We start from the raw sequence: 72,089 nt of genomic DNA on the forward strand, positions 1-72,089 counted from the left end.
TGTATCTGAAGCAACAATCTTTTCTCTAAAGTATTCTTAACATTTTTTTTTTAAATTTTACGTCTTAACATTATTTCTGTTTTAAAAAGAAAACTCAAATCAAAGATATCGTCAAAATTTTAAAAGTTCTTTAACACTTTTGATAAAAAGTTAACTAACTCATGCTATGTTTACATAATGGAACGTTCACAATAAATGCCTATTTAATTTAAGGCCAATTTATCAATTTCTGTGAGACAGGGAACATCAATCAGGAATTGGCGGCAACCGCAGAAAACACCCGAAGATCGAGCAACCATTAACTCTTCCATGTCTGAACATTTTTATTCTCTTTTCAAATGTAGAATATATACGAATGTAGAATATATGCGAAAATGAAGAATTTCAAATGCAAATTATATATGCGAAAATGTAGAATTTCAAATGTAGAATATATTCGAAAATGTAGAATTTCAAATGTAGAATATATGCGAACATGTAGAATTTCAAATGTAGAATATATGCGAAAATGTAGAATTTCAAATGTAGAATATATGCGAAATGTAGAATAAATGCGAATTATATTCAAAAAAATTAACTGACTATGTGAATTTTATTGAAATGTAATGCTGTAATATCTTTAAAACGTTTTCCTTATATAAAGATAAAAGCCCGAGATATTTAATTTTATTTAAATATTCTATACCAGATTTATTTGAAAATAAATCGTATGTTACAGCTATCATTCCTTTTAAAATTTATCCATCTCAAATACAAGCGTATTGAAATTTTTGAAATTTAAATTATAAATTAAAATGATTTCAAACAATATTTATTTCTTGTAAGTGCATTTATTCTCTCTCGCAGATGACTTATTAGTAGTAAAAAAATTAAAACATTTACTTACAATATATATTATTGTAATCACAATTGTGATTAAAAATAAGTTTAATCATTGAATCTTCTATAAATAAAGGTGATAATGAAGTGTGTGTATTGATGCTCTACAGGTAAGTCGTTTGATCTATAGCTATCAAATTTGGCACATGCATACCTTGGAAAGAGAAAACTTGTACGTCGGAGCAATTTTTTTTTTAACTTTTTGTTAAAATTTTGCTTAATTAAAGATAGATTTTTAGGCTTTCTCTGGATAAAAATATTACTGCTCAAAAATAAATCTTACTTCAAAATTTAAAAAAATGTTCTTTTTAATGATACTGATTTAATATTTGACCAATTTGTACTTAATTTCTAATGATAAATTATATCGTGGTTTTAAGATACAAACAGTGATCATTGCTTCATCAAATATTTAATCACTTGGTTTACTTCCATTATTGAAAACCATTGAGGAAGAATTGTTTATTATCTCTGTAGTTTAAAAAAGGAAGTTACAGTGGCGTGAAGGCTAAAAGAAAGATGAAACGGACCACTACGTTTTTTAAAGGGCAGTGTAATCATTGTATTGGTCCACATTAGATAGGCTCATACATGCAATGAATAGAGTATGAGTAAGGATATTGAAATAATGTGCTTTAATGTTTGAAAATTTAACGCTTAAAATTAGTTTGGTGCCAGAATCATGGGCATGATATTGTGTAAGTGATTTAACCTAAATTAATTACATAAACATAAGGGAATACAGCCGGCGAATCAACTGGTCACCAAAGTCTGCAAGTAGATAATATATTTTATGTTGAGAAACATCTGAATTGATTATATTGATAATCATTGATAATATTTTCTAAAAACATCACCGAAAAGCATTAAATTTATATAATACAAAAGCATTTGTATAATTTCATGTAATCCATATTCTTGAATGTAATATTAATAGGAATATATTTCATATTAGAAATCATAATTTTATAAAAGCTATGAATCTGTAATTATTAATTTAATTTCTTTTTTTTTCCATCACATAGTTTCTTTTTTAATTGAATGGTTTCCTTGGAATTGAGACTATAAATTGAGATAAATCTATAATAACACAAGTAGTAAAGATGTTTATAATAAATCAAACGATATTTTTGTATTGCTAGATGCTAGAAAATCAATAATTTGAATTATATTTGAGTTTATGGCATGCAATATAATCAAATATTGTGCAGGGCTTTTCGTTTTCTTGCATGAATTAAAAATAAGAGCAACTTACGTTTTTTGTTCATTGACATTTTCAATAAACAACTGGTTTTATTTATTTTCCCTACTTTAAAGGTTCCCTACTTTATTTTATTTTATATATATTTACCCTACTTTAAAGACGATATTGATGTAATATATAGCATTATATCAAAATGACAAAAGAATCTTTAAATTCAAAGGTGATTTCTAATATCGAAAGAAACTTTTTTTTGCATAATATAAACTGTATTAATCATAAAATTTGTTTACATTCATTACATGCGCATAGATGTTATTGAAGATTTATTCAGAGGAAAAGATAAATATATATAAATGATAAAAAACAAAAATATATCAATTTATTTCATTCTATTCAACTTAATTCAATAGATTTCAGTAAAACACACGGATGTAAGCTTATTTGGTAATGTTAACCAATCAATTCTGTCCTAGGTTGTCATGGGAACTTTTGTACTGTTTATGATTGCTTTTCGTGATTTTAGAAATACCCTAAAGGAAACTACTCATTATTAAAATTACATGTGTAGAAAGGGCATTTTTCCTTCTTTCTTTATATCGTATTCTATATGATAACAAATACCTCTACCATAAATCAACTGGAAACTTGCATGTTATTGGAATTCATAATTTAATTCAATTGTGTTAGCGTATCTACTACACAAACAGCTTTTATTGTTAAGAAATGCAATTTCATATTATTCTGCAGTTCTTTTTGTGTATGTGCGAGAGAATAACGATTCATTTCAAATGATTATTGATATAATTTTTTAATTGAATTCATTTTCTTTAATTATTTTCATTATTTTTGTTCTCTGATTTTTACTGTATTTAGCTCCAATTGTCTTCGATACAGCAAGGAAATAATAATTTAGGAATTTAAGAAATAAATGTAATGCAAATATCACACTAATATATGTGTTAGCTTTTAATAATCAGTAATTATTGCTAATAATGAATGTATTTTTGGATAGCTTTACGTTATTTGTTTAAGAATCAAATGCTTGGATAAAATTAACTAATCTAATGTTAAACAACTTTGAGTTATTAATTTCAAACACGATTACTTGAATCTAAATAAATAACATCAGATAATTTTGTGTTATTTCTTTACAATCAATTATTTGAATGCCATATTAGATCTACTTTATGTTATTTGTTTGTTAGTAATATTTACTTGAATGTTATTAATATATATAATATTGAATAGTTTTCCGTTGATTGTTAAGAATTAATTAATTTTATGTAACTAATGAATGTATTATCAAACAATTATTCTCTCTTTCTTTAACAATATGTTTCTTGTATGCAATTAATGAATGTAATATGAGACCACAGATATTATTTATTTACCTTTGAATGTAATTAATGAAATTAATGTTATACAATTTTGTGTTATTTGATTAACAATCAATAACTTGAATGTATTTTTCAACAATCAATATATGGAGGAGATCATGTCAACTACAATTCATTCAGTATATATTTTCGAATGCTTAATTCAGTAACAATTCAAATTCACTAAACTTACAAATGGCTTCACAGTGAATTTTTTTCTAAGCTTCGTAGATTCATATAAAAAGTATAATATAAATTCTTTTTTCAAAGCCTCATACAGCCATAGAAAAAAACGTCTACGTCAAAAGTGTCCTTACAATCTAGAAAAGAAAGTTAAGAAGAAATCAACGAACCGAGCTAAATTAATCCTTCTTTTTTGCCTTCTAGAGCTATTGTTGTAATTTAATCTTAAGTTTACTCTTTCTCCACCTGGATGTTGAATTGAAGAAATATGAGCTTCTATTAATCTATTATGATTTTGAATGTTATTGAATAATATTAAATAACATGTGGAATAATTTTCTGAAAATATTTGAAAGCTTTTTTTGCATGCATTGCAAGAGATTCATAAATAGCAGGTACTATAGCCACCGTTATAGTGATTGTAGTATCTTTCAGCTGTTATTGCTCTAAATTCTCAAATTAAATCAAAATTTAAACAAAAAAGAAATTTTTTGTTTAAAACAGAATACTATAACATTGAATAAAGTCATGCTATAGAAGAATTCCCGCTAAAGCTCATGAAATAAGAGCTGAAGTAATTTTCTTTTTAATCTAAATAAATATGCCAGTACCATATTTCACCTTCATACATATTTGAGATAAGTACAGAAGCAGAAAATAATTATTCAAATAGAATGATTGTTATAATGATCTTTACTTTAAAAAATATCCATGACTGTGAAAAATTTAACGATTTTAGCAAATTGAAAAAAAAAAGAGTCATATTTTTATTTTTTTTTGAAAAGTTAAAAAGAAATTTCTTAGTCACCATTTAAACGATTTTTGAATTTTAAAGAGGATAGACATGGATTGGTTTTGCAAAACTATTTTGGCAAGACTTTTTCACTAAAATTGAAAAGCTATTTTTTTTTTGTATGTTTTCTTTATTTCGAAAGAAATATTTGCATTAATTTGTAAATGTTTCTTTCTGTAAAAGTAAACGAAAATGCGACAATTTTGCGGCACCTCTGGTATGATTTCTTTCTTATGCATGCTTTTTAAAAATCTACCTTAAAAATCCAACTCTAATTTTTTTTAAAGCGTTATTGGGCTTAAAAGCATGTTTTTAAGTTATTTGCGAAGAAATAGGTTTTTGCTTTCACAGTTATATTCTTGCAAGTTCTTCAAAACCTTGAATTATCGTCAAAGCTACAATACAAAAACATAAAAAACGCAGATATTCTTTATGAACTCTAACGTTTTACTTGTGAGAAAGGTGAGATTTCTTTTATACCGTTGAGATTATAGCAAAATTTTAAATACTATTGCAATAATAAAAATATAAAAAGGATGAAAATTTTAATAATTTAATTATATAAATCGTATATTAATGATGATTGCTGTAAAAATTTAGTTTAACCTTTTCAACATTTTTCTCACCAAATTTAATTAAAGGATATCTCCATTTTGAAAATACTCTGTCTTTCTTAATCAATCAAGAATCCATAGAATACTTGAGATATTTGTGTATTTTGCGTACTTTTTATACCGATTTATTGCTTTTTGAGAGATTTAATTTCAGTTTATAAGTTTGAAAAGTGATAACTCTATACCCTCTCAATGGCCTTGATAAATAAGGAACTTAAAAAGATTTTGTTTAATTAGAATTCATATAATAATAATTTTTTAGTTAGGAAAATTCTTAAATAAATAGAAAAACTTTAAATTTTTTTTTAAATAAATAGCGCAAATGTCAAAAATTTTGTAATATTTCTTTTCTTAATATAATTAAAATGAGATGCGGATTTTATTTTGACTAGTTGATATTTATGTTGTATTATTATACTTGATTTGTATACTTGATATTATTTTGTTACTAGACTTACGAGTTGCAGCTAACAAGTAAATAGCGATGACTTAGTCATTGAGAATATTTTATTTTTTGGAAACTAAGAAGGAAGAATTTCAATTATCAAGCATTGACTAGGACCATAACCAATACGGATAATCGAATACATGAGTAATTGGAAAACTGATGGGGGATTGTCGTATATGAGTACTGCGAGAATATTGTAGTTCTCATTTCACATTTTTACTTACTATATTAAAGTATCACATCACTGATTGAAATCACATCACTGATAAAAATCCATCGTTTTTCTGTCTTTTCTTATTTTCACTTAAAAGTAGCATTTTTAGTGATGTTTTTTAGTTTCCCAAAGTAATCCTGATAATAGGAAATTCAGTAATTGCTGTTCTACTATACTTTTAGCAAAATAAGTGTTTTCCTTTTTTTAAAAAAGAAATTATTATTCGAAAAAGCAATCATTATGAAATTCCATTAAAAATAAATTTTTTTCTTGAACCGAACTAATAAAAGATACATTGTACATAGAGAGCGCTAATGCTGCCACAACGAAAACACAAATGAACTTAACCAAGTTAGAAATAAATATTATGTTTAATGCAAAAGGAATCCCAAAGAAAGAAATAATGAGTCCGACCTGAAGACATTCTTAAGGTTCCAAGAAATTGAGGTTTAGGAGATAAAATTAGTATCATATAAATAAAAGACAATAAATTACATAATAGCAAACAACATACTGTATTAAAATATCATTGTTTGAGCATATCAATCAAAATCCTTCGCTTTTCTGTCTTTTCTTATTTTCACTTAAGAGTAACTTTTTTAAGGATTTTTTTTTATATAGTTTCCGAAAGTAATCTTAATAATAGGAAATTCAGTAATTACAGCTCTACTATACTTTTTGCTAAATAAATGTTTTTTTTTTTAGCTTTATTTTTTCAATCGTTAAATATTTTCTGGTGTTCTCTGGCGATGAATATTGGGTAAATAATAGCTCAATTCAATTTTGATATCTTTTGTTTTGAAATATATAGAAGAGAAGCTGTTCATTTTTATAAAACTCGAATTTAATCCCCCGCCAAGAAAAATGAACTGTCATTCTGTCTTTCTCTATCTTTTCTTATCTGTATAAGAAAGATGAGATCCTAATCTAATACTGAATTATAAAAGATCTGACAAAACAATGAGTACTAGAAAGATCATTTCATTTATTTTTAATTGTATTTGCTTAAATATAAAGCAAATCGAATAAAGTACATGAAAAAGAAACTATACATTTTTATAAAATTTGAATTTAAGCCATAGAGGATTATTGCTCTAATTTGGTGTTTCTCAATTTGTTGGAAAAAATGTGCATCTGTTGGAAAATATAAAAAGAATTCCCTTTTCTTCCTAAATAATATTTGTTCAAAAACTTGATTTCCTTACTTTTATTCTTTACAAATTCATTTTATTTTTCTATATACACTAAGAAATACTCCATGAGGTGCATGATAATTTTCTAAATTGAAGTTTTTTCATTTTTTTTAATAACAGAGGACCATATTTTTGTATTAAAAAGATTTGATATATAAACTCTGAAAAAAAAAAGTTGCATGCCGAAAATGGCATCATTCATAAATGCATTGATATATAAAATAATTTTTTTAAAAATTTCTTTCTTTAATTTTAAATTTTATTAACGAGAAAAAACTCATATAAAAATTAATTGAACTATACACTCTTTCATAAAAGAAATCACCATCTGTTTTGAAAATTAAAAAAAAAATCCTTTAAGTGAAGTGTTTATCAAACGCTCTAGAAAACATTGACCGTCCGTTCTCCTTTTTTTTCAGCGGTTGCGGACCGACCCTTCACGGCTGACGGACCCACCTGCCTCTTCGTAGGCGGTCACTGGTTCCATAGTCCAACCCATGAAGCTTTCGCTAGTGTCAACCGTTGAAGCCGTAATGCTATTCTACGTCAGCGGAAAATGCTATATTATTACTCTAACCAAAAACTATAACACGGCAAGCGCAAACCTTTGCTTATTTTTTTATATTCATTACTGTTATACCATTTCCTGTTTCTACGGAAAGGTGGGTGTTTTTTCTATTCGGTTATCTGAATTTCTATTGTAATCAATCGCCGTTTTTCTCTCAAATATCTTTTAATGGATCCCCTTGCTAGTAAGTACAGATGGCCGACGAAAATCCGTAGTTAGTATTTCTTCGAAGTTTGTTGTAGAAGCTATTTCAGTTGGATTTTTTTGGCTTTATCAACGGAAGAACGATGAGTGAGTAATGAGAATTTAATTAATCTATCTTGTTCATAATTTTCGTTAACTGTAACTGTATACCTTAGTAATCAATTAACATTTAATGTTGCCCTTTCTTTCTTTCTAAAGAAAGAAAGTGGTGTGTAAAATGCCTCTGTGGTTATATTTTTTAAAAAGTTTATAAGTACTTTGAATCACACTCTTGTTTTCCATGTTTTTTAGTTTATATATTCCTTTCTGAATCTAAGAAAATGTTTATTAATAATTTGAAACACACTGTTTTTCTTTCGCAAGCATGTTCAGTAATATTTCGAAACACACCATTTTGCATGTTTTTTTAATGTTTATAAATAATTTGAATCACACTCTTGTTTTTTGTGTTTTTAGTTTTATATTTCGTTCAGATTCTAAGAAAAATTTTATTAATAGTTTGAAACACACCGTTTCTTTCACAAGCATGTTTAGTAATATTTGGAAACAAATCATTTTTTGTATCTTTTTTCAAAGTTTATAAATACTTTGAATCACACTCTTTTTTTCAATATTTTTAGTTTAAATATTCCATTCTGATTCTGAGAAAATGTTTATTAATAATTTGAAACACACTGTTTCTTTCATAAGCATATTTAGTAATACTTCGAAACAATCTATTTTCTTCCCATATTTTTTAAAGTTTATATAATCATTTCTGATATTGAGAGAGTATTAACGCTTTGAAACGTACTCCCCACCCTACAAACTTGCTTATTAATATTTTAAAAAACATCATTTTTTTTCCTCACGTTTTTAAACTTTATGTTTTCAGTTCTAATCATGAGAGAATATTGAGTAATACTGTGAAAGACATCATTTTTCTTATTAATACATCAAAACGCACCGTTTTTCTCCCCATGCTTTTAAAATTTATATATTTTTTTCTGATATTTTAATATTGTTCTGGAATGTGTGAAAAGAATAATGTAATGTATAAATATATTCTTTCTGATACTGAGAGAGTATTGATACTTTGAAACGTACCTTTTTTTTTCTCACAAGCTTGCTTATTAATAATTTAAAGAACATTATTTTTCCCATGCTTTTAAAATTTATATTTCCCTTTCTAATCATGAGAGGATGTGGAGTAATTCTTTGAAAGAAATCATTTTTCTTATTCATATGTCGATTTTTCCCCCCATGCTTTTAAAATTTATATATTCCTTTCTGATATTATAATATTGTTCTGGAATGTGTGAAAATAATTTTTTTACTGCTAACAAAATATTAAGATGAGGTAAGCGCCTTTATCGTTTATTTAATATTTTTAATCAAACTTTGATTTTGGAAGGTTATATTTTTCTTTAACTTTTCTTTTTTATAATACTTTTTCTTTTTTATTATTATTATTGTTTTATTCTTTATTTTTCGTTTTTATAATATTTTTATGATAATCAGATATCATCACTTTAAAAATAACAATGTAGATAAGTTTTTTTAAGAAGAGCACTAATTCTCTGAAAATAATTGCAGTTAAGTGTCTTGGTGTTTCTTTTGTTTTAGAGTATTTCTCTTAACTTTAAGATTGCCCAGGAAGCTGTAAGATGTAATATAATTTTGTCTCATAATTCAATTCTAATATAGATTTCAGTTGTAGATGTAGACAATGATGATTTTACATTTAATTCCAAATTTGCTAAAATATTCTTTAAAATACGGAAATATATATCTTACCTTTTTACTCTCTAAAATAATATAGAATTATAAGTATTTTGTATGTTTAACGCAGAAGGTATTTTGTATATTTATAGTAGAATTTGCTTTTACAACTTCTGTAAAAAAGGATACAAAATGATTAGAATAAAATTATAAAATAGCAAACATGCTTCTTGCATGATATTACTCTAATGTAGATTTCAGATTAAGAAAATGTGGATTTTAAAATAATTCTGTATCTGTTAACATACTTTCTGAAATAGGGAAATATTCACATTTTTATAGACAAAAGCTACAGATATATATTGATGTATAGTTTAGTATTATTTTATCTTGTTTAAATCATCATTACATATTAATTAATCAATTTATATAGGAAAAGTATTCAAATCGTTTTTATATAAATAAGAATTAAAATAAAATAAAAACAGAATAATAAGCTCTAAAATATTATTATGAATTAAAAGCATTTATGTTGCGCTAAATAGAGGTTATTTAATCTTTTGAAAAGTTTCAAGTGTTTCTCTTTCAAATTGTCATTATTTTTTTAATCACAATATAAGAACAAAATTAATGTGAGTAAGAAAATAAGAAATTTACGAAAAATGTTACATTTTAGCTGTAAAATTTCTTTTTCATTAAATCTGTATTTAATTTTATTTGTAAATTTTGAGTAAATTTGTATGATATACTGAATCAAAAGCAATTGTAGGTCTTTTTTAGTGTTTTTATTCATTCTTCACTTCATTATTTTGTTATCCATAAAAAATTAGATATAAATTTTAAATATCATTTATGAAGCATTTTTTATTGAGAACTTTAAAAAAAATACTTTAGATTGTAATTATTTTGTTAGAAATATATAATTTACATTAAAAAAAATCAATCGATTTTTTAAATACTATGTAGAAAATTTTATATATATATATATGATTATTAAATGATATATATAAGAACATTACCGCTAAAACTCTACATGATAGCTACATTAATATATATCTATTTAAAAATAAGATAGCTATTTTCTTAATATTAATGCTTAGAAAATATTTTAAAATTGTCTAGATACTATTTTGTTGATTCTCTTCGAATATATTAATCACCATATAGTTAAAAATTTGAAAATTTCTATTCAAAAGAATTTTTTGCTTACGATTTGTATTGTAAAAAGTATAAACAATATCTTCAGATCCTTAAAAATTAAAGTTTCTCTACATGGAGATCGTGTAAGCATTATTAACGTAATTTTAATATTTGTAGATAATGATTTTTCTAATAAGCTTATTCTAAAATTAGTCTATAAATATTTATTAATGTAAAGGTGATGATTAATTGTTCAATTTCTTATTAAAACTTCCAAACAATGACATTCAAAATTGATTTCCGCATTACGATGTTAATATTTTTTACAGCTAGACAATCCTTATTTCTAATTTGTTTAAATTTTTTTTCTTTACTTAAAATTTAAATAATTCTTGAGTAATTTTAATCCTTTTATGCACGTTGATTTATATTATCATCCCTACCAATGTTGACTTTTTCAACCAATTTTAGAGGATTTAAGAGATTAATAAATTTATTTATTTCCTAATCAAGTTATATTTAACTCAAGTACATTTATTAATTTTAAAAAAACCGTTTCTTTGTTTCATTTTTTTTCAGAAAGAAAACTTTAATGAATAGTCAATGTTCTTTATAAATTTTAATTAGAAATCAGGATTATAATTAATTTTTATGTTAAATACTTTTTTAAAATGTTTTCTTACTCTTATTTATGTAGACAATAAAATTTTGTCAGAACATAAAAGAATTGCACAATGTATCTTTCAATGTTTAGAACAATTAATTTTATTGATTAGAATTAATAGTGAAAAAATACCACTTCTTTTATACTGTACACTCCGTTTGTTGCTTTATAAAATATTATACTTTCATCTATACATAAAATTCTGCTTCTAAATAAAATAAAATAAAATAATTTGTGTGCTTTACACAAAATTCTAAACAGACGAATCTAATATTTGTGACTTTATTTCCAACATCGCTGTTTAATCGTTTTATTTCATTCCCTTTTCAATACCAACTTCTAAGCTATGCTGTTTTCTTATGATTTTTTTTTATTTATCCTTGAAAATATTTGATAATCGGATATGGCTCGCGGGAAAAAAAACATTTCTATTGTTTCCCATTTTTAAATATGTGTGTATCTCGTTAACATTATGTTAAAATTACTTTTTCTATTTCTTCCTTTTAAAATGACTTTGCATCTCATTAACAATGTTTGTGTGTGTGTGTGTGTGTGTGTGTGTGTGTGTGTGTGTGTGTGTGTGTGTGTGTGTGTGTGTGAATTATTATGAAATGAAATGAAATTAATTTGATTATGAAATAATATTAGAAACATTTTCGAGTGCCATTTTAGAATTTAATTCTGAACAGAAAGAATATCTACAAAATGGCAAATAAATCATTAAGAAGAATACATAATGGCTACAAATTATAAGAGTAGTTAATTATATGCTCTGAGATTACTTTTGTTGTCATTCTCTTTAAATAATCTCGCAAATGAACAACAGTAAATAATGTAGAATTAAATTTAATTCATTTATTTTTGAAATAACACTTTTAAGCTTTTCTAGCGCTATTTTGATAAATATTTTAATCATAATTCAATTAATGAATCTTTCTGATAAAAAAACAAACCCTACAAAATAGTAGATAAATCTTTTAATGGTATCTATGAAGACAAATTATAAGAGGAGGTAATTATATACTTTGAGGTTATGTTTATTATCTAATTTGCAAAATAATTTTTTCAATTTTTGTTCAATGCAGAATTACATTAACTTAATCATTTTATGAAATAATGCTTAAAAAATTTCCTGGTGCTATTTTTTAAAAATATTTTGGTCAGCATTTAACACGCAATTTTCTTTTAAGCAGGAAAAACAACGGCAAGATAATAAAAAAAAATCATTTAAAGGAAGATACGAGAACAAATAATATAGGAAGAGTATAATATACTCTGAAATTATCGGTGCTTATCTGCAAAGGAAGTCATTAGTACTAAATGCGATGTAAATTTGGTTAATAATAATAGAATTATATCGACTTTTTATGGTAATTTAGATGCACAACAACGGAAAGACACACTGACGTTATTGATGGCCGACTGATATCATTTTAAAGCATGCGTCTTAATTTTGTTAAAAGAAATTTCCTATTCATATATATTCATTGCCATTTTGTAATTGAATTTTTTTTAAATAATGTTTCTGAATGATTGATGTGCGGCGTTTCATAAGATCTCTTAAACTATTGTTATTATCATTAAAATTTTCATGTTGTAAAGCTTTTAATACAAAGGAAAGCTCAAATTCTGTTTCATTATTGTTGAACATAACTGCAATAATGAAAACTAAATATATTACTTAGATCAACATAATTAACTTATGCTCATTTTTGTTTAATTTTATTATCATTGAAAAGACAATGTTTTGTTTAAAAACATCATAATTTATCTAGATTTATTTTTCAAGATTTTAAACACTAAAAAATGAAAATAAAATATATTAATTAAGGCATCATAATTAAATAATTTTTATTTTTATTTAGGTTTTTGACTGTGATAAGGGTATATAAATATATTATTTAAAGCATCAAAATCAATTTTTAGTTATATTTATTTTGTGTATGTAAAAATAAATATGTTTATGATCTTATAAGTAATGACAAAACGCGTTATTTGAAAGTGCAATAATTAATTCATATATATATATTGAATTTTAGTCCATGCTATAAAATGATAAGGTGTATATATTAAGAAAGTAATGAATATTATATGCTATTATATATTAACTCTTTCGGTCATACATATCTAAGTGCTAAAACATCAATTTATTTGTTCTTAGTAATCCCAAACATTAATTAAATTTTAATTTATAATAACGTCTTTATTGAATATGAAAAATATTCTGAAAGAAATTCTGATAGTTCTTTATTTAGTAAACTATTTAGGAGTAGAAATACAAATTCTACTAATAATAGAAAAAAAAATCAGTTTTAATATGAAAATTAAAATTAATTTGGTGTAGAGATTTTGCTATGAAAATATATTTTCTTTTCTCATTCTTTTAATATTTTTTTATTCAAAAAAAATGATGACATAATTTTGTTGTTATTTTTTAATGTTTCTTACATTATAAGCACATATACTTATTTTTTAAACATCATGGTTTCGATGTTTTTATGTCATTTATGCCAATGTTGTGAATTTGGTTTGTACACTTAATTATGTGAAGTATCCTCATTATTCTTTCCAATGAAATTAATAATGGTTGTTTTCTTGTTTGATGAAATAAATAATGATTGAAAATTATTTTTCTCCTATTTAATGCTTAAGTAGCTTTTTCTATTTTTGCACTTAAATACGAATTTTATACGTTTTTGATATTTTAGAATAAAGCCTGCACACTTAATTCACACACACAGCTCGGTGCGATTTCTGTATTACAATAATAATACATGTACCAACAAACAGTCCGGCAAAAATAATTCCGAAAACTCCTTTTTCTTTTTTTAAATTATTATTAAAATATCAAAATTAATAAAAATTTATAGGCACGATGATGTTTACATAAACCAATTTCAATTCAGCAATCTTCCCTCTATCGCAGATTTTTCGTCATTATATAGATTTTAAATGATTAGATCAATTTGCATAATATGTTTATCGATTTCTTATTGTATTCATTTGCAGTAGGATCTACCTCTCAAATAGGAAAAACTAGATTGTAATAATATTAATTGATGTTGCATTGATTACAAGCTGATAAGTTATAGAGATTTATTTCAATCTGACAGTTAATATCAATCATGTAATTTATAATAGATTTTTAAATTATCAAAAAATAATATACTTAACATAGAAAATAAGTATACATTGTATAGAATTTGATAACTTCAATCGATTTCAATCCGATATCAGCTTAATGAAATAAAGTTCCCTCTAAATTAATTTGAACACATAAGAATTCTGGAATTCTAATTTTTATGAATTTTTTTATAGGTATTCTTTGAAAAAACCATAGTTCTAAAATATTAGACTTCTTATATAATGAAAGGCTGCCTGAAAAAAATTCAAAATTTCCAGAGTATGAAGTTGAAAATAAAAGGAATGTTTTTTACTTGGTTAATTTTCCTTCCCCTCGTCCGCCGTATATTAGACTGGTCTATTCCTTTACTTCATATAAAGTTTTTCGTCTTTTTTGCAGGGAGGCATACAGAAGAGTTGACAATTTTGCAATAATTATATAGATTTTTCAAAATATTATATTTTCTGATAAAAATGTAATTCAAAAATGAAAAGTAAACGATATCTTCGCTTCTTATGTATTAATGATAAAGCGAGCTATTGACCGATACTTAATAATAAAACAAAATCAATAAATCTTTAGACAGTAGGTAATTGAAATTGATTTTACCCATTTCTTTAGGATTACGACGAAAATTAGATATTGGGATTCAATTAAACATCTTAACGATCTTCATTATTTTTGGAATACAATGGATTTTTGACAGGATTTAAGTCTTTCTATTCATTTAATTGTTTGTGTAATGATTAGAAAACAGTAAAGATTTAAAATCTTACAGTTAAACTTTATTTTCAAATAGTTATTACATTTTTTTCAAGTTAAGTATTTTATTTTTGTTAATTTCTTCTCTCTCTCTTTTTTCTAATTGATCAGACGATCATACTCTCAGTTTTAAAATCTAAAATAATTGCCAATGTCTTTCGTTTTTTCAGTTCAAATCTTCTAGAAACAGACATAATTGTCTTCTTTATTGTCTTTTTTCTGTCAGACATAAATTCCTTCTTTATAGAAAAAAACTTTTTATTCCAGTCGATTTATTTCATTACATTTCTAGTTATTATTATTTTTTAATCCAGACCTGGTTTCTTCTTCAGCTCGGTTTCTCATTCAAATAGATACATTGTTTTTCCAATTCATCATAGAAACAATTTTAATAATTTTCATTTCAAACGCCTTGATTTTTAAAGAAATATATTTTAAAACAGTAAAAAAATAGCGTATAGAGATTGTATTTCGGTTCTAATTAAAAAACTGTTTTTCTGAAGTAGAATACTGTTTTTCTAAATCAAACAATAATTTCTTTTAAGCACAATCAAATCGAAATTTTTTTTTGATTCTATTATTCAAAGAACTATAGGAAGTATAGATGCAAGAATATCCTTATATCATCTCTTCTTTGTTTTTTCGAGTATGATTAAAACTGCATTTCCTTAGTTTTAATCCTTTTTAAATCAACTTTTAATGTTTTTAATAATCGTTTTTTTTTGCTTGCTTTATTTTTAATTAAGGGAAATTGGAAATGCTGTTAATTGCATCTGTTTTTTGCTAACTCTAATTCGAAATCTTTCTCTCTTTGATTTGATGGCCGTATCTAATCAATCTTCGGACAACAACAACGACAAAAATTCACTATACCTTTGTTAAAGTATTTTAATAAAATTACCATCATAAATTGTAGTAAGAAAAGCTTCTTACTTTTAAAATAGAAATAATATATTTAAAATAATACATTATACATTATTGTATTAATAATATGAATTTTTCTTCTTACTTTAAAAAAAACCTAGAGACAATTAATGTCTTGTAAAAATATTTAATTGGCATATTAATCTAAATATAAACCTAACTGGAACTCCGAAGAATTTTCCCAAATAAATAGATAAATAGACTCCATAAGCTACATTTGCATTAAAGTAACCTAAATTAATGAAGTTATAACTCAAATTATTTCTAGAATTTAAATTACATTAAAAAACACTTTAGAAAATAATAATGGTAACTCACCTCTAATGGCGGATTTTCGTACAATTTAAAATAATGCAGAGTTCTTAATCAAAATGATATTCTTAAATAGAATATATTCCTTGTACTCATTGATATTTATTAATGAATTTTTTAAATAAATAATGCTTTCTAACATGATATAATGTTTTTCAAATAGTTAGTCTTTCCTTATTTGTAAGATGTAAAATAGCATAGAATGCAACATTTGATGTAATTCAAGCGAGTCATAGACAAGAACTGGTGCATCAAACATTAAGCACAATCATATGTCAATGTTCTGGATTAGAATTTCGAATTGCGTTCTATGTCTTGAGTGCTTTTCTATTATATGATAATTTTACCAAAATTCTTCTAAATTTGGTTTTGAAAAAAGTTGATAATTCTGGTTCAAATTTATTAATTAAAAGCCGATTAGATTGATAACCTTCTAATTTTGATAAAAATAAGAAAATTGATATTTCCTAAATTGGCAATAAGTATTCTGAGAAACTAGCTTTTGGCTATACATTTTCTTTCACTATATTCTGTTCTATTTCGATAAATTAAAACTTTAAAAAATCATGGATCTGTTTTATGTATACTTTTGAAAATATTTAGTTTATTAAATTCCATTTTGTTGCCAATATGGCTTTCGCAAGAAGATTTAATATTTTAATTTATATTAAAAGATTTTTTTTATTTAAATATTTCTAACTTTGTTTTTATGTGGCAACAAAATCGCACCATCTTATATCGGCATGATGTTCTAATTATCTATAAAATAAATGCGTATTAAATGGAAGTTTTCTACGCCCTTAGAGATACATAAAAATTCTTTAAAAAATTGCACATTTTTGGACTGAAAATTTAATCAATCATCTGTTTGAAAAAGTTAGGATATACTGTTTTTATCGGATGATTTTATATCTAGGTTTTAAAAAAATAAATAAAGCATTACAATATATATAATTATATATTGAATTTCTCCCAATATCTTATAAACAAATCTTTTTTTTTCCCTGCAACTTTGATGTATCTTTAAGAAAGAGATTTGAAATCCCCATATAATCAGAATGTAAAGTTTCATGTTCGATTTCATAAAATGTATGTTTTGCATTTATGTTTAAATAAAAATTAGCCTTTTTTATTGAAAATTTAAACATTGAATGCAATGCCTGAACACATCATCATTCAGAAACTGAAAAAAATCACGTATTTTAAGAGATTACATCAAAGAATAATAACTACAAAGTTCATGAATTGTGCATTTAATTATGCAGAGAAACCGAGTACACGGAATAAGGAAAATCCTGCTGTTCAAATTCAAATTCAAAAGATATTTGACTACAATTGAATCATTTTTATTCAAATACAGCAAGGATGTTTATTTTGCAAACTTTGTGATTCTCTTTTTCTAACAATCTTTATTACATGTTTTTCATTGTATGGCTAAATCTCACTGACATTCATGAAATACACGTAGTGAATTACTAACCTTGATGGGCTGTTAAACGGTTTATGTGTGAAAAAGGGTTTGAGATAAATCCTGTACCCTATGTCCATGAATTTAATGATTAGCTTATATTGTTTAGATACTAATTTTTGTAGTGTATTAAAATGCATCATTGGATATAGTTAAATAATTATAAATCTTCCAAATTCCACAAAATCACTATCGGGTCATGTAATCAGAAGCCATCTTAGATTTCATGATTGCAAAGTATTGGTATCGAACGTTCATGTCGTTAATAACTCCCTCAAGCTAAAAATTTCCTTTATTTCCCATCCCAAACTAGTGTTGCTTTAAAACTGGTTGTTAAAATAACTAAAATAAATTAAACAGACTAAACCCATTCCAAACTATGCTGAGATGAAACTGGACTACTCTGTTCTGAGCCTTTATAGGCAAAATACAAAGATTTCACTTATTTACTTTTGTTATAAGCGCGTAATATGAAAAAATTGTGATGCAAGTCTAAGATGTAAAGACGAGAATTAGAAGCTTCAAAAACAAAATTTTAGGGCTTAAATTTTAATTTTTAAGCACCAAATATTACTGAGCTTTGAAAAGTTCCAGGCATTACTTATCTTTGCTATGCGATTGATTGAAGGTAGAAATTTTGATTTAAATTGATACAAGTATTTCTTTAACTTTTTGAGCCTTTTATAACGAATTTGAGTAAAATTTCTCAGCTTCCTTTTCAGAGATAAATTAGTATAATTCATTCTAAGTTGAATTTTATTAAAATACTTTTTCCGCATCTTTAAATACTAATCTACTACATTTTAGTGTTTCTTCCCAACGAGTTTCGAGAGTTTCTTCAAAGTGCTTAATCAGCCATTTCCTATCCGTTCGTTCCAAAAAAAAAAAAAAAAAAAAGTGAGTGGGTGCAGTTTTTGTTTAGTAATTTATATAAATTACTAATCAAAAATTGCTTAGTAATTTATATAAAATCACTCCAATAATTAAAGGCTTTGGTTTAGAATTTGATTTTCATGGGTTTCTAACCCAATATTCACAAAATGGTCATGAACTGGAAATGTTTAAACTCTTACTACTAAAAAAATTATTACTATTTATCTTTTAGCTTTAAATAATATGGTAAAACTACAATGAAGTCTTTTTTTCATAAGATATTACAGCACCATCAACATTGTAAATATACAAGGTATCCACTCTAATCGCGACCCGATAGTTAATTTCCAAAATGTTAGAGATATGCATATATTTTTAGTTGGAAAAGTGCTCTAAAAACCATAAAGAATTATCGTTAATACCGTTTTAATCAATAAATATTCCTTTGAAAAAATTATTATTCTAATTTAAATGTCCATACTGTTCCTTAGTCCTATTAGTCATGTTTATAAAGTCCCTTAGTGCTATTAATCATGACACTAAAATATGTTTCAGAAAATAATATTTTAAACTTCGAATTTCCTTATTTTAGTCCAAACTCGAGAAAATGCGAGTTGATTGGCGGATCTACCTAGATTCGACAAGGTATGAGATAATATGAAATAGTAATATTTGAAACTGAATAAATCAGACGGTTTTAATCCTAGTAATGTGAAATCTTTTATTTAAATTTTTAGTGTCTCAAAACTATTTTATCAAGCATGAGCAGCAGGATTAAGGAGCTGTATAAAAGTTTAGATTTTATAATTTTTTAATAGTAAATTTAATTCAAATTTCATATAATATAATTCTTTTCGTTATTTAGAGCAATTTCTCAACAGAAAATATATGTCTAAATCTAATGGCTTAGAAATTACTCATTTTGCTACAGCCAAACTGGACAACTTATATTTTTCAGTATATTAATAATTTACCATTTTTATAAATATTATTTTGAAAGCTTATCGAAAAACAGGCAAATTATATTAATCAATATGCAAAACAAGCTTATATTTATGAACTAAATAATGATGAAATAGTTTTTACACGCAATGAGAAATACCTCATTAATATCTTTTAAAGATCCAGTAGCCGCTGCATGTTTAAGAGTATGCTCATCGAACATTGCGAATATATCAACTTGCTGTGATGTCAGTTTCAGCCAGCATCCCACAGAAAGTCTGACACGGTTGACAAGTTGTTGACATTTTCAACTGTCGTGTCGCCGAGTCGTTTCCCTGATGGGTTTCTTCGCTCTTTGTCTATAATTATAAAATCGTTATTAATAATTTGGGAGGAATACTAAGCAGATAATATGTACTGTAGGCGTCCAAAACAGTAAACATTTGCCCCAAAACATCTTGTATTGGAAATGTTTTGTCACTTTGATAGACTCACGTGATGGGTTTTGTTTATGTTCAGGATCACGACATGTTTGGAGGTATTCGGAAAAGGTGGACCTACAGCAGAGCAGAAAACAGCATTTCACTTGAAAAATTAAAGCTTTTTCGTGTTATTGTTTTCAAGAATTGTTTATATTGGAAGAAAGAGTTATCAATATATTACTAGTCGATCACTCGTTTTCAGTGTAATTCAAAGGATATAAAGGAAAACATTCTTTACTTTTTGAATTCAATTTGTAGAAACACATTGATCATTTCTTGACAAATTCGTTTAAACATTTAAGATAGGATAGACTAAAAGTTTATTTTTCAGTACGTAAATAATCTTATATACTATAGACATAATAAAAAAAAGAAAGAAAAAAGTATTTTATACAGTTTCTTATATATTTTATTCTAGAAAAACTTTAATAAATATACATGCATTTGAATTCGAAATAATTGATGAGGATTTATTGGAATATCCAACATTTCTTCGGAATATTGAACAACTATTGATGTTAAACGGTATATACCTATGAAAATGTTGTTAAAAAAACATAATTTTTCAAACTGAAAAAAATACAACTGCATTTTAATTATTACAATAAAAATAATAAAAATTATAAGATAATTATTAGATATACAAACGAATGCAACAAAAATTGCTTTGATACCAATGATATTTTAATAATAAAAACTAATATCCAAAAAAAGTGTTTTTCTTTCAGAGGCACTTGTTATTTATTTTGACAAAGTATTATGTTTTACAAAATAATTTTTACAACTATTTAACAAATTAAGTTCTAACGAAAAATAATTCGCCTCTTACTTTGCAATTATATTAAACTCATTCTATATATTTATTTTTAAATGATCTTTCCTACCAAAATTAATCAACAAACGGACCGATTAATTATGGGAATTTAACACAACATTTGAAATTACATTTCTTAATTGATTCCATAGCCTATTTACTTCCATTAAGTAATTTATATTTCACAATCATCATTATTTTATTTTATTAAGCCAAAAAAATACATATTTAAACTCTTTTCAGAAAAAAAAAAAATGTTAAAATTCATCATTATACAGAAAATTTGTTTATCGATTAATTAGTTATCCAAATTTAGAGTAACATTGAAAAGGATTGCTTACGACTGACCTAATGAACAATTGATATTAAATTTTTTAAAATGTTACTTTTTTAATAGTATATATTTTATTTTGATAAATTAGAAATAAATTTGAGTGTTTTTAAATAAATTCTGTTATTATTCATCATTAAATCGAAAATTTATACGCCCATCAGTTATTCAAATTTAGTATAACATTCGACATTATTGCATCAAACCGATCCAAAAACAGATTCATACATACTCAGTAACCAGTTTTGAGTCCTTAGTCATCATTGTTTTATTTTCATAAACAAAAAATAAACTCCTTAAATTCTTTTCCAAGAAAAAAGTTTACTTCCTCAAAAAAAAGAGAAAAAAAAAATCTATCCAGCAATAGTTGCCCCATTGTTGCTATAATTTAAAATACACAGAAAAATGCACCTTTTCCTTTAAAAAAAATCCAAAAGATTCAAATCTTCCATTGTTTGGTAAGGCATCCTCTTCTCGGAACCTTTTTGAATCGCCGCTGGGATATGTTTACTCTGCTTCCAATCCCTTCCCTGTACCATCTGTACCAACCGGAAATAGGACAAAGCTTAATTTATTTAAAATTACAGTCATCGAGCGTTGCGTGTGGTCAGTAATTTGAGAGTGGTCAGCCGCCTTTCGGGGAAATGACCGCTTGACCCTGTTTCCCCAAACAGGTGGTGGGAGATGAGTCGTTCCCTTTCGGATCACCGGAAGACCAGACGTGGATTGTCAATTTTGGTTCAAGGTAAAATGCAGGTATTGAACAATTCCAAAAATTAAATGCTGTTCCCAGAGAAAGTGAGAACATACGGAATGGCCTACTTTCTATTCAAGTTTTCATTTTTAAGTTCCATTAAGTGTCAATGGTGGTTTAAAATATTAATTATTGAGATTGTGGAACGTTTCATGAAATAATTGTTTGATGTAATAGTATCCTTGACACATATTGAAGGAAATTATGATCACAACAATGTGGGTAAGGTAATTATGAGAATTTAAAATTATTTGCAACACATTTATGTATTTAAGCAGTTTATTTTGAAAAAATCCTTATCTTAAATAAAATTTGAATATTTTCTTTCAATATTGGAGCTAGTTCAATACAAAGAATTGGAGGTTGCAGTTTCTGTCCATGTTTAAAATACAGTTGCTACGTACAAATGTATCATTTAAGATTAATAAAATTATTTTTAACTGATTGTTAATTTTTTTTACCATTATAATCATTATTTAGCTAATTTAGTACCATGGTAATGACTATTTAATTCGTAATTGTTCATTCTTTTAAAAATTTCTTAAAATATTTTAATTTGATTCTTTACAATTGAGGAACTTATTAGTTCCAAATCACAAATTTTCACGATGTCGAAGAAATTTATTCTTTCATTTTCTTCTTTACAGGACTGAAATTTCGAATTTGTACTGAAAATAAATTGTATCGTTACTTTTGACATTGCTGTGAAGAGGAATTTAACACAAAGAATGCTCCATTGATATTGATAATTTGCATTTCTTTTTTCATTCATATTTATTAACTTTGCAAAGTTTGAAATTTCCAATGTTTTTTTTTAATTATATAAAGTATGAGTCACTGCTTAACGGTTTAAGTAAAAGTATTGTCGGCAGTTAAACAAAATATTAAAAAGTGTTTGAAAATGTAATAAAAAAACTCAAATTTTATTGAATTATATAATGTACAAAATTTTATAAATATTCATATTTTTTACATGGATTATTAAACCTAATTTTAAACAAACAATTAGGTTTATTAAGCCATGTAATTTAGTTTATTAATCCATGTAATCCCTTATTATCCTTTCAACTCATATTTTCTTTTTGGATGCGATTATGAAATACTAAATAATTTGTTGAAAGCTTCGAGCATTTTACAGAATGATTTTCCCTGATCTTAAAGTTGAAATAGAAAGAAAGAAACTGTAATAAAATATAAACAAATAATAAAATACAAATGGGAGTGGTCTTTCTGAAACTTTTACGTATACTTTAATACATGTATTGTCTGTTATTAACTGCATATCGTTGGTGAATTGGCGAACAATAGCTACAAAAGAGCCTATCAGCGAGCCATCTTTGGCAATTTTTTATTATTATTATTGTTAATCGCTGGGATACGATAAATACATAAGCAATAGAAAAGTGAATAAGTATATTTGGAGTCTTTCCTGATCAACTAAAAACAAAATTCCGCAAAAAGCTAAAACTGTAGTCACAAAATCGCATACCAAATTTCATGTCTTAAAGTTATAAAATTTCATGTATTAAATTACAGATCAATAGATGGTAAGCTTCTTGACAGATCTGGTTCCAGATTTAATTGTTATCTATACCCTGTAATCTACACACCAAATTTTATCCATCTAGATCTCTTCGTTTTGTAGCTTTCATGTTAACTTATATTTGGACAGTCGGATAAACAAATTTCCTCTGAATGGGTTTCATTCAAACTTAGATAGAAATAAATTTGGTGAAAAGTTCATACATCACATTTCATCTTTTTAGCCTAAAGATTTTTTGAATTATCGCTTTCGCAGATATAATCTCCAAAAAATATTTGTTCAACTGCAAGGCTCAGGGAGATCTGAAACATGAAAATTCGGTAACATCTCGAGTCCAATTTTTTGACTAATGTGATATTTTTCTTTGTATTTTCCATCTGCATCAGAAAGTGAAAAATAATAATAGTATTCATCATATGAAAAGCATGTGAAACAAATTATAAAATAAATAATATAAACATAAAATAACTAAATTTTCCATAAGAAAGAGAGTTGTTAGTTCATAGAACGTTTGGAAGCTATACATTGTACTCATTATAAAAGTAACCTTAGGACATTAGTTTTCTGCTCCTTAAATTTTATAAAAAAGAAAGTACCTGCCTTATAACAGCCAAAAACAAATCCAATATCAATGTAGAAAACTTATTTTAATATGATAATGTATGTAAGATGCATATTATCTGTAATAGCGATATGCTCATAAAAAAAAGTAAAAAAAAAAAAAAACTGTTTTTAGGCAGAAAGACGTTGAATCTTTATATAATTTTGTATGCAATTATTAGATTAGTGTTAATTGCTTACTAAGCAAGGGTTTTAAAAAACTTTTATTAGATTTTATACTAAAAATTAGTCTAAACTTCCTTATGTTTCCTTAATGATTTTAGAGCATCCCCTTGCACAAAAACCACAACATTTTTTTTAAAAAATTAGCTTTTCTTTGATTAGTTTTTAAACAATATAATAATTTTTAAAAATAATTTCATTTAAATTTCTAACAATGCTTTTCCTATATATAACATGCGGAAAGAAAGCAAGATTATTAATTATCATCGTATGTATTTTTGTAGATCTCGTGCAACTACATAAAAATAAATATTATATTTTTAAATTCATTATAAACCAATAAACGTATTTTTAAAAATTAAAAATCTTTTCACAAAAAAAAAAAAAAAAAAGACAAGCATTTGTTTTGTGTATAAAACGACGTAAAAATCACTACTCATCGAATTCAAAGGTATTTGAGTCCACAAAAGATAATGAAGATGAATTTCAAATTGTTTCTATATGTTTTCAAGCTCTCACAGGTTTTTAAAAAAGAATTTGAATGTAATTTTTAATGAAATTCAATCTGGAATGCTTGATACTTGGTTTTTGGCAATAGCAAAGAGAATAAGAAAAATTATTACGAATAACAAATATCCCTATTTAACAAAAATATTGTTTAAAAAAAAACATTTTTCTAGTTTTAGTCTCAAATAAAAAAATGCAAAGAAAAACTTTGAAACGCAATTAGAAGCTGAAGTCTAACATGTTTTATTGCCAATAGTATGTTCTACGAACCGTAACGTAGTAAGATCTTTCGTTCTTAAAGGAAATAATTTCTAGTTTAATTTTTTTTTCTCTTACAGTAGAAAACTTAATCTAAAAATGACCGGACACACCCATCAATTTCTGATTGCTTGCCATTTTTCTGTTTGATGGATTTTAGGCACGAATTTTGAGATGAATGCTTTTTTTTTTTTTATCAATTCTTTCCGAATGGAAAAGAATGATTGTTTGTTGCGGAATCGCGAAATAGAGCATTTTCCAATGTCTCTTTCCTTTTTTTTCCCCCAGCGAATTAATTTTAACACAATTCAATTTGTTTATAATTTATTCAATAATAACTTTTTCAACTTTCTTATTAAAATAAACTCCTTTCAATTTGCAATCTTAACTTACAATTCTATATTATTTTTGAAATGAATGTATTAGCAAAATTACTTTCTTTGATATTTATATAATTATATTCTAATTCTGTTCGACTTCATGATAGGCATTCAAAACAAAACATAACTGAAAACAAACGAATTTTGAATTGATTTTTAGATGAATATGAAAATGATACTATGAGAATTAATTTGTTTATTGTTGTAACAACTTTACGAATAATTCAGAATTTTGGCGACATGTTAATGGCAATTGATTTTAGGGTCTTTCTGAAATAGTTTCTAAAATCGGAGAAAGCTTTAAAATTCACTAAGAGCATAAAATATTTCAGAATTTTTAATGCACTTCAATTTAAACTTAAAATGGATGCAAAATTTTAATTTGAAAGCAAATAAATTTGATATTCGACGCTTTAACAATAAACATATTTTATTTGTTGTGTAATCTAACGTCGGTTATATCTTTTTAAAAAATAGTTTAATATTTGAAGCATTTTCAGCAAATTAATCCATTGTATTCCAAAACTTTAGATTAAAAGGACTTTTAAATATATGTTTATTCTGGACTTCTACATATGCAAATGTCTATTTTTTAAAATTAAAATCTTATGAAGCTTTATCCCATTTCTCTCCACTTTCTATCTCCAAGCTCTTAATGGCTTGTTTTGATTTAATTAAATTTTAAAGGAGATTATACTTTTTGTCATAATAACCTAAATATCTTCATATAAAATAAATACAGCTAAGAAGAATCTATATAAATATAAGAAATGTTTTTAATATTATTTATAAAATATCTTCATATAAAATAAATACAGCTTAAAATCTATATGAATGCACGAAATGTTTTTATATTATTCATAAATAATAAACAAACTTTCTTAAAATATATAACAAAATATTTCTCCCTATAGCAATTTATTGCCCAAAACGTGGAAATATTGCATTTAACGATAAATTAAATTACTGTTCCTTTAAAAACAATGCCAGGATTAGCTGAAATTAAATTATTTATAAAATCATTTAATATTTACTTATATAACTTATGAACAATTAGTATCTAGTGAACAGGTACTGATGTGTTTACACAAGCTTACTTTGTGCTAAATTAAATAAAAGGATTTTAATGTAAGAGATAAATTCAAAATATTGTTATTCTGCACTATGTATTTACTATTGAGTAAAAGTTTAAAAATCGATAAAAAAAGTATATTAAAAATATAAGACAAAATAACGTCAAAAATTAATCTGAAATTTGATTGTATTTTTAGTTAATATATTTTTTTACTTCAACATAAAAATGTGACGGGTAAATTATTTTGTCTATTGATATTTTTAAAGCGGAAAAGAAACAGATAAAAATAAAAGGGTTATTAAATAATCTAGGATTTAAAGAACAAATTTACATTTCTGACAATTTTTCTCGAATCATAATTTTAAAACACTCAAATTCACATCATTTGTTAATTGAATGCAAATGAAAGAATGCGAAGAATAAAATGACCAATTTTTACTTTCCTTTCGTTTATTTAAAAAAAAAAACACAGTGAAAATATAGTTTAATAATACTCATATTGTTTGTGAAATTGAAACAAAGTTATTTTAATTCGAATTAATTGTCTGGGAAAATTATATTACTCTTGATTTCTGGCAAACTCCACGTGAAGAAAATGAAACTTAATTCAACATTTCCTTTAAACAATTTGCACAACCATTAAGTTATGCTTGTGATTAAAAAGAAGTTTATTTTTATTTTAATTATTAAGTTAAAGAAAAGAATTGGGCAATAAGTTAAAGGAAAACAACATTTTATCATAAATAAATATGCTTTACCTTCCATAAACAGTTCATATTTTTTTTCTTTAAATATTTCGCCCTTTATTACATTTTAAATAGAAGTATTTAAACAAGACTCAGTTTAGTAAACAATTATCTCAAGTAATTATTTCTTAGATAAACAGCTTTCTCAGACATGTTTTACATTTCAGGGCAATTCACAATGGTCTTTATTTTGGCTTTCTTTTTTAATAGTGTCAGTTTCTTCACCAAACAATTATGTAATAAATTTTAATTGCTTAGTAAATAAACTATATATAATCTTTCTTTAAACATGTGACATTTTGAAAGAAGAAAAAAAATCGAATTTTCGGATTTTTTAATTATTTTTTTATTTTGCAATATAAGTAAATCCCATACATAATTTTTTGATAAAAAATTTTTTGCGTCTTTTTTTTCGATGTTAAAACTATTTTACGTTCGGTTTTTCTGTTCTTTTCGGAGCTAATGCCATTTGATAATAGGCATTTATGATTCAGGGGCTCAAAATAAAAGGGAATGGTGGTTTCCATTTTAGAAAACGCTTTGATAGCACAAGAAATGGAAATTTGATTTATATCCAATAAAAGAGAGCAGATTACCTTTCTGGTAGATTTTTAAGAGGAAATTAGACCAAATTTTGGTTTCACATGAGCATATACAAACAAATATACAATAACAAATATAAGATAGAACTCATAGCTTTTTCCCTCTGATGCACTTTCTTCAGCCGAATCATGCATCACTGCTGGAAGTTTTTACAATTCCTTTTCGTAAAAAAAAAAAAGAAAAAAAAATCCTATCTTTTTTTTTGTTCCTTTTTATACGACATATATATTACATAGTACTTAATTTATTTTACGATTTAAATTTATATCGAAAATTTTATGTTTCTTTTTTCAATGTATTTCCTAATTATAAAAAAAAATACATATGTCAAAATAAGTCGCATAAATATATATTTTATTAAATATAAATAGATATTAAATAAATATATAAATTTTATATTAAATAAATTTGAGTAATTTTTATATTATTTTAAGCTATCTAAAGTTTTTTATGTGAAAACTCTTTATTCTTTTGCTTCATCATTTAGTATTCTATAAATTGCGCTTCACATACGTTTATTGTGTATTGATTTGATCCTTTTTTATTTTAATTTTCATAAATATTTCATTTTTTATTTATTTAAATTACATATTTCAAGAGATATGTGGGAGAATTGTTAAGATCTATTATTATTTTAAAAAATGTTTTCTTTTTGGAAAAAAAAAATGATAAAAGCAAGAATTTATATAATGAATAAATTAGATTAAACTCGTTTATATTATTTTATAAGCTCCAATTCCTTCCACGAATTCATGTGTGATTACAGAAATTTTTAATTACGAACATAGTTTCTATATTCGACATTATTTTCCATATCAAAGTCTTGAAATTCTAATTTTTAAGTAATTCACAATTCTGATCATATTGAGGAGTTACGGTGAAAGAAAAGGGGGGAGGGGGATATACAACAAATTTTTAAAAAATTGTTTTTTGTATATATATAGGTCCAAGACATATTTCATTTTTTAACCAGGATTTTAAAGATTTTTTTTACGAAATTTTAAAGAAATAATACTTTATCATGTGAATGTTATACCGGTTGCCCCAGTGGCGTAGTGGATATATTTATGAGCAGACGCCAGTCTTAGGAAGAGCAAAATATTAGTATATTTATTGTATTTTTTACCTAGAAAAGTCACGAGGAGTGAAAAAATATTGTCATGCCCCTGGCGCCATTTACATTATTGCTCAGACTTCGTTTCGACATTTGATTACGGTTTAAAATTACGAGGTTCGTTTCAAAATAGTCCGCTTCAATGTTAAAACGTGACCTTAATCTAATTTTAACGAAACGAAATTTAATACGATTGCTAAGCTTATAGCATTATATGTTGTAATCGCCATTGATAAGCATACTTATTTCTATTAATCGAACTATTTCAAAAAATGCCTCTTTAAATTTAAATCGTGCAGACAGTTTACAAAAAATATCTCAAAATTTTTTGATTGATTAGAAAATAATGACAATGCGTTTACTTTTTCTTTTAAAAGAATATAACCGTTCCAAAACTCAAAGAAAAACCGAAGCATCATAAAAAGAATAATACGTTGCGTGATTTCGGTCAATCTGTCTCGATCTTTTCTAATACCTCCCTTTAATCTCCTTTACCTCCCCTTCAACCCCCCTCCATAAAAAATCTCTGTTATCTCATTGGCAAAGAAATGGTCCCATCTTGAAACACATCAAAAATGACTCAAATGAAAACAATCCAGGATGTACTTACAAACCAACAATTTCTGATTTTTGGATTCATACGCAAATGCTTGTAAACTGGATATTAAGTTAAATGGACGTTGCTACCTCCATCTTATTGCTGACTTAGAAAGGAAAAAAAAAAAAGAATAAACTAAAAAAGAAAATTGTTCTCCCCCCTTCTCTAAACGTATGAGCATAAAATAATAGAAAATCAAAAATGGAAGGTCAGCGCCAAGAATGCCATTTTCTCTGCATCAGCTCCTTGTGCCTAAATCGTGACTTTCAGATTTCCTAGTTCGTCATTTTGATTGGATGTTGCAATGACGAGTGGGCTTGGTTAGATGTGATTATTATTTTTTTTATTTTTTTGTACATGGCTAGACCACATGACGACTGAGCATCCGGGTACTCAAGGACACCGCCGCAGTGATATGACCATTCTTCCGAGAAAAATCTGAAGGATTTTTTTAAACTTTTTTTTGTGACTATATTTCTTATATCTAAAAAAAAGGACATGAAAAAGATAAAAAAAAAACTGTAGTAAATTGTAGATGGATTCCTTGAGCTTTTGATGGGAAAATAATTTGCAGTCGAAATTACCCATATTTAATTGGATGCAATTTTACAGTCTGGATTTCACTTTGTGCTGGTGTAACTGGATATCTTTGATATGTACCGCTTCTTGCGTAACTGCGCAAGTTAAGGGAATAAGTTATTATTTGCTTTTGCATCCGCATTCGAGATATCTCTTACTAGAATGTAGCAAAAAAATGCATAAAGAGCTTTAGAAAACACGAGGGGAAAAAATTCTGTGTGCCTTTTAAAATAAAGTTCCAAAGCTGTGAAGAACTAAAAGACATCCTATTTAAATAATGTGAATAATTATTTTTTGTGCTAGTTCAATTTCGGAAGATTATTTAAAAAGTGTTTCAGATACGAATAACTATATAGCGTTGAGTATCTATAGGCACAAGATGCGAAGATTGTACAGATATGTATGGAATACTAGTACAGAATGTATTGATCGTATCTGTACACATTATAATAGTATTACGACTCTATAATAGCATTCATTTCTGTAATGATACGAATAATCTACCCTATAATAGTATTATAATAGCATACGAAGCTATAATAGTATTCTTATCTGTACACAAGATTTATTTCTTGTGTCTGTATAACGTTGATCTAAGGGCACAAGAAATAAATCTAGAAAATTATTGCAAGAAATTATCATCAAAAAACGTAATTGTATAATAATTGAAGGGGCACAATACGGTATAATTAATGAAAATCATTCCGAATGGTCAAACTAATAACAGCAAAAAATGACTGTCTTTTAATTGAAATGAACAGAAAAATTTAATTGTAATCGATTTCTTTAAAAAGCTCTAGAACTATTTTTCTCTTGCATTATTTCCAGGACATTGTTGTAGGTTTGGCACTGAAAATAATTTTAGTTTTCTGAAAAAAAATCGGCATATCTTTCTAGAGAAATATATCTATTAAACGATACCCAGTTTTCTTTAAGGATACCATGGTATTATTTTGACATAATACGGTATAATTGATGAAAAAAATAATTTCGAATGGTTAAACTAATTACAGCAACTGATTCGAACAGAAAATATTCAATTATAATCCACTTTTTTTCAAACGCTCTAGAGCTCTTTTTCCTTTGGCTGCTGTTTTCAGGACATTGTTGTAAGTTAAACACTGAAAGTAATATCAGTTTTCTGAAAAGAAGTCGACATTGATATGAAAATTTCTAGAAAATGGTATCTTTTAAACAGTAATCAATTTTCTTTATGGATACCATAATATTATTTTGATTGATAGTAATAAAACAAAAAATGAAATACATTTTTCTATGTTGCTTTTTGTGTTTGATCTTTTCAATCAAAAATAATTAAACTGAATGGCATATTAAAAACATTTAATGTTTACAATTAATATGTGGTATTATTATTATCATTTTCTTTCTATCTAAAATATAAGCCGAGTAATATAAAAAGTTGGAGATTGAGTAATTATCTTTGTAGAGTTATATAAATAATTAATGATATCTAATCGGCTATTTTATGTTGAATAATGGATAACATCAATAAAACTCAGCAAGATGTTTTTATTAGTTCTCAACTTCATCTCAAATATGATAGATGTTCTATGTTTTAACTTTCAATGAATGTTACTTGAACATACTAAATATGAAAAAAATTGCTTTATAAACTTAAATTGAATATAATTGTATCATAACTTGATAGCCTTATTGAATATAATTGTATCATAACTTGATAGCCTTATTTAATATAATTGTATCATAACTTGATATTTAATATAATTGTATCATAACTTGATATTTAATATAATTGTATCATAACTTGATATTGAATATAATTGTATCATAACTTGATAGCCTTATTTAATATAATTGTATCATAACTTGATATTTAATATAATTGTATCATAACTTGATATTGAATATAATTGTATCATAACTTGATAGCCTTATTTAATATAATTGTATCATAACTTGATATTTAATATAATTGTATCATAACTTGATATTGAATATAATTGTATCATAACTTGATAGCCTTATTGAATATAATTGTATCATAATTTGATAGCCTTATTGAATATAATTGTATCATAACTTAATAACCTTATTGAATATAATTGCACAAGAATTAAAATGTATATCTTAAAGAAATTTAAAACAATATTACCATTGGCACATGTTTGTTCAAGTAAATTTGTAGATATGTGTGGAGTTTTGAAACGAATTAGTCTACAGTAAAATATTCAAATTAGATATTCAATTTTCCCCATTTAAATTACATACAAACTTGCGACTTTATGTAAGAAATGAACAAGTCAGGGAAAACAATTCTTTCTGAATTTACTTACTTCATGAAATCTCGTTTGAAATTCAACATTGTTTTTCTGTAGTTATTTTACTTTACTTTAATGAAATCCAAAAATATTTACAGTACATTGAATTAATTATAAGTGTAACCACAATTCGGTTCTGTAAAAAATTTACATATTAGCCTCTCACTTAATATATATACTACTTAAAAAGTTCCTGGAGATTGAACATAATTGTTTATGAGCTATGTCACTCGTTATTCAAGCTCTTTGACAGTATTTATTCCGTTTACTAATCGAATCATGTTTTAAGCTTCCAAAATGGAATAAAATACTATTTTTTATAAAATATTTCGTGATTATACTAAAGAAAAATCAAGCCGGCGTCCTGGCATAAGGGTAGCACGTCTTCCCCATAATCTGGGCGTCCCGGTTCGGGCATGATTGTTCTACAATGTTCTATTTGGGAGGTGTGTGAATGTGTCCCCCTGTAAAAGGGGTTGTGCAAGCGAATGTGACACATGAAGTAGCTGAGTCGCACTCTTGGCCCTAGTTGGTGCTACTGGAAAAACAAGAGACGCTCACTCGGCATAAATCGCTGGCAGATAACTGTCAGCGGGCTTGTTAAGTGCCATAAGTCACAACAACAAAGAAAAATCACTTAATTTGATTAGATTGCAAGTAAAGGTCCTTCAAACAACTATCATCAATTCATATTTAATGGGCTAAATCAATTACCAGTTGTAATAAAAGCCGACGTTTTCTTTTTTTATATATAGACAGAAGAATCATGACATGTAAATTTCAACGAATTATATAACATTTAGAGTAGTAAGTCACAACAAAGAAAAATCACCCCATTTTTTGATTAGACTGCAAGTTAAGGTCCTTCAAACAACTATCGTCAATTCATATTTAATGGGCTAAATCCATTACCAGTTATAATAAAAGTCGACGTTTTCTTTCTTTTTATATAGACAGAAGAATCATGACATTTAAATGTCAAAGAATTATATAACATTTAGAATAGTGTTTTCCAAGAAATTAAGATAAACAATCAAAATATAGCTTTCGAAGTAATTAATTATCTGCACATAAAGTACGTAAATAACAAAATTGGATGAATAAATTTGTTCTAGAACTGATTAATTAATTCCTCAGAAACTATAAACTTACTGAAACTACAAAATATGAAAAACTTTTCTAATGGAGATATCACTCACAATTTTCTGTTTAAGATGGCAACAACTTAGCTAAATTCTGACACAACAAAGAACACATGATTGATAATGTTGTCTCTTTCTTTTTTGTTTACTTCAACGTAGAGAAAAAGAAAATAGATTCGTATCGAGACATGCAAAGAAAAGTAACATTTTATACAAAAACGGTAAAAAGACTGACGAACCATGACTGATTAGCGACCCCTAGTTCTCAGACATTGATGGCTAATAATCGTCATTCCTTTGAGTTGCTTGTTGGATAATAATGGTGATGTTCCGTTTAGTGCGTGTCAGTCCATGCCTAATGTCCGGGTTGCAACTCTGTTATGAAAACTGAAAAGATCAGTGACAGCTTTTATTGAATTCAAGTGCACCCACTAATCAGTGAATTGATGATTAGATACGTGCTGACCAAGGTTTATAAGGTTGACAATATGTTTCTCTCATGCCACTGAAACACGTCAGAATCAACTTCTGCAAGGAATAAACTTAGTTATAATCAAACGATTTAAATCTTATCCTTTTTTTATATGCTAGATGACATTTTGAAATGGAATTTTAGTGGATTGATTATTAACTCCGCAATTAATAATAATAAATCGTCTTTTCTTCGAATTGGCAGAAGATATTAGTGATAATTTCCCATTTAGTAAGTATAAGTTCATGCCTAATTTCTAAATTACAATTTTACTATGCAAACTAAAAAAATATCAGCAACAGTTGTTATGGAAATGGCGTGGATTAACTAATTAATGAATTAATTGATTAACGGAGTAATTGGACGTAACAGATTAATGAAGACGTATTTGCCGATTTTTTAAATATTCACAATGTGTTTCTGACTTTCTACAAAAATAAGTCTTGAATTCATTTTTCTAAAAAGCAAATCTTCTTAGAGAAAAATTATTTTAATATCATAAGTTTTCTCACACACAGAGAAGATATTGTTTATCTCAAAAAGATTTCGATACTAAAATTTTGATGAGTATCTACGATTTAAATTTCACAAAATCAAAAAAAAAAAATGACTGTAAACATAATAACTCAAAATCGTAAAAGTTGAAATTAGGTAAATAATCTTTATATCGAAATTACGGCAAATTTTTGATGAAATTCATTGAAGGAAAAGTTTATTTGTCCTTTAGTTTGGGCACAGCAATTTAAAAGGAAAAGATCTAAATGAATGAAATCTGACTTGAGATTTTCTTGAGAAAATTGGGGATTGTTTGCGCTAAATTTTTGTCTAAAGCAGTCAACAAATTGATTGTCCGCTCAGAGTTCCATGCAAATAAAATAAAATGAATCGATAAAATGTAATATGGCATGATATTTTTATTTCTTTGGAATATAATTATATTTGAAGGAATAATTATGGTAGTAACAGCAGATATTTCTCATCATAAAAAATTCAAAAGTATATATATTTTTTTGACAACCATCGATTGAATTTTCTCAGGTTTTTCTTATGTAATGATAGACAGTAGATAGGAACGGGTTCACTCTTTTGTGGTATATCTCAAAATATAATTCCGTTTCTATTAAATCGTCATTTATTTTGAACCAAAAGTGCCTATTTTGGGTGACATTACAGCAATAAACAGGATTTAGAGCCCATATTGTCATGGGCTGCTGAATTTTAACTGCCTTTTTAACTGCTTCGTGAAAATCGTGAAGTCATCAAGAAGCATTTTGACAACCTGGAGAAACATTTTGAAGGAATACGCATCCGGTTGTTAGTAGTAGAGAACAAGAAAAGCCTATTGCTATTCAAGATGATGCAAAATGAAAAACTTCATGAATCTCCTACAGCACATATAACATATCCAAAGTATTGACAATAAAACGTCTGAACTGGAAACAGCAGTGATAAATATTTCTCACGGTCTTCAATATTGCATTAATATTTTATTTTTGCCTTTGAAAATGCTGATTTTCTCTTAATATTTTGCTATTGTTTCTTCAGTCTTTAAAAAAAAATGAGTTTTTCATCTTGATTTAGATGTCTAAGAAATGGTAGGATATGCAAATGGCCAAGCTGGGCTTTCAAATATTACCGCGTCTGTAACTGCTTAAAAATAAAAATTGTAGGCAGCGAGTGAATTATTTAATATTGTTAGCCATTATTCGATTTTTCTTGTAATCTCTGTCTTAACATTAAAATTAACAAATTTTTCATAAGTTAAATAAAATAAAATAAATAACATAAAAATAAGACTTGTCTTAAAAATCAAATGATAATATAGAAAATAATGTTAAAAGATATAGAAAATAATTAATTTATAGAATATAAAAATATAGTAAATAATTAAATATTCAGAAAATAATTAAATTATATAGATACTGAAATAGAATATTGAAAATAGTAAAATTATCAAATTATCACTTAAAAATATTATTAATTAGCAATATTTCTGTGTATTTTCAAAACAAACTAAAAATCAAGCATATAAAGTAATTCCAAGGTTATTTTAAAGCAATATTAATCCAATCATTTAAAAAAAAATCGAATAAATTAAACATTTTCTTTTAAAATTTGTGATTTTTTATATTTTGTACCATAAAACTCGTTGTTATAATTGGTTTACTTAGTATTAATTCGAGTATTTTTTAAGACCACCCTCCCATTTTTATTTATTTATTTATTACACAGCACCGTCCAAAATAGACTTTTTTGTTCAAAACTTTTGTAATTTTCTGAATTCTGTGTCAGACATTATTAAAATTACAATCCAGTCTCTATTTAACGAAATTTCATCATCCTACTTTAAAACTTCTTTATAAAGATAATTTGTTAAATATATTTTTTGGTAAATTGAGTTATAAATACGAGACAAAATGCAAAGAATGTAATTTAATTATTTTCTTTATTAACTTAAACACATATCCTAATGAGTGAAAATTTCTATATTCCTGCTTTAAATTTTAATATAAAGAACTAATTTTGCATATAATTTTCACACCCACTAATTTGTGAAGATTAGAACACATTTTCTGCAGCATTTTCCTGAAATTTTATTTTTATTCGTATTCTTTCAGATGTTATTTGCACTTCCTCTTATGAATTCTTCTTAACAACATATTCATTAAGATCTTCATTATTCATTGTATTGTTTTCAAGACTTTTCGTTACAATATGGCAATTTGTCATGCTCCATGGCATATTCAGATTCAATCCATATCCATAAATACCGGAATCTGCATAATATTCATGGGATATTCAAATGGAACATGGATATCATGGAGACTAGCCCTATATGTTATGTAATAGAATAAATTCATTTCATGCTATATCAATCTATTTAGTAGATTTTGTTGGAACTTAATATAAAGGAAGTATCGCCAATTTGAAATCGGAGGGGAAAAAACGAATATCTGTTAAAAAATTGTTAAATAGGAATTTTATTTCCTAATATGGAGATTAAATAACAAGTAAATATTCTTCAAAGCCAGAAATTTCATTAAATAGGAAACTTTGTTAAATGGAAATTCTACATTTATAAATGGAAATTCTACATTTATAGAATGGGAAAAGGTTCTTAATAAGCAATCCTTCAGTTCTATTTCATATTATTATTTTTAAAATACTTTTTTCTTACTATAAGAAATTACTTTAAAGGCAAAACATTTTAATATTATATAGTTAAAAAACGATAGAATGATTGGCTTTTTCTTTACGGAAACTTATTTATTTCTAAGTCGCAGTTTTGTCTTTATTGCACATTTTTAGTGTTATTTAATGGGGGGAAAAAAACAAGAGCATTTATTTTTTTAAAAAAAATTCATTTGAATTTTTTCCATATGAATCGTTTTCTTAATTTTTCAGATTTCTTAATATTATTATTTATTCCTTTCTAGATATAATTAAAAATCCAAACTCTAAATATTTCAAAAATGGCAGGGAAACACTGGTACCATAATGACAAAAATAAGTCTCATTCAAAAGTAAAACGATTTTTTATTAAACATTAAATTCTGTTACGATTATTTTTGGTGTTTTGTTTCATTTCTTCTTTTGATCAAGCATCCATATCGCAACCCAAATCAAATATTCGAAAAATAATACAAAAGTAATAGCTTTTCCTTATAATACAATAGCCGATTGTTCTGTGATTTCATATCTTTTTGAATAACTGAAACATTTTCAATTCATTTGATTTGATTCAAATAAATACTATCAAACTCTCAAATCAGTCATTTGTTTGTGAAAATAATGTAGCAATTCTTAAAATGTGAAATGAATGAAATTTGAGTTATTTTAGATGGATTATTAACTGCTTTTCTATTATAAATAAATCATCCGTTTTAGATTTTTTTTTTCAGCATTGTTCTGTTAGTAACATTTTTTTTCCTTACAGGGACCTTCTAAAACTCTTGGCACATTACTGATGGATATCATTATAATTAAATAATTCAACGAATTCCAACTAATGACCAAATATATTCAAATTTATATGAGGATTTCTCAGTTTTAACACAAGGTTAAATCGATTTAAAATAATGCTTCGAGTATTATTTTTTAAAATTATCTTTCGCCATCATATTCTTCTCAGTGACCTGTATTTCTAATAAATCCTTATACAATGTAACTGTAAATGATGCGACATTATTTTAAATTTGCTTTTGTTAAGAAAAAAGTTAATGTCCTTTTAATGTTTATGTGAAAAGAAAATGTCCTTTTTTCAAATTTCTAAGAGAACTTTTGTTTTCTCTTTTAAATTTCCATTCCAAATTTAAAATGTTCATAGAATACCTTTTTTTTCTTTGGAGGTAATTTGGCGCATTTTCTTATTTTCTTATTGATTAGAATATTCATAGAATACTTTTTTTTTTGGAGGTAATATAGCCCATTTTCTTAGTTTCTTATTGTTTAATATATTCATAGAATACCTTTTCTTTTCTTTTTTTTCTTGAAGATAACAGGGTCCATTTTCTTATTTTCTTTTTGATTAAAATATTCCAAGAATACCATTTTTTTTCTTGGAGGTAATATGGCACTTTTTTTAAATTTTCTTATTTATTAAATATTAATAGAATATCTTTCTTTTATCTTAGATATCTTACAGGTAATATGGACCATTTTCTTATTTTCTTTTTGATTAAAATATTCATAGAACACCTTTTTCATTGGGGGTAACATGGCCCATTTCCTTTGTTTTCCTATTGATCAATGACTACTAAATTTGAAATGAGATTGGAAGTAACAAATTTTCACTATTTATATTCATACAGTAAAATTTTGATTAAACAAATCAGGCACTGATAAATAGGACAAAACTTCCATATTTTTTCAAAAAAATATATTCATTTTTGTTTTGAAATAATTCGGTCTTCAATATAAATAAATAACTTCTTCAATTGCTGTCAAAAATTTTGAAACCATCGCCAAACATATTATTTAAGGCAGAATAAGAATCTGAATATAAAAGTTCCATCATTTTGAAGATGTAACACCATGCAGGTACTGCAAGCATTGGTGGTTGCTATTTCCCATTGTTTATGGAAACTCTTACTATTCATGAAGCAACTATAAACATTTTGAGGAAATTCGTCACATAGTATTAAACAACATTAAAAATCCGGTGAAGTTCAATATTTATGAATAAACTTATAAGATTTAAAAAAGATGAGCTTCCTTGTAAAGGAAGTAAATGAAGATCTCCTATCCATTAGAAAAGTTATCGGTGTAATTTAGCTACTATAACATCTTTGATTCTTAATTTATTTTAAGTAGAAATCTTTTTTTTTTTCTGAAAGTGTAAATTAATGCTCGTGCAGCTAAATAGTGCATAAACATCATTGGTCATATAGTCTTCAGATAACTTACATAACAGTAACAGATTACTTCATGCTGTTGGATTTGCCTAAATAAGTAAACAAGTTTCTACTAATAACTAATAAATCTAAAATAATCGATATCGATCAATTTCTCAATTTATTCATTCCAATATGATTAATAATACAGATAATATTTAAAAAACAAAGAAAAACAAAAATTTCTCAATTTTGGTTTCTAACAAACCGTTTTGCATTTGTAAATAAATGCAAAATAACGATACGATAATGATTTTCAGTTTTCATCATCATTGCACTACTTATATTATCAATACTAACCCCTCACTCTTCAGTTATTGAGAAAATCACCCTAAATAGCTAGAGAGAAGAGAAAAATATAATAGAGAAAAGAGTAAAAAAAACCAGTAGCCGTGTATCCGAAAAACAACGTGCAATTGGACTATCACACGTTCCTTTTACCTCTTCCAATGATAGTCTTTTAAAAGATTTATTGAGCAATAAAGGGAAAATTTCGTTCGCTACAATGGAGTCGTTTTTTTTTTTTTTTTTTTTTTTTTTTTTTGTCTTTTGAAAAAAAAAATTATCGTAGTCTAATCGTTACGATAAGACAAGAAATCTTAAGTGGAATCAGCGTCAAATTGTGCGACTCTTGAGAAACAAAAAAAGTTATTTCAAGATATGAAGATCGGTCTCGGAGAAAATAAATCATGGCTAATTCCGTTTCATGATTCGATGACTTTTAAGAAATTACCCATTTATTTTGTTGCAATTCAGAGAGTATGAGCAGTTCGCATAGGAACAGTGATAAGTCAGAATCGTGGCATTGTTACTTTCGGAAAAAAAAATAAGAGAAAAATCATTTCTTTTTTATTATTTAAAGATATTTCTTTTTTATTATGTAAAGATATTTTTCACCAATCGTAAATATCCTTAATAATTTTGATACTATTAATGATACCGATGCTGAATGTCATTCGAAAGAAAAAAAAAGCCACTGATAATTTCGTTTCATGATTCAATGATTTTTTAAGAATAATCCATTTATTTCGATGAAGCTCCCTCTTGTTTTTTAAGTATTCTCATTGTGTTTGCGCACAATTGATAATAAATACAAGAATTAAATGTGTAAGAAAAGGAAAAATCATGCGATGTTTTCCAAAAGAATTTAATGTGGAAAGAGGGGGGGTGCCAGCTCAGGTGTCGCCCTCGTCATCTGACAGCGGTTCAAAATTACGAGGTCCGTCCCAAAATAGCCCTAGTGTTGTTTTACAACGGGACGTTAATATAACTAAACTAAATTAAAACCAAAAGAATTTAAGAGTCTTAATATTATGACCTATTGTATAAAGTTACAAATATGTTTTATCTCTTAAATTTTAACATAAAATTAAAGATTGATTTTTCTTTGAATGCTTTTTTACATTTCATCCATTGACTTGTGATTCAACGAATGCGTATGAAAATGGAGAAGAATCAGAAGAATATATTTTGTTGAGTTTCTCTTTATGGAATAGTATTAAAAAGTCTTGTATCATTTCTTGGACTATCAAAGATCATTCGAACCTTGTTCATTTTCTTTTTTTCAGACGATCTGCCATCGAAATCATTTAGTCGATGTTCAAACATAGTCTGTGAACTGGCACTGATTCTTGAATTTGGTTGATGTTTATTTCCATCAATTTCATTGATCTTTGTAAGGTATGTTGACAATATACATATAATAATAAGTCGAGTTGTAAAACTCGTGTTATTCAAGGATAACTTAAAATATTCTTATTACGTCTGTGCAGCTGCTGTTTTAAATGGGGAAACATTAGACAATAAAACAATTTTAAATTATTGCAATATGGAGATTTCTTTAAATTACAGAACCCTTCTTTAAAATCCTTAGATTTTCAATGAAAATTCTTTTGCCATTCCTAAATATATGGAGTTTTTTTTTCTCTTTCTAAGACAATCAGTTACAAATATTTTTAGAAGAGCCGAAATTTTATTTGGTCATTTAAGCGTATTCATATTATTTTTATCAGGAGAAGATTTCATTAGGTTGCAGATATTAGTTAATATCTTTCTTCTTTATAAAAACTTTGTCCTTTTTTTAAAAAAATTCGAATATTTCCACCTTGATTCTTCTTTTCTATAAATGTGTAATTCATATTCTGTGTTTTCTCTTCTTTTTTTAAATAAGAATATACAATCCTGAAAAATAACTGAGAACTTTTAAATTTGAGGTAATTTTTTTTCTAAATAATCAAAAAGTGTTCTATATTGTTTTTTTTTTTTTTTTTGTCTATTAGAATAGAGAATATAAGTCTGGAGGCCTTTGAGGAATTAGTAGGATTCATAGTCTAAAAGTGGAAAAATAGAAAATAACCTGGATTCAAAGGAAAAAGTTAAACAGAAAAAAAGAAAGAAAGAAAAGAAAAGAAATTGGGAGACAGAAAAACATCTGTCTCTAAAGCTTATAACACGGCATTAAAATATATAACAGGTTTTAAAGAGGTCATGCTATTTTTTAAATAAATTTTAATGATGATGAATATTTTCATCTCATAACGCATACTTAAAGTGCTTTCTTTTTTTAATGTCTCAAGAGATAAAACTATTTTTAACACTTATGAAATCCTTACAGAGAGCGTTAAAGTAAAATAATTTACTGAAATAAAATACTAACTATCTACTAATGACTTTCGTTTGCCCTAAATAAAGAGAAATCTTAAAAAATTATTCTCAGATTTGCTGCTTTAAAAAATATTTAAATCTGTGTGCTTTTTTTTTTTTTTTTTTTTTTTTTTTTTGTAAATAATAAAAAGTGTAGCATTTTTTTTCCTGCTTTTTTTTAACCATCTGAAAAGATGCCAAGAATTTCAACATTTGTGTGTGTGCACATGATTTGGATAAGTAAAACAATTCTTTCAAAATTTCTATATTTTCACTACAATAAAAGATACTACAATGGAAGATATTATAGTTAAAACTATGATTTTAACAACAATAAATTAAAGGTATCATGATGTAGGTTTAAACCATACATCCATATCAAAATACATATCGGAAATCTTTACATAATGGCCTTATCTGATGCATAATGGCCTTATCTGTCGCTATCTGATTCATGCAACGTTCCATTGTATTAATTTTCAGAATCCGTTTTCCAAATAATTCAGAGAAATTTGTCTAACATAAACTTTTCCAATTTCCGGAACAGTAGCACCAAAGCTGCTTAAATCCACACTCTCTTCAATGACTAAAAAAAAAAAAAAAAAAAATGTAACCACATTTTCTCGACGCCCAGTCAGTCAAAAGCACCTCCCTATAGCTCAACGCATCGGTACCCGATAATTACGAGTATTGTCGCCAATGCGAAGTCGTCCAATCATTATTATTAACATTCAGCCTACTACAGAATGTCGGTGGTATCTTAGCAAGATAATTATAAACAGCGTCAAGCTGCTTGAACTCCATGTTTTAAAGTATGGCATTAAAGGCTCATGGAGGCGTTAATTTTTACAACTAGGGTTGAAATCGGCGATGACAATGTAATTAATGCAATGGTATGCGATGTGACATCCTCTTCAACAGTTGCTGAATCTTGTGTCATTCCTTGTACAGGGCTGTCTTTGTGCTAATTAATGGGCAGATGATAAGGGCAATGGGCACTAGTGACATTTCTTTAGTGATTAAACTGAAAATAACAAGTGTAATTGGAACTGAAAAAAATAGAAATAACTGAATCTGACGGCGCCCTCTTTTGAACTTGACTAAAATGATGTCATAATTTTGAAGAGTTGATTGAAATAACAGCCCTTAAGTGTTAAAATAGTTCGGATGAATAGATTTAAAGGATGAATAAACCTAGATATCATATGTTATTGCAGGAACGAGTAACTAACGGTGTTGGTTATCCGTTTCTTAAGATGGTGTTTTAGAAGCATGTGAAATCATATTAGTTACTTTAATCTCCTAGATGTTTTTTTAAATTTAAATTCATAATATAAATAATAATCACAACATATAAAAGAGTAAATCAATAATTTAGAACTATGAAATTAACCTATATTATTTTAAAAGCATTATTTGTTCTTCCAATTCATGTCTAACTTAAAAGTTTTACTTACATTGAAAGAGGAAAATACTTTAAATTTTGTACTGACAAGTGAAAAAAAGAAGGAATTGCAAATAAAATTTTAAAATAAAGACCTTTTGATGAAGAGCAAAAGAAAAATCTCTTTTCAGTGAAATTATCTAGATCATTTCCCAAACAAAAATCCCTCCTATCCTAATTGCAGTAATCAATTAGATTTCATCAAAATTTCTGAAATTTAAGCTGAAAGTTTTCATTTATGTTAATGCTGCTTGCATTTAAACATTTTATTTCAATTAGAATGCATTTAATTTTGTAGATTAATACATTCAGTTAATTGATATAGTAATAAGTATCAATTTGGAAGTTGTTTTAATAAAACAATAAAAAGTCTACAAAATTTAGCCAATTGGCAACGATAGATTGAAACAAATTGAAGAAAAATCAACCAACTGGTTTGGCAGAAATAAAAACTTACTTTCATTTCAAGATTATTGGATTTTTCGCTTACTTTATAGTAAAAATGAGGTAAATCATTCTAAGAAACTTTTTTATAAACCCTTTTCAAAAATAAATTGTTTCATTTCCATTGCCTATTTTAACCAAAATTGTTTTAGATTAAATCAGTTGAGATTGCAAACCACAGTAAAAAAAATATTTTAAAAATCTAATATACTAACTTTATTTTGAATGTGAAATTTGTAAATGTATCAGAACAGAATAAGTGATGCTTTGTGAAATGGTGTATGTAAGATAATGAATAAATTTCAGAGACAGTTTCCAATTTCAAGGTTTTGATTTAAATTTTTAATCTGGTGTACACTGAATAGTAAATAATTTCAAAATCAAAACATTTGTTCATTTAAACTCATGCTAGTACATGTGATAGTTAGAAAATAATGAAACTATTTTTTTTTCTGTTGTTGGCTTTATATTTGTACCTTTCTAATCTTATAAACATTTTTAGAAAAATAATGAACAAATAATAATAAAATAAATAATAATAAAAATAATAACTTATTTCAGATAAAATAGGTTTAAAAATGTCTGAAGTTTATTTACATCTTATCTACTTAGAATTTTACTAATTATTTGGAATATTAATAGAAATTTTTTCAATAAGACATCTCTCAAAAATAGCGATATAGGCTTGTTAATAATGTATTTATGAATAAAATACCCAATTATGCAAGAAATGATTGCTACGAAGGGGAAAAAAAAGAGTTAAATTACTCAAGAATTGGGAATTTTAAATGAAAGAAAAGACAGAAAAACTTCTTAAAAATTGTTTCATTATTTGATTTAAGATTATAAGATTTTTTTTTTTTTGAAATATTATCTACATTTTTTTAGCTACTTTCCCCAACATTGCTAAATCTACCCTTTAAATCTTCAAACATGGCTAAAGCATCGAAATTAATAGATAAATTCTTTAAATTGAATCTTTTTTTAATTGTAGCAAAACGATAGGCAAATTGTGATTTCACTTTAAATAAAAAAGAAACGCACAGCTTTTTGTTAAACTCTTGCTATTTTTTGCAGTTTTAAAAATGATTTATACATTTTTTTAAGATTTATTTTATCTAATCTTTCAATGAGCATTATCATTTAAATATTCACTCATGTATTCAAAATGCATTCTTTAGAAACCGACGGCGCGAAATTTTAATCTAACCAGATTAGTAATTATCATTAATGAGACACAGTGTATCATATTTGCTAAATTTTCCCCTAAAATATAAACCCTGCCTCTTGTTTTTGCATCATTTTCCATCTCATCAACCTAAAGAACATTTAAGCAAGCAGCACTCCCATTTTTAGCATGCATGATGACACGTTTCTAATCCATTAGAACATGTTAAAAATGAAAAAGACCTCACCCCCCCCCCACCTTCTTGTAAAAATAGCCGTAGAGAAAGCACATTCATTTTTCTAGGCGCGTAACTGACGTATTTTATTGCTTATGTTGCGCATTCTAGTCGAATTAAAGCAAGCGCATTTCTTTTTTGTTTTAACGTAATATTTCATCAACTTGAAGCTCACGTTTGAGCGGGATAAATTAAAGATGGAGGACCTGCAAGAAGAGCAATTCCTACTTTTTTTTTTTCTTTTTCCATTTCATTATATCCCCCACCCCCTTTCCATCTCTTCCCACCGGACTTATTATCTTCACTTCGCACACCAGGCGAAATTCGCAGAATTCTCTCCCTAAACGATGATGACCGAGTTGCGTGATAATATCTACGGAGTTTGATTGGATGGTTGAGGCACTTATGACAGCCAATAGTGAAGACAGTTTCGATTCCAGAGGCGTGGTTTCGGCTGCGGAACCACCTACGAAAATTTTATACTTGTGGAGGTTTTTTTAATAACCAAAACGTTGGATTTTGATGGAAGGTATTTATGAGTAAATGTTTGACATTGATTTAACATAATATTTTTGAGAATATCATAATAAAAACAATTCTATTGGGAAAACTAAAAATATAACATAGCACTTTTTAAAATTTGTAAACATTTTTATATTGACACCTTAATTTCAATATTTTTTTTTAATTCATGCACAGAAATTATGAAATATTATTAATATTTATAATAATTTCAATTGTAGATTTGACTTTAAATATTGAGTTAGAAAATAATAATTGCAGTGTTAACTTTTTTCCTCCCGATGAAATTATTTTATGTCACAATTCAACAAAAATATTTGTGATTTATAATTTCGAATAATTAATATATTTTTTAACTTCTAATTTTAATAAATTCAATATATTATGTAAATTTTTATGAAAAGTAATATTAAGTGCTGAAAAATACAGAACAGCTGTACTCTTCATATAACTTTTTAAAATAATCTTCCAATAACTTTTTTGATAATATAATTATTTTTTTTATTCAAAGGGAGATTCTAATAAAAAGCATTTTTAATAATTTTTTTCTAGTGAATTTATTACTTTTAATCATTGATGATTAACAATATATTTGACGGTGGGATCTAATTACTCTCTCTTCAAGAATATGTATAGTTCTGTATTAATTTTTCTATCGATTTTATGATCTATATATTGAAAATGATGATGAAAGAAAAATGTTAAATGACATGAAAATGATGAATTAGAAATTCACTGAAACAATGAATTAATGCCTGAAACATAACGCAGAAATTTTTTTATTTATTTCTTAGAGTAAAATCTATTTATATATTGATAGCCAGTGTTTTCATTTTTTTTTAATCGAAATACACACAAGCACACAGCTAAGAGTGAAACTTATTTTGCTTTTTAAATTATTGTAAATATATTAATCTTTTATTGCATAAAAATTTTGAGATATTATCATTTCTTCAATAAGTTAATAATTAATTGGAAATAACCCAAATTAATTGAATGCCTGAAATACAAATCAGAAATGTATTCATTTGAATAAAATCAATTTATATATGGTTGGCCCTTTTTTCTGAAATGCATACACTCATATAATTAACAGACAAACTGATTTTGCTTCTTAAATGATTCAAATTATACTAATCTTTTATGGCAAAAAAATTTGAGGTATTACAATAATTGTATTCAAGAAGTTACTGATGAAAGGGGGGGGATGAATTATTTAATTAATTACTTGAAATAGGAATCACAAATGTAAATTGGCCTTCCCCCTCTTTCGAAGTGCATGTGCGCACATAACTAATGAAAAAACTAATTTTGCTAAAATGAAAGAAATTTCGTCAATTATTTATTGCATAGAAATTTTGACTAAGGAAAATAGTTTTATTAGCACTATGAATTAGAAACGGGCCAAATTAATTAATTGCGTGTAAATAGAAAATAGAAATTTTTTGTATATTTCTTAAAATAAAATATGCAGTGGCATGTATTACTTTTCAATAAATAAATATGGGGCAAAAACACATTATGTTTATTAAGTCATTGAAACTCAATTTTTTTTTAATGAGGAAAATTTTTAAGATATTATGACAATTTTTTTTTAACTTACTGAATAATTAGCAGCAATACTAGAAGAATAGTAAGCATTATTCTCTAAATACCTAATTCTAATAAAATAATTCTAATCAAAAACTGAGAATTCATTACTGGATTTAAATTCATCTACCATCTATTAAAAATTCATTCATGATATTAATTTCTTGATTAAAATTACACCGCTGTAAAAATACGCGTCCAAATTTAATAACTATTAACTTACATAATTTATAGTATTAATTTATAGAAGTAAACTTTAAAGTATTAATAGTAAAATATTATTGAATTTTATGAACTTATATTTATATAAGGGAAAGCTATAAATATTATACTACTCTTAACATCAAATTAATGACATTTAACTTAAAATTAGTCAATACATTTGCAATAAAACCGCTATAAATTTGTCACCCAGAATCCAAAACCTTTATTTAATTGGGTCTAATCTTGCCCGTTGTGTTTATGCTTTATTTAATTTTTTATTATTATTATTATTACTACTAATAATAATAAATAATAATGAATTATAATTATAGTTAATAATAATGAATTAATAATAATTAAAATAATAATGAATGTCAACTTAGAATGCTTTAATTCCGGAGCTAAATTCAACATTTACTTCTTTCTTTCTTTTTTTTTTATGAATTTGATGGAGTAAATAAATTTTTAAAAGATAGAATAACTAAAGATCTAGATCTAATAATAAAGGAATAAATAAATCTTTTTACATTTTTACAAGATCTATTCTGAAATTCATTTTTTTTTTCATTTTTTAGAAAGAAGATTAAACTGTTAAGTAAACATTAATATAATAATTTAATAATAACATTTAATTTGTAAACAATTATATTTGAAGATATTAATGCGCTGTGCTTTTTTTTTCTTATGTGAAAGTAATAGAGTGAATCTTGCATTGCTTAGCAGTGGGTAGTATTTTTTTAAAATTTTTATCTTTATAAAGTTCAATTTTAATTTTTAACTTTACTTCCAAATTATAAATCAAACGATCCGATATAATATAATACTTTTTTCACTCTTCAAGTAAATTTAAATGTTAAAAACAGAAAATTAATATGAAATATGTCCATGTAAATCATTTTTTTCTATTCTTAAGATGATTTTAGCTCTACAAGACCAGAAAATGTGTGATAAATAAAATACGTGTCCCATATCATATCCATGCAATTTTCCTGAAGAAATTTTGTAATTTGCAAGTTCAAATGTTAAAATCTGAATTTATTACTTTGTCATTTAACTTTTTTCTAATTATATTCTCTCGCCTTTATACATTTATGTTATGCTAATCCTGTTACACCATTTTTTAAAAGTGTTTTTAAATATGACCTTTTTTTATAACAAAAATGCGTAAGATGGGCTCTGTTGGTCATACTTGATCATAATAATTTTATGGGGGGGGAAGGAATGTAGAAAAGTGAACATATATGTTCTACTGGTGATACTGCCTGAGATATTTAGGTCCCACTGTTAGTCTAGATAAGAGAAAACAATGCCGAATACTTAACAAACAGTTAAATTTTTAGGATTATTTATACTGAATGCTTGTAAATTAAAATCGTGCTTTAAAGTGCAAATCATAGTTTGCGAAGTGAAATTTGATCCATGGTATATAAAGTTTCTCTCTCTCTCTCTCTCTCTTTTTTTTTTTTTTTTCTTTTATCTATAGCACCTACTGAGCTCTAAACCATCTGGACAATATTCATCGTGTTTTAGGATTATTAAAATCCTATTGGTGTTTATATTCTACATTTTGTAGGACACGGGTGTCCTGTTGGTAATATAAATGTTAAATAAATATTTTCATGTCACATACTTAATCTCAAAATTCATTTCGTTTTCATAAAGCAAATTCATGCCGCAACTGTTCACCATTCAATAGGAACTTTTATGGAAGCTAAACAAATATAAAAACGTATGCAAGTATTTTCTATTTCATATTCTGGACAGGGCATTAATAAATACAAGAAATATCGTTAGTTCGAACCCAATAGTTTTCAAAAGGTTGCAGCAAATGTTCAATTTTTCTTCAAACAACTTCGGAGGAATGAATCACTTGATTCTCTTTCTCGAAACAGAGACATCAGGCCTCAACAGTGCCAGAACCATCAATATTCTCATGCATTTTGGCACTATTAAACCACAATAAAGAGGTCTTACCCTCACAAAAGATCCTTAATTCCAGTGTATTAGCTTCACGTTACGTGTCATCGTTCACGCCGATGGAGTCATAAGAATCACCGTAGAACCCATTGAACCGTTGCCAATCGTTTTGCTCATACACTTAGAGACATTTCTGCATGCTAAGGCGAGATAATGGACCGAGAGGGAAAAAAAAGTAAAGAAAGGAAGGTCCCAAGGCATCTCAAAATTCATCTTTCGATTTGAGCGAACTGGTCCAGGATGCAGACCGGATGGCAAAATCAAATCTCTGTGGTTCCTTCCCAATACTGTAATCTGAGGTGTTTTCATAGCTATCTCCTACAGGAGAATGTTAGATGCGCTGGAATCATTCATCTGTCACTTATCATCGTGAAAAGTAATGATGGAATGTTTTAGGTTCGGCAATTTGGTCTGCTTCGGGTATTTCAATTTTCCCATTCAAATTTAGTATTGATACTGAGACTAGGCACATAGCAAAATAAAATTAAAAAAAAAAATCAATACTGATAGTCAAAATGAAGTTTGTTAAGTCATTAGCTTTCACACCTAATGTTTTCGGAAAAGCTACATCGATGTGGAAGGTGGATCAGATATTTATCCCGAAAGATTGTTTTCTATATTTTAGAAAAGTAAAGCTATATTCTTTAGAAAATGTATATGTATAATAATGTTGTTTTAAAAAAAGAAATAGGAAAGACCAACAGAAAAACTTTAAGTTGATTGTCAGTCATCATTGAATATTTTTAAGGATAATTTTTAAATATTTATATTAATTTACCTGCATTTGGTTTTCTTATTTCACTCAAATAAAATTTTATCATAAAACTTAATTTTTAAAAACTTTTATCATAATTAATTTTCTTCTAAATCTTGTTCCTATGTCCTTGTTGAATCAGAATTTATAAAGAGTTACTGGTCACCTCATTAAATTCTCGATAGTATTCATTCAATATTTGTCAATTTCTGCATCAATTCTTCCTTTCTCTTCTTTGTTTATACGAAGACACAATTAGATATTTCTTGGGTCCATGTCTGCCCGAAAAATTTATAAATGAATAACAATTACCTTTCATTCATTCAGACTTTTATTTGCTTATGCTTTTGCATCACCTTCCATAAAATGATGCAGAAAAAAATCGTTTTGTATTTTAAATCATGTTTAATAATTTGTTTCATAAAATGTTCGTTAATATTCGTGCCTAATTAAAATTTCTTTGAGTTTATTACAAATAGAAATTAAATATATTATTTTTTATGCTTTTTTTTTTTTTTTTAGAATTTAGGAATATTTGGGATTGGAAAATGACATTGATGTTTATGAGATGGAGAACAGGTCATGTGGTTTCATGACGTTTACATTAGGTAAGTTAAAATTTAATATTTTATTACTAATTAAAGCTACCTTGTAGTTGAATTAATATGTCATTACTGACAATATACGTGAAAAATTTATAATGCATTTCCTATTGTAAGTCAGAATAGCTTACTTTGGGGCTTATTGATTTCATTTGTGGAAAAATGGGTTTTTTCCAATTAACTTATAAATTCATTTCTGTCAGAATACACTTCACGAAATGTTGCATGGCATTTTTTAAAAGTGGTTCTATGCAATCAAAACAACTTGCGTTTCATATGTATAAGATGATTGGTTGCTTTTGCTTATTTTGACCACAAACGACTGACTATGGGTACTGTATTTTACTAATGGTCGAAAACGGATATTTTTCTTATATAAATATCATGGCATCAAGCGAATATTTAGGCTTGTTACATGAATGGTCCTGAAATTCGTCAGTATAGAACTACAAATTTCAACACATAATGTATTGATATATACATAATATATCTAAACGCAGTCCAGCTAATTTCTAAACTTTAGGAGATTAGCGTATATTTCGACACGAAAAGCTCTCTAAGTGTTTTAAATATGTGTATTTTTATAATATTTGAGATAATAAATACATTATTTTCTTATTACAAAGCGAGAATCACAGGCAAAAATCATGAAATCAAAATTTTCATACAGTCTTCCTGGAGATTTTTTATTAGTCATTTTTAGTAAAGCACTTTTGGCACACCTATATTTTAAACAAGGAAGATCCTTCTCTGTTGTGACTTAGATTGGAATGAATTTGAAGCTTACAGACGATTTTGAATCATTTTCAAAGAATAAGTTGAAGAAAATCCACCAATAAACGATCGATTTTCCTGAGATAGCTGCTGATCGATCTAAAAGGATTAAATTCAAAGCTTCATAACTCAATTTATTATAATCACAGAAGAATGAAATTTTTTGTTTAAATAGTTGGTATTAATATTAGATAGTTAGTGTAAAAATAATTTTTTAAATATGATTAATACAGCTGAATTCAAATTAATATGAATGGATATAATTTAGAAATTGCTGGATGTCTATATAAAAACTTAAACTTCGTTATTTTTTCAGTAGCTTATTTATTGACTTGAAAAATGGAATATATTATTCTTTGCGTCATTTAAAGCATTTTTCCAACTGGAAGTATATGTTTATGGCTTTGAAATTAGTTTTATGGACCATGGTTAGAATAAAACCATGTACATTAATTAGTGCAAGAAATAAAATTGTTAGTTACACATTTATTAAATAAATTTTGTGAAAAAAAATCGCTGGTGAACTAAAGCTTTTAAAAATAATTTTTAACTGATTTGAATATGAATTTAAAACAACTGATTTGATCTTCACAATAGATTGATATTAGCAAAGAATGATCATGAACTGTTGAAAAAAAAAAAGTAATTAACCGGTTCTACTAATTCATTCTCAGAATTTAATTTAGTCAGATTTTTCTGTAAAAATGTATAAAAGATTTAAATAATACATAACATATTCTATATCATGCTTTGAGCAATATAACACAATACATACACATTCTCAACAACATGCTTTGATTTGGTAGGGACCTTGTAATTTCGAGCCATGGTTAGATAACGAGATCTGCATCGGGGTCGACACTTTCGTCTCTAAGATTCCACACCATAGCATTGGGAAGATGCTTGACCCTCAAGGTCAGATTTTGGACGCCGGTATGGTAAGCAGACATTTATTATACATATATAGTAAATCTTTGGACTTACCACTTATGAGATTTCTCAAAGCCAAGATCTTTCCATAGATCATCACAGCATTCCTCACTTCGTAATGCGAATAACCCATTATTGTATCAAGATTCTGTTTGAAAATATGGTAATAAATGAATTCAGGTTAGACATTGTATGTGTAATCATTTATGGTGTCATTACTCCCCGAATATTGGAATAATGAATTTTTTGTAAGATAACTGTAAATCGATGCCTTACTTAGTTTATTTCTTATAGACTTCATGCAGCTAAAAACTTCATAATATCTCTCTTGGATTTACATAAATATAATTTTACTTCTTTTCTTTCGCACGTGTCCTTCTCTTCTTTTCTTTCGCACGTGTCCTTTTCTTCTTTTCTTTCCAACACATATATTCGAAGTTGCATATAAGTAGAAAACAACTCATTAAGATAATAGAATTAGTCTTCTTTTCTTTTGTTAGAAGTTGCATGTAGAAAACCATTCCTGAAGCTAATATCATTTGACTTCTTTTCTTTTGTTTGAAATTGCAAGTAAAAATTAACTCGTAAAGTTAAATAAGAATATATAGTTTTTGTTTTTTCATGAAAACGTTTCTTTGCTTCAGAAATATTAGCATATAATTCATTAAGTTCAAAAGCAGTGTTCTGTAACTCTATTCAAGAACTATTTTCTGAGAAAACAAGATGGTGGTATACTTTATTTTTTTTTTCTATGAAATCTTTTAATTAACTATAAGCTAGAGTTCCTTGCTGCGGCGATAACGTTGAAAGACAGCCGGTAATCCTCGTGCTCATTAGGAAGTTTTCATATATAATTCTCACATAAATGTTTTTTTAAAAGGTAACTGGACCTATCCTAATGCAGCAGCAGCAAAAAAAAAAGTTTCATTACCAGATTAAATAATTCGTCATTGAACTCAATTGCCCTTATGCTAAAGTCTTGCCAAATAAAGTTCCTTGTCACATATTCTAATTCTGAAATTTATTTGTTTTACAACTGAATAAGGCAGCATATCCCTATATAATCGCCTAAGGAGAAGGAGAGAGAACTTCTAATTAAAACAATTTTTTGAATTTTTTCATTGTCTCCTTTTTACTTTCTCGTATACGTAGTATAGTGAAAGTATAGCAATCGCCAAAAATTATAACTCGGGATTTTTACGAATTTCCACGTTTTAGAAAATGCGGTCTATCTGTCTGAAACAATGATAACTCAAAAACGCTTAGAGCTAAACGGTTGAAATTTAGTATATGGTCTTTACACCAAGTTTTCAGGTTTTTGTCAAGTTTTGAGTAAAATCTGTTAAGAGGAAGTTCGTCTGTCCGACTGTTCTAATATAAGTTATCACGATAATTACAAAACGAAGATAGTTAGATAGAAAAAATTTGGTGCACAGATTTAATATCTATAGTGTGGATACCTGTCAAATTTTGAGCCAAATACATATAAGGGTTGATTGTCTGTCGGTCAATACTTTCAGAAACATATAAATGCGATAATTCAAAAAAGCAATAACATATCAAATTTGGTATGGGATTTTATGACTACAAATGCAGTTTTGTGTCAAATTTTTGTTTTAGTCGGTTGCGACAACCGTGTCTAAGACGCATATTCAATTTTTGGATACTATTAATGGCATGTCAAAGATTTATCTTCAATAACTCGCCAAGAATGACACGATAGATTCATTAAAAATGCGAAATTCAAGATAAAAGTTAATACTTTGTAATAAAGTCAATACAAAGCTTTGCAAATCGTTCTCTGGCATGAAAAATTTATTAGAGAATAGGAGAGAAAGTTTTTGGGAGACATTTTAGCTGGCTTGATTGTGGCTACTATAATAAAGTATAATCAAAATTTGATTAAGAGGAAATAATTTTTTTGGTGCTATGTTTTTGAGACATACTTATGATAGTAAACTTACCTATTTTCTTTTTTTTTTTTTAGAAGCCAACATCTGAAATTTTTTGTCAGATGGTTCTTGCAATATTAATTATCTCACAACTTTCAATTATAATTTAGATTTAGGCGTTTTCTCTTACGATGTTAATTATCACACAATTTCCACTCATGTAATTTAGATCTTGATATTTGTTCTTACAATGTTAATTATATCACAGTTTTCATTTATGTAATTTAAATTTAGGCATTTGCTCTTACAATGTTAATAATATCACAGTTTTCATTTATGTAATTTAAGTTTAGGCATTTGCTCTTAAAATGTTAATTACCTCACAATTTTCATTTAGATGTAGGTGTTTGCTCTTGCGATGTTAATTACATTACAATTTTCATTTAGATGTAGGTATTTGCTCTTGCGATGTTAATTATGTCACAATTTCCACTTATGTAATTTAAATTTAGGTATTTGCTCCTGCAATGCTAATTATCTCACTATTTTCATTTATGTAATTTAAATTTAGGTATTTCTTTCAAACTTACTGAAGGACATTTCATATTGTACTGTATTACTGTATAATGTGAGATTCAGTTCCTCCCATGTATGGACAACTAGTATCTTTATGATTTATAGTAACTTTTACACGAACATTCAGTTTTATATGTACTGAGTGTTCAAAACATGTAAATATCGTATTAAAAATTCTCTAACGGGGAAAGACATCAAATGAGCTCTAAACCTATTACTACTCATTTGATAAAATAAATTGATTATATATAACAATTTAATTATTGGAAAACTCTCTATAAAAACTCTTCTGGACAGTAGTACACTTGTCACAAAAGAAGAAATAATTATTGTTAAAGGATTTTCTTGTATGTTTAAATGCTTTTATTTTCTCACTTTTCCATGAAGAGTGATTGAAAAGGTGACAAAAAAAAAAATGTAACTAAATAAGAGGATCAACCAAGCGATGGCTCCTTTTCCTTCTTTGGATTCGTTCGGGCAATTTCATCTCCTGAATGGCATTTTCGAATTGAATGAATGCTCGTTTTCTCACTTGCTTTCTTTTCAGCTACTGTGACTTTTAGTGAAGGAAAGGCGGTAGACCGTACAAAGGCTTCTGTGTCTCTCCCAATCTTAATGTCTTTCAATCACGCGAATGAGTTGGGAGATTCTAAAAGATTTCACTTTTGAACGCTGCTGCTGCTGATTGTTAAGCCTTTCAGGACGGACATCGACTTTTGGAAAAGGGGCGGGTAGAATTGATCAAAAGATATGCATCCTCTTGGCACCGAGTGAAAGTTGATGTATCTAATAAAAGATAAAAGAGTAACAAACTTCTGTTTCCATAAGCGCATCAACAATGTTACAAAATGGATGTAGGTATTGTGCTATCATCATATAATAAAAAGGCGGGAGTTCGTAATGGAATTGCAGCATTAATAATGAATGGACTGATGGAGTATTTTTTTGCCTTTAAAGAAAACCTGAAAATATTTCATTTATAGAATATTTAAGTCTATTCATAATGTAATGAAATTTTCCTTAAGTTAGATATTTAATATTTAAGTTATATTTGAATAAATTTTCTCTTTTTAATAAAAATAACTATAGTGAGGAATATCTAAATCTATAACAATTCGAATGTGTAGTCTAGGTCTTTAAAGTAAACTAATCGTCAAGAATGAATCAAAATGCTTATTTAGATTTTTTTTAAAAAATAGTGTTTTCGAGTTACATATTTTCTGTTGGTTAAATGACGCAGAAACCATTGCGAATACTCTACATGGTACAGCATTGATCTAAAAGTTACCGAATTTCAGTACTTTGTTAGCTCTTGAGTAGTAGACTTTCTCAAAGGAAGGGTTTCTGAAAATTTTGATTAGAGCTTTAATTTATTAACAATTAATTTAAACTTTAAGGTTTCTCTAAATAATTTCGAAGCATATTATCGCATAAAATTTATTTTTACAGCATTTTAAAATGGAAAAAAAAAAGTTTTGGGGTTATACTAATAAGCGATACAATTCTGTGCAATTCGTACAACGTTACTTCTAATTCTAACAAATATTTCAAAATATATTTTAAGCACGATTTGTGGCAACGTTTTTTATTGTTGCAATGCAATTTAAACCTATTTCATTGCTTTATAAATCTTTTATTCTTAAGCTTCTGTCAATGTTGACGTTAAGAGAGAAAAGAAATTACTATCCTTAAATGTTAATTCTTTTGTTTTTATGAACCGGATTGCTGGCTGGATAATAGAACCAAACCTGTTGATAAATATAATAATAATCAGCATCTTATAACTCGGTAACTATATCGCATTATCTTATGCTATGCTGTAATATCATATCCCTTCTTTTTCTAAAAGATTCGCAGAGGATTCTAAAATTAAACTGGCGCGGCAAGTTTAACGCACATCACATAAGCATAAATAATGATTGCTCAGTAATTATCTCCCAAATTTTAATTATAGTTCGAGAGCTTTATGTAGATGTCGTAGTATTCGAAGTACTTACTCTCTGCTTTCAAAAACGAAATAATTGCACTTGCTTTAGTCGGGTATAATTTCTCCTAACTAGAGGCGAAAAAATATAGACTATATTTATTTTTTAAGAAATATATATATAAAAAATTGCATTGGTTTCGAATTAAAAATATTTTGATCGAATAAAGAAAATGAGTAATTATATCAGAAAAGAATCGCTGGCATAAAAACGCTAGTAAAATCGCTAGTATAAAGAATGCCAGAAAAGTGCTCCTCATACTGACTTCTCATTTTCCAAAATCGTTCAGGAGCAATAGACGCAGAATTCTGGAACAAAGAATAGCAATATATTCCTCTTGAAATATTCTTCAACATCATTCTTATATAAGATGCCGAATTTTAAGATCAAGTATCTTTTATATCACTAAATTTAAGACACTTTTGCATTTTATTTATGGCTCTAACTCCAATGAAATGAACTATACAAATTTATCGTCTTATTTGTCCAAAGTTTGTGGCATTAACCCTTTAAAGGGCCATTTTTTCTAGTCATATTATGTTAAAATATTTTTAGGCTTGAAATTAAAATAAGAAAAGGGATTCATTAAGCTTATTAGATAAATGTAATTTGATTAATTAATTAATTTGGTTAATAAATAATTAAGTAACAAATCAAGACACATCATTTTGTCTGAGATAAAGAACTGAAGCATGTAAGTTTCTGACTTACTAAAAAAATTTGTCAGAACTTATGCCAACCTACATAATTTCATACAAAGATTGATAAATTTGGTGGGAAGCATACTTCCCATTGCCTTAGAAAGGGTTAAAAATATTTTGGTCCAATATCGAGCTGCTATTGTGTTTGAATTATAAGCTCCTAAAAGAAGAAAAGGAAAAAATTGCTTTCTTTTCTTCTTATTAGCTATATATTTTTTCTTTTCTACTTTTCTTCTTCTTCCACACATTTAAAAAAAATAAAACTTTCTCATATTTAAAATATATATATATATATATATATATATATATATATATATATATATATCAGAAAGAGGATTTCGAAACATATTTGGATTTGATCGATTACCATTATAAAAAGAAACACAGTAAATATTTGCTGCAAACATGCTGATAATTTAAAGTAAGACAGAGTGGCCAATGTTTGAAACATTCTCAATTGCTGATATCTAATAGGATGCTTTTATTTCATCATATGCAGTTGAATGTATAAAATCTAAATGACTGTTACCAATTAAAAACTAATTAGCTAAAATTTGCAGTTTTATTTATAGAATTCATGGGTAAGCGATAATTTTGGCAACAGTGATAATATGATACAAAATATAAAATATCATCAAAAAGAAAATCTTTACAGCTTTTGAATGATGCTTCTTAACTGCAAATGGATATTTATTTCATATGAACGAAGTAACTAAAGTTCATGCATTGTTTTGCATTTACCCATGTTCCTTGCCTAACTTCAAACAAGTAGTAGAGTATTTAATATTTAAAGCAGCAGCGTTTTTGCAATTTTTTGAATACCATTAAAAAAAAAATTAGCTCAGTGGAAGAACATGGTTTTCACTTTAATGAGCGTGCAGATATATCAGTCTTCGATATACTATTACTTCCTTTTAAATAAAAAAAATCAAAGAAAATCAAGTTTCCAATGGGGTATATTTATTACTTCCAAAGAAACGATTATCATATTTTAATGGTATTCATTCCATACCCAAAGAAAGAAGATACCAGAATACTTAAAAAGTTTTTTAAGTATTATTCTTTTCTTTCTTAATAAAAAATAAAACTGGGTGAGAATATTTTGTACGATATTCATAAGTCTTTTCTTGCATTCTTTCACTATATCTGTTGCGGTTACAGCAAATCTAAATGTCACTAAAATCAAAGGCTACTTGTACAGCATAGTCATCGAAGAGTAACTTCATAAGTTTATGTTTGTGCTATACTGCACTCTTCTTTTTCATATTTTTACATTTTCCTTTCAAGTGTTTACGTATATTGCAATCTACGAAAATACTTGATACAAACTGCTTCGGTACAAACTACATCGGTACAAATTCGGTAATCATTCCCCAGATGGACTGAAAGATGCTACTCAGCAAGTATTGAATCTGGAAGATAACTTTTCTATTTGGAATATTTTTTTACTATAGGATACCATTTAACGCTAGATTTTAAAACTTTTACTTATAGAATAGAATGCTGAGATTAAAGATATTCAATGATGTTAATAATAACAGAGTATTTTTTAGCAATAAAATTTCATTTCATTAACTGGATTGCAAAAAAAAAAAAAAAAAGTTTACTTTTTTTAAAGACTTGTTGCCCACCACTTTTAGCTAAGCTATTTCACATACTATTGGGTGTTCGCATCGTATTGGCATTTAATTCTTTAGAATACTTTAAAAAACATTAATATTGGTTTACAAAGGATTTCATTAATGCATTTTACTTGCTTTTTCCGTCTGATTTTGACAATATAACTAAAATTCTTTTGCTTACTCATTTCTTGTTATTCATAAAAGAATAAGCAATCGTTGCTTCATAAGAGTTCCAAAATGTTCAAATTTATTCCAAAAACTACAAGGAAAATTTTTAAAAAAATATTTCAACAATGGAATGAATATTGATTTTTGAAATTTTCTATACAATCAAACAAGGAAGTAACTGAAAACTTATGCATATTTCGCAGGAAATAAAAAGAATAAGAATTTTTCAGCTGCAATTTACTTTTTAAAAATGGAAAAGAAAATTTTCCTAACTAAATATTGACGTCAAGAAAGTAAAAAAAAAACAACAAAAAAAAGTTTTATAAAGTGGTTGAAAAAAGAACACTTTAAAAACAATCATTCCAGATAAGATTTATCCAATGAAAATGATAAAGTTTTTTCAGATATTTTATAGAAAAATGAATTCTTTTTAAATACAAATTCCGATAGTAATGCCTTGGCATTTTTTACAACTAATTGGGCCGCATTTTTTTTTTATAAATCTAATATTTAACCACCATGCTATTTCATGTTTTCCATTTATTATTTTCCGTTCATAATATTTTTTTTCCAAAAAATTATCATTAATACAAAATATAACTTGTTATCAAAAATGACATTTTTTAAATATATATTTTTGATGAATATTGCAAAAATATTTAATGTTATTAAAATTAAGAACCGCAGAAATAAAAAGCTAGAAATAAAATGGAAAATTATTACTTTTCTTCAGTTAAATATTAACTGCTTTTAATGAAAACTTCATTTTTGAAAGCCGTCTTGATTGTAATTTTATTTTATAGTTGTATTATAAAAGAATGCAATAATTTTTATTTTTTTGAGCATTCGATTTTCAGTTATGATTATTTAAATGTGTCGTGAAGGGTTTGTAAAATCGAGAAAAATTCTGAAAGAATACCGGAATAAATTAATAAAAATGACTTTTGTAATAAAATGTTTGGCTGAAAATCAAGATTTTAAGGCCAAATACTTTTATAAAAATGAAAAAGCTAGATCCCCCCCCCTCCCAAGTATTTAAGACATTGCTGCGAATGAGGAATCAAAAATCACGATGCCTCAAAGAGTTAATTTGAAAAATAGGAGACATAGATGAAGTAAAAAATCCTTATTTATATAAATACAATAATGAGACCATATTTTCTTTGGACATTAACTGTTTGAACGAAATAGGGAAGGCAGGCTGGAATATTTCGGTTACTAAACTGATATCCTAAATACTATATCATATCCTAAATATTTCTCTGAAAGAGAATGATGCTCTTAAAATATGAACCACAAATGTTAAGTTACGAAGCATGTTCATGTCTCATTGACACTCAACATATATTACAAAAAAAGTTGAAAAAGGAAAAGAGTTTAATTTACTAAATATATCTACAAGAGAAAAAAGCTACAACTTCAAATTTCGTATTTCAATGTGTGTGTTTTTTTTAAACAAGAAAGGCGCTGTTAATATTCCAATTGAGTTAAATATTCCTATGAAAGTTTGCCAAATTCTATTTTTTCGCAAATCTTGCGACAAGTATCTTTAGATGATTGGTGGTATATTCTAAAGCAGTTGGAGCAGCATGTTTTGCCGAAAAATAATGCGTTACTTTTCAACGAAGTGGTTTGATAGCAGATATGGATTGATTGTAATCATCAATGGTATGCTCAACCATATAGTTACGAATTGTAGAATTACCAATTTCTAAGTACATGTAAATTCTCAACAAATACTGAATTTTCATGACTTTTCAATCCGTATAGAAGAAGTTTCCATCTGTTGATATCCTGATACGAGAAAATTTATTACCCTTTTTCAAAGCTATAGCAATTAATTTTGTATCATTAGAAAATTCTGATCAGTCCATGCATTTTCTGGGCATTCTTCATTGAAAAAAAAAAGAACTCTTCATTCAAAGAATTTAAAGTGAGAAGAAGAATTCTTGCTTAAATATCGTGCGAAATCCCAATGGTGATCTCGAATTCAGTGCAGAAAGATTACAGGATGGAAGCCGATTCCATAAAAGATGTGAAATGTGGATATGGCTCTGATGTGTATTAATTATATCGCATATATATTAATTCTATCACCGTCCCTATCATGACCTTAACTTCAGAGGAGAAGGATTGCAGAATGGAAGCCGATTCCATAAAACATGTGAAATATGGATATGCTTCTGACGTGTATCAATTCTATCGCAGTCCCTATGAAGACCTCAACTTTGGAGTAGAATTATGCAGAATGGAAGCCGATTCCATAAAAGATGTGAAATGTGGGCATGGTTCTGTTCTAAATTATTTCTATCGAAGTCCCAATGGGGTTTCCAATTTCAGAGTAGAATGTTCATAGAATGGAAGCCTATTCCTTAAAAGATTTGAAATGTGGTTATGGTTCTGTTGTACGTTAATTCCATCTGTGACGAATCAGCAACTAATATGATATCAGTGTGACTTAAGGGCATAAGAATGCCTACCTAGATATTATCTTCATCATCTTACAATTGTCCAAAATTATATTTATTTCAAAATATTTCTTGAATCAAAATGAGTCATGAATCTAATTTAAGGAAATTTTAATGATGCTAAATTGACTTTTATTATATCTTTATTTCTCATAAATTCTCAATGATTTCTCTTTTTGATAATGTAACAAACCTTTACCATCGCGAAAATTTCAAATGCTTCCATTTCTTGCTCTCGAACCCGAGATTTTGCTGAATCATCAAGCTATGGATCCGAAAAAGTCCGAAAAATCCGAAAAAGTCTATTTTTAGAATTAAATTTGACTTTCCATTTGAATGTTAAAATGATAGCTCAACAAACAAACAGATTGGTGGATTACAACTTATTTGTAACCTTTAACTTAAAAATTGTAAATATTTATCAATTTTTTTTGTATCAATTATATTAGAGGATTCAATATCTATCTGTCCTTCTATATACGGACGCGATGCAACAGAACAATAACCAGTTAGACTAATAGAATTCTTATCGTTTATCTATATTAAAATTTTAGATTTGTATTAAATTTTGAACAAATGGCCAGGAAGAGGAGGCTTTTTTTTCAAATAGATATTTTATTCTTTTTGTTTTAAAGTGATACTAAACACAAAACATCCTATAGTAAAATCGAGAAGACGGCATTCTTGATTTTATGATATGCGAGTTCTCTACAAGGAAAGCACTACATTGGAAACAATTGAACATTTATAATATTATTGTTGTAACTACTAATTTCCTTGAAATTTCCTTGAAATTTCGACAATTTTGTGATTATAACATGGACTTATCATAACATTTTTTGTTAAAGTTAAGTTCGACAAAAAAAAAAAAAAAAAAAAAGAATAAATCTTGTTTATCAAATAATTGGAAAGAAAACTTCAAAGCTTTTTTAAGGATATCTTTTTTGCATATTAGGATGACACCACAAAAAAAAAAGATTTTTATCATTCCCTTTAAGTACCTTCGATAACTGCGCAATATAATACTGCATGCTAACACATAAAAATGAAAATAGCAAATGTCATCCTCGTTATCCAATCATGGTTTATAATTACGAATTGTTTAAATTTAAATAACTTCAGTGTAGTACCAAAAGGAATGTTAATCTAATCGATCGAAATATCAGCTGTTTCCTGATTATACATAGTTGCAATTTTATGAGAATTCGTAAATTATCTCTTCCAAATATGAATAAATTCCCTAATCCAAAATCATATACTTTTTTTTTCTTTTTTTGCTTATTGCTTTATAATATTGAAAAGTTTAGTAATCAAATGGCAGATGAAATCAAAGCTGATGATTAACATGTTTAATTAGTAAAAAAATGCATATCAGTGAATGTGGACAGATGTTACGCTCTCCCAAAAACAGGATACTAAAAATATTACAGTGATTAAAATTTAAAGTGTTTCTGAAACTAAAATTAATTATTTTAAATATAGCTTGTGTTCGGAATTCTCTAGCTATATTTTGAATTTCAGATACAGCCGAAATATTCGAAATATTTGTGCATTTCAAGCCTATCTTAGCTTTCATGTTGCATCAAGGAACAAAAATATGTGACCTTCAACAAATGCTTTGACATACATCAAGCACATATGATGGCAGATCGGGGGGCGCATCTGGAACAAACCAGTCACTAACCAAGATTTTATCGTTTCATCCTATATATGTCTTGAACATAAGAAAATTAGATTTCTATTAAAAAAGAATAGAAAACTAATTCCATTCGGGAACTTTTTGATTTCTATGTTATGAAAATATGAATAATATGGATGGAAAAATATGGATTTCTATAAAGGATATCAAGAAAGAACAATTATAATGATTTTTCCAATTAGAAGTAACCATTGTCTTTATTTACAATAAAATTTAATTAAAAAAAATTCAAAGCAGAACATCTTTTACTTTTAGTCAAATAAAGATTAATTAATAAATCCCTGCTCACTAATTTGAAATGAAGATTATTAAGGCCTCCATATGTTTCGTAGTAATAACTTCTTGGAATAAATATATTTTTAAATGAATTGATTCCCGTAGGATTATGCGAAGAAGTCATACATAAATCTTCTCATCAACTTTTGCGGTTTTATATGGTTGCAGTTCCATGGGCCTGAATTCTCACGAAACACAATACATCTGCTCCTACGGGAAAAACCTATGATGATGTATCCTTTCTTAGAAGTCAGTAATGAGCCACAGATTGCATGCAGGCATGCTGCAAAGAGTTTAGATGTAGGAATCTTTTTGAATTTATTTATAATTTCGCTGTGTTTTTTGAAATAGTTTATATAGAAAGAGTTTAGTGAACAAAAATATCACTTTTTTTAAAAATATAGCTTATAAATTCGGATTAGTTTTATATTAGTCCTGTATAAAGTTGAAAAAGAAAATGCTTGTTATATTACTATTGATAATAATTATGAAAATAATTTTAAAATAGTTATTTAACTCTCCAATCCTTTATCAAGATTAAATATTCTGGTCGTGCTTTTTTTTTTTTTTTTTTTTTTTTGTTTTGTTTTGTTCGATAGCTTTGACTAATTCGAACATTGTGATCTAAAGGGAATAAGATTTAAAAAATTAGCGAAAGCGGTTGTACTATATATATATATATGTATATATATATATATATATATATATATATATATATGAATTAGAGCATATTTAGATTGCAAAAACTATTTAAAATTCAATTAAATGAATAAAATCAAAATTATCTCTTTGGTTGCTTTTGCTGTCCAGAATTGATGAATATATCAAACAACTTCAAAGAATTGTTCAATTTAAAAATAACACACAATCAAAGGACTCAAAATTATTAATGAATTGAGCCATAATAACTATTAATTCATCATTTTTCGGAGACTTTTTTTCCCCTATACTACTTTTCAGATACCGATCTTTAATGGTATCTTATAATTCAAAGACTTAATGATAGATGGACAAATGGTTATAGAATACATGTAAAAAAATTTAGGGGCACTTCTAAAATAATATTTTTACGTTTATTTTATGTTTTTAAGGTCAGACATCTATGAATCATACTATACGGAGGTTGAGACTAATTATTATACCCTGGTCAGCATTTGGCATCATTACATTATGGCAAAATTAAAACTATTTTACGGATATACTAATAATTACTATTTTCAGCAAATGATCTTTGAAATTCTTGGGACAAGTGTTTTTTAAAGATATTCAATACATCTATTTCAGGTTTTTGTAGTATATATCTGCCTCTACTCCTGCATTATACACATTTTTAATACCAAAGCTTCTCCTTTCTTGTTCTAAAATTTCTTTGAGAAATTCGAGATGTATTTATTTAGAGAGCTTAGCATAGGAAAGACTTTGATTAAGATAAAAGAAATATATCGAAGTATTTGCTACATTTATAAATAAAGCAGGACAAAGGGCATGCAGAATTACGCAAATGCAAAAATATGAATACAATTCAAGAAGATAAACATAAAAAATATATTAAAAAGTTAAATATAGTTAAATAAAGTTCTTATAGTTAAAATAGGTCAACAGTTCATTTCACAATACACGTTATTGATAAGAGTATATATGTAGAAATCGTAGATGTATAGGCATAATTTTAGTATTTTTGACAAAAGTAATATTCAACGAAAGAGATCAGAGTTTTAAAAAGAGATCACCTTCAATTTTTTTTCGTAAGTTTTAATTCTCACTCAGTTCTTTAACATCGGCTCATGTATTCTTTATGAGAACGGGCATGTTTCATCCGTTCAAGCATTTTTAGATGGATCTCATTTCGGTATTCATTTCAGATCACCGTGAGGCTGTCATCTTCTCCACCGCACACTCGCCGATTACATAAACTTGATAGAATATTTTACAAATATAAAAAAATAAAACGCTCTACATCAAGATGGCGCTAATTTTTAAACTTGATTGCCAGTTTTCTTTAAAAAGTAAATTCTCTCTTTTGATGTTACTCATTAGAAGTGTTATTTTCTACTGAACAACTATTATAAATTCTATTTCACCAATGAAATATAAATACATACAATAAGTGAAGAGTCTTAACAAGAAAAGATTTCTATTATTAAGAAAAACTTGAAAATGTTTCTATTATTAAGAATAAAAACCTCCCAGCTGCTGATTCCAAATCCAGAAAACAACTCTACACACCAGATAAAATCTCCCATCGTTAGTAATAAAATACAAGCTAACTTTTCCAGTAAATACATGCATGTCTATTATAAAGACTTCTATGATTAAATCATAAATGAATAGCTTACAGCTGCAATGACAGTAGCGCCTGAACAATTGTAATTTTTTTTTCTCTCGTATACTTTGCCTGTTATGAGTAAAATTCAGTAAAATTATATAGCAATTTTTGTTTTTTTATCATAAATTTCATAAAAATATGAATTCTTGGAAATTAAAGGAAACATAATTCTTCACAAACTCTACTTCGTTTTGAAAGTAGGTCATCTCTAAAAAAAATATTTTCTCTTAGCATCCTGTAGAAGCATAAACAATTTTATTGGATTTTTCCAACATGTATATTCTTTATTAGTTATAGAAAATTACTGCATTAAGTTTTCTCGAAATATTATAAAAATAAATCTCTCTCTCTCTCCCTTTTTGCTTCTTTGGTGATATTTGTAAAAGTGCATGTCAACCCTATTGAAAATATAAGGCCAGTTTCGGAAAGGAATATCACTAAATTCATGCTAAAACAAATGCTGAGCAGCAAATAATTACACTTTTTTCGATTTTCTTTTAATCCAACGTAATATATTATGAGTAAACGACAATGCTTGTTTGTAAAGAATTCATGCTATGAATTGCAACATAATTTTGAGCATTATACTTAGACATGAAAGAAATAGATATACTTAGTTTACATATAATTAAAACTATAATTTATAACATTAAATGAAAAGTATTTCTTTGAGAATGATTTTTCCGAGTAAAAATTATAATAAATTCATTTTTTATACAATTGCTATAAGACATAATGCATTTAACAACCAATCCATTTCTCATTTTTATATGTTACCTACTTCTACCGTTGACATACATATTTCAAAATTATTGAAATTCTTTATTCATTTAAAACTCGACTTTAAAAAAAAAAGAATGTAAAGTATACGATATAACGTTTTTGGTCAACTCATTTCTTTTTTATTGATTTTATAATATGATTGAAATTCAGCAACAAGTATTCTTAATGATAAGATATTTAAAACACTCTAATAACTTTGCAACTTTATTTATTCAAAATTCATAATATAGCCAAAAATTCTTAAACTAGTTTAAACTATGGTCAAAAGGAATTTGAGATTTTTTGAATATCCGCTACCAAAAAATATTTAGAAACTGTTAATCAAATATTAAAATTTAATTATTGCATTTTAATTAGCAATATTGCTTGAATTTATATTTATTTCATCATTATTTTGCTGCAATTTTTTGTTTGTATTTTTTATGTATGTTAACATTTATGGTTTCTTTTTTTTTCTTCTCTATTCTTTTATATAGAAGCTGTTAATGGAAAGAAGCCCAACAAAACTTCCAATCTTATCAAGGTTTGTAGAAAAAAACCTTGATTACAGCAATTAAAGTGCTGTAATTTGTTTAAAATTCTCATAAAATTAACATTTTTAATAATTTAAATAATTAATAACATTAATAATTTTTTATAATTTAAACATAATCTCTTTTTACTTCCTTTACTTTATATATATATATATATATATATATATATATATATATGCTTTGTCCTGCTTTGTTCCAATCATGCATGCCGTCAGATTAGTGAGGTTTCCTGAGGTATTGATTTCCTCTCACCAGACGAAAAAAGTGGAAGGAAGCGAATTTTTTAAAGATGACAGAACGAAAAAATTCATTTCAAAATTTTTTTAAAAAGGAAAAAATAATAGTATTTGTTAAAATTCAGAAGAAATCTCATCACAATTTTAAATTTTTCGGAAGGAATCAAGAATTAAGATATCAAATTTTTAAAAAATTAAATAAAAACCTTCTTAAAACCATTAAAAGATATTTACTAATATAATATTTCATGCTGCTTAATTTTTACTAACTAAAAGCATATTTAAAGGCAATATTTTTAATGCTGCCTTCTTTTATCTGTATTCTAACTCTATATTTCGTTCAGGACAATGCTACATACAATTGACCATGTGAAAATATTCCTCTTTACTCATTAATAATCAGACCAACTTTACAAAAACTCCGGCTTTTTGACTTATGAATGGTCATGGCAAAAGCTAATCCCGCTGGAAATTGCAACATTTTTTTAAACCAGTAGCAATGCGTGGTTCCTTTATTGTGGCCCGTCAACATCTCAACAAGCAAAATGTAACACTCAGTTCTTTCTGATCACAAAACGAGAAAAATTGCTGGATGCCTTATTACTATTTAAAAAACAATACAGATGATAACATGTGTATTGTTTATTCAGATTATTGCTATTCTAGAAGCGAAGAATCTCCGTTACTTCAAAAAATAAATAAACCGGAAAGCAATTCATTAATTTTGCCACAAACGGCGTGTCTTACCTTAAAATTAAATCCCTAGGGGAACCACTTAATTGAGAATGAGAAGCTTCAAGCATGGTGGCTGGTTCTCGCCATCCTTGTGGGTGTGCGAAAAAGTGAGGGTCTGGCTCCTCCTATCAATGACGGGACGCACTTCCTAAGGGAAAGGTTGTATCGTGGCCGGTGATGATCCTTAGGACTCAACCACAGTTCTCACCAGTGTTTCTGAGGGGCAGTCCGATCATTCATGTTTTTCCGTGTGCCTTTCGGGCGGTTTGTGTTTGTGATTACATTAAAATTAATAAATATATTGATTTAAGCTCATTTGCTGTTAATTTGATGTTAAACTATACTTCCTTTAAAACTAAAGCTTTAATTTCCTTTTTTTGTCACCACTTCACCGTCAAGTATAATAAGTACAATACAATGTAATGATAATATTAATTAAATATTTCAAATAATACTGGTAAAGCAAACCTCAAATATCATGGGCCATATGACTCGCTAACTACCAATCACAAAGTGAATTAGACGCAATATTTACATAATTTTTTATATATATAATTGATAGATTTATCTATTTGCCTTAGTGCATTTTAGAAAGAAAAAGTATAATGTCTTAGCATATGTATTTTTCTAAGACAAAATATGAATCACTGATATGTTCTCTATCTTCTAAACTTATAAGACTTATCATTCAGTTGAATGAATACAATTCCATGATGTTTCCCGCAGATAATCTTAAAATAACTTAATAATGAATGTTAACTCGCTTAATATTTTGAATTCTACTTTGAACCGATGTAATGATAAGATTTAGAGATGTAGCAGTAAGATAAAACACAAACTTAGCTGAAAACTTTTTGTACTAATTTTGAAATCCTTTGAAATCCGATTATCCGATATGGGAATATTATTAAGATATAAAGAAGACTTTTTTAAAAAAATAAAAGGAATTTCCAATGTCTGACACATCGCTTCCAATTTTGAACTTGGAAAGCCGATGATTCCCTTCAAGATCCTCGACCTCTACGAACTTCATATAGGTATATATCTCAAAAACAAATGGATTCGGAGAAAAATTCTTGTGGATTCCATACTGCGTTTTTACCAAAAGCAGAAAAATTACAATTGTAAGAAAGTTGTTAGATTGCTTAATGATGCATGAGTTAGCCGCATCAACAATCCAGTAGAAGGGTTAAACTCTGCCATTTTTTTCGCCCTGAAAAATCTGCATCCTTTTGGTCTTCTTACTTCTCATGCTTGATATCATTGTTGGTACAACCTATGTTTTGGTGGGCGTCATAGAAGAGCTGTCTCATTCTGATAGATGGCGGAATCTTCCAGTGACTATGTTGTTTATCATCCCTTGGCATGTTCCCATACATACTTTTTAACTTTTGAGCCATGATTAAATTTCGAGAAAAGATCAACAGTTTGAAAAAACTAGCAGCAATGATATGATGTTCTATCGTAAAAAATTGGTCATGTGTTATCAAACTTTGGGATTTTTATTTTGACAACTATTTTTTTTTTTCTAGTAAACTTCCGAGAAAAATTAGTTTCTTTACATTTGTTGTTTGAAACTGCAAGCGTTCTTTGTTCTGCTCTTTCTTGACGTATCAAAATGTTTTTTTTCTCAATTTCCTCACAAAGGATCATCATAAGCGTTCTATGAATTATCGCAGTTTATAGAAAAAGCAAAATTCCGAATAAAGATAAGTTATTTTTTTATAAATTTTATGTAAGATAATATATAAAGGATGGATAACCTACGATTGTATGTAAAAAAAAGATATGTAAAGAAAACTTAAATCAGTATCTTCATATATAATGGGATAATTTCGATGAAATCATAGACAAAACTGCATAGTGCACTTGAGAGTATCAATTGGGAAGAATACTTATTACTTAATTTAAATTTAGAATTGAATTCATAAAAATGGCTGTTTTATTCTTTTTCTACAATATCCTTTATTAAGTTTTATTCCCTTTTTTTCACAAATATTAAAGCGCCGTTACAAATGTACAAAAGTCTTATGAGAAGATTTTTGTTTGCTTAAATATAAAGAAAATATTAAAATAGAAATTGCATGTTACTACAAACTTTTTCACTCATTTTAAACGATAATTTCGTGAAATCGTAAACTAAATCACTTCCAGAATTTGATAACATCAATATGAAGGAACATATATAATGTGCCGGCGTCCTGGCATAGGGGTAGCGCGTCTTCCCCGTGACCTGGGCGTCCCGGTTCGAGTCCCTGGGCATAGGGGTTCGAGTCCCGGTTTGGGCATGGTTGTTCTTCTGTAGTTCTATCTGTGAGATGTGTGAATGTGCCCTCCTGTAAAAAGGGGTTGTGCAAGCGAATGAGTGATGCGTGAGTAGCAAAGTCGTACTCTTGGCCCTAGTTGGCGCTGCTATAAAAAATAAGAGACGTCCCTCTCAGGCTTAAATCGCTGTCTTCGTAACAGCGGGCTTGTCAGTGGCAAGTGCCGTAAGAAACAAACAAACATATATAATGTCATCTTAATTAAAATCGAATTTTACTTCAACAATTGAATATCACAATCATCTTAAAAAAATCGAATTTTTAATAATCGGAGGTCAGAAAAGATTCGATTTTTATTTCTTATTTTCATTTCATTGTATTCTCATCACTTGTTGATGATAAAGCACTGCTCTAAATAGATATGTCTTTTTTTCTAAAATTTTTAGTGGAAGATATATTAAGAAAATATTAAAAAACGGGCATCTCATCTCCCGCGTTCATGTTTGGGATATATGATTTAGTAACTTCAATAAATTTGTAGACTAAATAAATTCGCACATATCAAAATGAAAGAATAAATATACAGCTCTTTAAATTAAAATTTGGAATGCGATTTTTAATACTCCAAAGGAAGGGGAGAAAATAGCGATCTTTGAATTCGATTCTTTAGTTTCTTATTTTTATTTTCTCATAGATTGGGTGTCCTTCTTTTATTATAGATCACTGGTCTTCCTGGAATGTTACTTACATCGGTTTTCAGATAAATTGTTTAGATATAACTTCATATTCATGATTCTGCGAAATTATTGGACATTGAAACCATGTTATTTTAACTGCCTTGTTTAAGTTTTTCTTTTATTGTGTATATGAACGTTTCTAATGGTAAGAATTCTATAACATCATAGTCCTAAAATCAAAGAATAAACACCAGGTTCATTCATCTTCTAAATTCCCCGATATTGTCGCTTCACTTTCTTATTTGTCTTATAAACTATACATAGATTAAACATAATCCTCCTTCTTTAGGATTATGTATAATATCATATATGATACTATACATTATCAGGATTAAGATATA

The 72,089-nt window shown here is 26.9% G+C and overlaps 1 long non-coding RNA gene across 1 annotated transcript; it reads left to right on the forward strand.

The window, feature by feature from the left end:
- Nucleotides 1-7,620: 7,620 nt before the first annotated feature.
- Nucleotides 7,621-52,751, forward strand: LOC129972987 (uncharacterized). Its single transcript, XR_008784921.1, has 3 exons — nucleotides 7,621-7,763; nucleotides 50,964-51,049; nucleotides 52,624-52,751. It is a non-coding gene; the product is annotated as an uncharacterized LOC129972987 (long non-coding RNA).
- Nucleotides 52,752-72,089: the final 19,338 nt, after the last annotated feature.

This window comes from Argiope bruennichi, chromosome 6 (assembly GCF_947563725.1).
Source record: "Argiope bruennichi chromosome 6, qqArgBrue1.1, whole genome shotgun sequence".
NCBI classification, from domain to species: domain Eukaryota; kingdom Metazoa; phylum Arthropoda; class Arachnida; order Araneae; family Araneidae; genus Argiope; species Argiope bruennichi.